Consider the following 72,089-nt stretch of genomic DNA (forward strand, 5'->3'; position numbering starts at 1 on the left):
TTAGAGGGCAGAAATTACATTCTGTAAAGAGTTAAATTTCTCTGATTTCTCATTTCTCTTTTTTTTTTTTTTTTTTTTTTGCTGAAGTTCAGAGATTCCACATGAATATTTAATTCAAAAGCAAACGAGAATTAAGTGTGCTAACATTGAATTAATAAAAGAGTTGAGTGGCATCCAATAGTGAGCAAATGTGCTCATGAAAAAGTCCAAAAATCAAAATTGCAACGTTATACATCTTGCAACTTAATACATCACATTGTTTAGGAACTGATATCACAATTTCCTCTTGATCCTGATAAAATAAAGCCAAGACTTTATTAAATGCAGTAAGAACGTTGTAAGGCTGAATATTATCACCCTGGCCACAAACCCAAAGTCCTGCTCTGATTTTGAACTATGGAAACCTCTGGCACTGGTTTGTTAATAAATTTCTACTAATAAACCAGTGACAAAGCAAAATAAATGCGCAGAAACCTCTGGTTTAGAAGGAAAATAAATTCAAGGCCTTGTGCAAAGTCACTGAGGGACGGGAACGCCCAAACTTTTATTGGGGAGAGATTAAAATTCCTTTTTCTTCACCAGCAACGCTGCTTGGAACAGACAGTGAAGAAATGGTAAAAAATGAGAAAGAAAACTTTAATCATTGGGGTTGTGACCATTCTCTCGGGAGCCTGTCCAGAGCTCTTCCATAAAAAACAAAACAAAACAAAACAAAACAAAACAAAACAAAACAAAAAAACCCCCAAAAAACCAACAAACACACAAAATCAACATGGAGGGAAGCCATTGAAGCAGGTTTTAAATACTTTTATTATTATTTTGTAAAGTTATTTGAGGTATCACCCTTGAAGTCACAGTTTTGAGGCAGAAGCGCCACTGATGCTCCCCATTCCCAGCGAACACCTGGCTTTACGCTTTCCCTTACAGGAAACACCCTCTCCTCCTTTCAAATCCCTTCAACAAAATCCTTTTCCCCATTTTATCTCCATTTTCCCTCTTTTTCTCCCCATTTTTCCCTTTTCCTCCCCATTTTCCTCCTTTTTTGGATCCCCAGGAACCATGAAGGCGATGAGGGCGGCTGACGGTCCGTGACTGCCCCCTGGTGCCCCGCATGGGAACAGCACCCACGGCCGCCCTTCTGCGCCCCTCACACGGGGCAACACCGCCTTGGGAGCACCCAGGGGACACCCCAGCCCCGTTGCGACCGATCCCGGCCCCGCTGCGACCGATCCCGGCCCCGCCGCCACCGATCCCGGCCCCGCCGCCACCGATCCCGGCCCCGCCGCTCCCACGGGAACCTCCCCAGCCCCGCCGGCCCCGCCGCCATCACCGCCTCCCCCTCACGCCCTCCACCGCCCCTCCCGCAGCCCTGAGAAACAGAACGCCGAGCGGCAGATTCCGCGCATTGCCGCGCCGCGCCCATCGAGGTGTCGGCGGATCGGCTGGCTCAGCCTGGGGACGCGCGGCGAGGGCGCGGCCGGGGCGGGTGGGCGCCGCCATTTTGCAGGAAGAGGTGAGAGGACCGGGGGCTCCTTTGCTTTTCCTCTTTTCCCGGTTCCTTCTCTCTTTTCCCGTTTCCTTCTCTCTTTTCCCATTTCCTTCTCTCTTTTCCCGTTTTTTGCTTCCTTCCCGTCAGCTGTTGCTGCCTGTCCGCGCTAGCGCCGCTGCTGGGACGCGGGGAGGCCGGGCGGGGTGTGAGGGGGCTCTGGGGCTGGGGAGTTCAGCGCCTTTTTTTCCCTTTTTCCTTTTCCCTTTTTCCTTTTCCTCGTTCCCTTTCTGTTCTCTGCCCTTTCCCTTCTCTTTTGCAGGGGTGTCCGGGGCTGTCATTGCCGGGGAGCAGCGTCTGCCATGGCCAATGTGAGTGAGCGAGGCCCGGGAGCGGCGGAGTTGAGGATTAAATCAATTACAAACCGGTTTGGGTGGGGGAAAAAAAAACCTTAAAAAAAAATCCTTTAATTCCAACTCCGTGCCGTGAGAAGGGACAAATTCCAGCGTGCTTGGACACTTGTTGAACCTCAGCACCCTCAGAGGGAAGAATTTCTCCCTAAAATCCCACCCCAGCTCTCCTCTAGTTTAAATATCCCAGGAATAATGACAAAATTAAGGATTAAATCAATTTTTTTTTCTGTCATGCTGGGCTCAGGCGCGTGTTTTGGAGCGCTCAGCTGATCTGAAGCAATAAAACGCCTTTTATTGATTGTTTTTCCTGTTATTGATTGTTTTTATTGCCGCCGCCGTGGGGATGAACAATAATAACATGAATAATTCATTTATTCCCTCGCTGCTTCTTGTGCAATGCCAGGTGTGTAAATATTTGCATGAGTGAGCTGCAATTAGTGACATCTCCGTGGTAAGTGAGGCTGGTAATGAGGAGAAATTCTCTTTTCTGCTAATTACATGTTGGCTGTAATTGTTTACATCTGTTTGTAGCACCCTCATCGTGCAAGAATTGATTTTAATAGAGATTTGACACGATAAAGAAAAATGATTTGAGAGGAATCAGACACAGGAACCTTTTAAAGCTGTTGAAAAGGAGACAGCTCCAGGCTTGAACTGTAAATAATTGATTTAAGTTATAAATTCAATGTGTTTTGAAGTATTTGAGTTTTTATAATTTGGTAGAAATTATTTTATATTTACACAGAAGCACTGGATAAAAAAAAAAAAACTTCTACTGCCTTAGGTGCTGATGCTTTAAATACAATTTTATATTCAACATCCAAATAGCACCATTTATTCTCTTTTTTTAAAAGTAAATTATTTCTGAAAGTGCCTCTTTTGATGTAAAATTGCATAAATTTTTTATAAAATAAAAATTGCAGCACTGGAGGAAAATCCTTTTATGTGATTTTCTCAAAAGAATTGTTACTCCTCACCTGAAAAGTTGAATTTTCCAAAAAACACCGACCCTGTGGCATTTGGGATTTGTGTTTTCCAGGAGATAATAATGGAGACAAGCCCTGTCCATAATTTAATTTAAATTTTAAATTTTCAGGGCTTTAATCAACACTAAAACCACTTTAAGGCTTTTTCTTTGCTTGGAACACCAAAATATAAAAACAACAATAAAATATTTCTAAAGTTTGATGTTACAGCTGGCCATAATTCAAATTTTAACATAATTATTGATGGAGGATTTTTTCGTAAGAAAGAAAGCTTTAAAACCACTTTAAGGCTTTTTCTTTGCTTGGAAAGAAAAATATAAAAATATACAAAATTTAAAAATTAAAATAACAATAAAATATTTCTAAAGTTTGATGTTACAGCTGGCCATAATTCAAATTTTAACATAATTATTGATGGAAGATTTTTCTTATGAAAGAAAGTTTTAAAAACACTTTAAGGCTTTTTCTTTGCTTGGAACAACAAAATATCAAAACAACAATAAAATATTTTTACAATTTGATGTTACAGCTGGCCATAATTCAGATTTTAATATAATTATTGGGAGAGGATTTTTCTTATGAAAAAAAGGTTTAAAACCACTAAAACCACTTTAAGGCTTTTTCTTTGCTAGGAACACCAAAATATAAAAATTAAAATAACAATAAAATATTTCTAAAGTTTGATGTTACAGCTGGCCATAATTCAAATTTTAACATCATTATTGAGGGAGGATTTTTCACGGAGCCGCGTTTAAAGGAATCTTTGGATTTTTATTGTGAAATTACTATTTTATTCAATGAATAATTTATTATTTTACTTGTTTTTCTCTCCTCAGGTGCTGTGTAGCAGAGCAAGGTTGGTCTCCTACCTGCCAGGTTTTTACTCCTTGCTCAGGAGGGTTGGAAATTCCAAAGCTTTTTCCACTGCAGGATCCTCTGGCTCAGATGAGCCCCACGTGGCTGCTGCACCCCCTGATTTATGTAAGGAAAAACACATTTATTCCCCTGAAAATCCGAATTTGGAACGGGGGTTCTGGACTTGGTAGAAGAGAAAAACCTGACCATTCTGGGGGGGTTTCCTGGCTGTTTTTGAGATTTCCCTGCCCGTCTTTGGGATTTCCCTGCTGGTTTTTGAGTTCTCCTGACCGGTTTTGGGTTTCCTGGCCATTTTTGGGATTCCCTTTTGGGATTTCCTGGCCATTTTTGGGCTTTCCCTGCTGTCTTTGGGATTTCCTGGCCATTTTTGGGCTTTCCCTGCTGGTTTTGGCCTTTCCCTGCCGGTTCTTGGGATTCCCTGACCAGTTTTGGGATTTCCTTCTGTTTTTGCAATTTCCTGGCCCTTTTTGGGATTTCCTGACCATTTTTGGGTTTCCATGGCTGCTTTTGGATTTTCCCTGCTGTCTTTGGGATTTCCTGGCCATTTTTGGGATTTCCTGACCATTTTTGGGTTTCCATGGCTGCTTTGCGGTTTTCCTGCTGACTTTGGGATTTCCTGGCTGCTTTGGGGTTTTCCTGCTGTCTTTGGCTTTCCCTGCTGTCTTTGGGATTTCCTGACTGCTCTTGGGGCTTCCCTGACCACCTTTGGGATTCCCTGTTTTCTTTGGGATTTCCCTGCTGGTTTTGGTAGTTCCCCTGAGCGGTTTTGGGTTTCCTGGCTGTTTTTGAGATTTCCCTGTGGCTTTGGGATTTCCCTGCTGTCTTTGGGGTTTCCTGACCATCTTTGGGGTTTCCCTGCTGTCTTTGAGATTTCCTGACCAGTTTTGGGATTTCCTCGCCATTTTTGGAATTTCCTTGCCGCTTTTGGCTTTCCCTGCTGTCTTTGGGATTTCCCTGTTGCTTTGGGATTTCCCTGCTGTTTTTGAGATTTCCCTGTTGCTTTGGGTTTTCCCTGCTGTCTTTAGGGTGTCCTGACCATTTTGGGGGGTTTCCTGGCTGTTTTTGGGGTTTCCCTGATGGTGCCTTTGGGTTTCCCCACCCTGCAGGTCCCAGGACGGTGTGGCCGGACGAGCTGATGGGTCCCTTTGGGCCGCAGGACCAGCGCTTCCAGCTGCCAGGGAACATTGGCTTCGGGTGCCACCTGCATGGCACTGCCAGCCAGAGAGCCCAGCCCGCCCCCAGCCTGCCCGACCTGCTGGCAGAGCCCTCGGCCAGCGACAGGCACGAGTTTGTCATGGCCCAGTACATCAATGAGTTCCAGGTGAGGGAAACCTCTGGAACATTCCCTCGCCCAGGGTTTGCTCCTGGGGAGCTGGGAGGCCTCAGAGAAAAAGGAAAAATTCTTATCAATTATTTATTCTTCATTCTTCATTCTTGTTTCTCGTCTGTTTTGCTGCTTTGGAATGTGGTTGAGGTTGTTTACCCACAGGTGGTTGTTTCGTGGGTTTCATGTGAATTGTTTTCCACTCTGGCCAGTCAGTGCCAAGGTGTGTTGAGGCTCTGGAAAGAGTCCTGAGTTTCATTATTAGCTTTTAGCCTTCTGTCAGAATCCTTTCTGCATTCTTTAGTATTCTTTAATGCAATATATTATCTTAAAGTAATGAATTAGGCCTCTGAGAACATGGAGTCAGATTCATCCTTCCTTTCCTTCCTTTCCTTCTTTCCCTTCCTTTCCTTCCTTTCCTTCCTTTCCTTCCTTTCCTTCCTTTCCTTCGGCCACTCCCTCCTTTCCCCCTTTTCCTTTCCCCCTTTTCCTTTCCCCCTTTTCCTTTCCCCCTTTTCCTTTCCCCCTTTTCCTTTCCCTTTTCCTTTCCCCCTTTCTTTTCCCCCTTTTCCTTTTCCTTTCCTTTCCTTTCCTTTCCTTTTCCTTTCCTTCCTTTCCTTTCCTTTCCTTTCCTTTCCTTTCCTTCTTCCTTTCCTTTCCTTTCCTTTCCTTTCCTTTCCTTTCCTTCCTTTCCTTTCCTTTCCTTTCCTTTCCTTTCCTTTCCTTTCCTTTCCTTTCCTTTCCTTTCCTTTCCTTTCCTTTCCTTTCCTTTCCTTTCCTTTCCTTTCCTTTCCTTTCCTTTCCTTTCCTTTCCCTTCCTTCCCTTCCCTTCCCTTCCCTTTCCTCCCTTTTCCCCTTTCCTTTCCCTTCCCTTCTTTTCCCTTCCTTTCCCTCCACCACTTCTTCCTTCCTTTTCCCCTTTCCTTTCCTTTCTCTTTCCCCCTTTCCCCTTTCCCAGCAACCCCCTGCATGGGGGACAAACACAACTCTTCCTCAAAAAGGATTTTCTGCCCACTTTTCTGCCACAGAAAATGCCTCAAGGTGGTTCTTTTTTGGGACAAAAAATTTCAGGCTGTTTTGAAACAGCATTTTAGGAGTGATTAATGGGAGGATTTCAGTCCTCAAAGCTGCTGTTGGCCAAGTCTCACCACCTTTTACCCTGTAAAATTGGAATTTCCTTCAGTATTTTATTGAATGGATCTGGATTTGCAAAGTTTGGACAATGTTTAATTCTGATAACCATGGAATTCACCCAGGAATCCCCCAGCCTCACAATGAAAGATTCATCATTATGAGTATACCCAATAAAATTGAATTTTCCTTCAGTATTTCTTTGAATGGATCTGGATTTGCAAAGGTTGGCAATTAGTATTTCTAAAAACCATGGAATTCACCCAGAAATCCCCCAATTTATAAACTCCCCTCTCATTATGAGAGGATTCTGGCAGTGTTGCAGATTCATCATTATGAATCCAGCCAGTAAAATTGGAATTTTCCTTCAGAATTTTATTTCATGGACTTGCAAGGTTGGGCAATGTTTAGTTCTAAAAACCGTGGAATTCATCCAGGAATCCCCCAACACTACAATGAGAGATTCATCATTGTAAAATTGAATTTTCCTTCAGTGCTTTGTTGAATAGATCTGGGTTTGCAAAGTTTGGGCAATATTTAGTTCTAAAAACCATGAAATTCACCCAGAAATCCCAAGCTCATAACGAGAGATTCATCGTTGTGATTCATAATTTCAATTCAAAATTTAAATTTCCTTCAGTGTTTTTTGATGGATCTGTGTTTGAAAAGTTTGGACAATGTTTAGTTATAAAAACTGTGAATTTACCCAGAAATTCCCCAAGCTCCCAATGAGAGATTCATCATTTTCAATACACCCAGTAAAATTGAAGTTTCCTTGAGTATTTTGTATTTGCAGAGTTTAGGCAATGTTTAGTTCTAAAAATTACCTATATTTTTATATCTTTTCAGATTTTAAATAACTTTTAGTAACTTTCAATACTGTTAATAATTTTATTATTTCAATATTAATATGAAAAGTGTGAAGTGCCACTGCAAATCACCTGAAACTGCTCGAGTGTATCTGATCCCTGAACCCTATTTTGATGTACAGATTTATTCCTGTTTGATATTAACTGTGAAAATTGGAATTTTTCTGGTTTTTAGGGTTCTGATGCTCCCAGAAGCAGCAGATCAGTAATGCTGAAACCTACTTTGAAAATGCCAAGGTGGAATGTGCAGTGCAAGCCTGTCCTGAGCTGCTGAGAAAAGTTCAGTTTTATTTCCAGCCAAGAAATTCCAAATTTGAAATGCAAAACCAGTGAATGTCAATGCTCACACAGAATGTGCTGTGGAAAGGTTAATTCAGAGTTAATCAGTACAGAAATCCCTTTGGACAGAATGGAAACAAGTGCTGTTGGCAATATTTAATATTTTAAATTTTTAATTATTTTTTTTAATATTTGCCATTGATAATATTTAATATTTCATTTAAATATAATTTTAAATTGTTTTAGTGCCAGAGAAATTCTGGAGTTAATTCCTTATCCAAAATCTATTTACCAAATCCTTTGGAATTTCTGAACAAAACAACAAATAGGAAACAGGAAACTTCTGGCTTTGTGTTTTTAATTTATTCGGGAAGAAAATTACTAAAATTAATTGAGAACCATTTAATATCTTTTATATCTTTTCAGATTTTAAATAAATGTTAGTAACTTTCAATATTGTTCATAATATTTAAGATGAAAAGTGTGAAGTGCCACTGCAAATCATCTGAAACTGCTCAAGTGTATTTAATTCTATCAATTAATTCTTAATTCAATTATATGTAGTTAAATGGGAACCATTGAATTAAATAAAAAGTAAAAAGAATAACCAAATAGGAGATTAAATGGGACCATTGAATTAATAAAAAGTAAAAAGAATAACCAAATAGGAGATTAAATGGGAACCATTGAATTAAATAAAAAGTAAAAAGAATAACCAAATAGGAAATTAAATGGGAACCCTTTAAATAAATAAAAAGTAATGATAATCAAAATAAATAAATAATAATATTTAATTTATAATAATAAAAGACATTTATAAAATTGAACATACATATTATATATGAAATATATAAAAGTTCATATATAAATTATTTATATAATTTAGTATATAATTTAATCTATAAATTGTTACAATTTAATCTATAAATTGTTAGTATATGTCTATATAAATAATAAAAAATATATATGTCAGTATATAAATATTTTATATATTAAATTAAATATAACTATATTTATATTTATTATATATTAATTGTAATACTAATAAAAATTCAAAGAAAACCATTAAATAAAGCAATTTAAAAAGGGAATGTTGGTGTGTGTGGGAGGGAAGGCTGCCCTGGCAGAGCAGTACAAACTCTGTATTTTCCCCCACATTTATATTTATTATCTATTAATTGTAATAATAATAAAAATTAAAAGAAACCAAATGAAATAAAGCAATTTGAAAAGGGATTGTGCCTGCAGCGTTGGTGTGTGTGGGAGGGAAGGCTGCCCTGGCACAGCAGGACAAACTCTGTATTTTCCCCACATTTATATTTATTATATATTAATTGTAATAATAATAAAAATTAAAAGAAAACTAATTAAATGAAGCAATTTAAAAAGGGAAATATGACTGAAACAATGGTGTGTGGGAGGGAAGGCTGCCCTGGCAGAGCAGACAAACTCTGTGTTTCCCCAATTTCAGATTTCCAGTCGCTGTTCCCCGAGGTGAACCCCAAGCGCCTGACGGTGCTCACGGTGACCCAGAGGAGCCAGCACGACATGAGCGTGTGGAGCCACGAGGTGGAGCAGGAGAGGGAGCTGCTGCTGGAAAACGTCAGTGCCTGCACCCCAAACCCAAACTCACAGCCCTGTACAGCCCACACCCCAAACCCAAACTCACAGCCCTGTACAGCCCACACACCAAACCAACTCACATCCCTGTACAGCCCACACACCAAACCAAACTCACATCCTGGTACAGCCCACACACCAAACCCAAACTCACATCCTGGTACAGCCCACACCCCAAACCCAAATTCACATCCTGGTACAGCCCACACACCAAAGCCAAACTCACATCCCTGTACAGCCCACACACCAAACCAAACTCACATCCTGGCACATCCCACACACCAAACCCAAACTCACATCCCAGTACAGCCCACACACCAACCAAACTCACATCCTGCTACATCCCACACACCAGACCCAAACTCACATCCTGCTACAGCCCACACACCAAACCCAAATTCACATCCTGGTACAGCCACTCACCAAACCCAAACTCACATCCCTGTACATCCCACACACCAAACCAAACTCACATCCTGCTACAGCCCACTCACCAAACCAAACTCACATCCTTGTACATTCCCACTCACCAAACCCAAACTCACATCCTGGTACAGCCCACTCACCAAACCCAAACTCACATCCTGGTACAGCCCACACACCAGACCCAAATTAACATCCCTGTACAGCCCACACACCAAACCCAAACTCACACCCTGGTACATCCCACACACCAAACCCAAACTCACATCCTGGTACAGCCCACACACCAAACCAACTCACACCCTGGTACATTCCACACACCAAACCCAAACTCACATCCTGGTACAGCCCCACACACCAAACCCAAACTCACACCCTGGTACAGCCCACACACCAAACCAAATTCACATCCTGGTACAGCCACACACCAAACCAAATTCACATCCTGGTACAGCCCACACACCAAACCAAACTCACACCCTGGTACAGCCCACACACCAAACCAAACTCACACCCTGTACAGCCCACACACCAAACCCAAACTCACATCGTGGTACATCCCATAGATGTGATATAGATCCATATTCTATATATATAGAGAGATAGATATAATATACATCATCTTCTGTATATAGAGAGATAGATATAATATGATCATTATTCTATATATACTGAGATAGATATAATATAGATCCATATTCTGTATATATAGAGAGATAGATATAATATAGATCCATATTCTATATATATAGAGAGATAGATATAATATAGATCCATCTTCTGTATATATACAGAGATAGATATAATATACATCCATATTCTGTATATAGAAAGATAGATATAATATAGATCCATATTCTATATATAGTGATATATAAAATATATCTGTATATATAAAATATAGATCTATATTCTATATATAGATATATAATACAAATATATTATAATATTGATCCATATTCTATGTATAGATATATAATACTGATCCATATTTTATATATAGAGATATATAATATACATCCTAATTATAGATAGTGATATAAATCATATAAATCTATATTTTATATATAGATATATAATACAGATCTGTATTTTATATATATATATAATATAGATCCATATTTTATATATATAACATATATATATAATTTAGATCCATATTATATATATAGAGATATATAATATAGGTCCTTGTTATATGTATGGTGATATATGTAATCTAAATCTATATTCAGATATATAATACAGATCTATATTTTTATATATAGATATATATAATATAGATCCATATTTTATATATAATTTAGATCCATATTCTATACATAGAGATATATATAATATAGATCCTTATAATGTATATAGTGATATATATAATCTAAATCTATATTCTATATATAGATATATAGTACAGATCCATATTTTATATATAAAGAGATATATATAATTCAGGTCCATATTATATATATAGAGATATATAATATAGATCCTCATTATATGTATAGTATATATATAATCTAAATCTATGTTCTTTATATAGATATATAATACAGATCCATATTTTATATATATTTATAATATAGATCCATATTTTATATCTCTAGAGGTATATATAATATAGATCTATGTTTTATATATATGTAGATATATATAATATAGATCTTTATTATATATATAGATATATAATACAAATCAATATTTTATATATATATAATATAGATCCATGTGTTATATATATAGTATAGTTCTATATTTAATATATTTAATATAGATCCATATTTTATATAGAGAGAGATACAGTATAGACCTTTATTCTGTATATAGAGAGATACATATAATATAGATGTATATTCTATATATAGAGATCTATATATATAGATCTATATATAATATAGATCTCTGTTACATTATTAAATGTAATATATTACATTTTAATCTTTAATATTATTTATAATACACTTCTATTATAGTTCTTCATTATTAATTATCATTTACTGTTTAATTCATTTAATTAAGATTCCACTGCACTTTCTACTGGTCAAAAGTGTAAAAATCCTCGATTTCTCTGGGGTTTTATCCACTTTAATGAATGGTTTTAATTCTTTTAACCCTGAATTTCAAAATTGTAAAAATCACCATTTTCTCTGGGTTTTTTTCCACTTCAATGCATGTTTTTCATTCTTTTAACCCCGAATTTCAGTTGTGTTTTTTCATGTTAACTTTGTCTTGTTCTTTCACCTCTAGAGGGCTTGAAAATTCCTTTATTTCCCATTTTCCACAATGTTAACCATTTCCCCACCAAGTGTCGCTGTTCACTGCCCTTAGCACCTCAATAAAAGAACATTTCTGCCTATTCTTTATAAAATATCCCCAAACCCAGCATTTCACCTGGAAATAAATCATGTTTATGCCTGAAATAGTCTGGAATGCCCTAAAGCACAAATATGGGCTGTCTTATCAACCCCAAAAAAAGGAATCAACACAAAATGACACAGAAATTAAATTTCCCTTCATTGCAGTGTGTTCTTCTCTTTGAATTATTTCTGCCCTGTTGCTCTTTAGTGTTTTAATCTGCTCTAATTAAGTGTTAATTGGCATCTTTCCTCCTCAGGCACCTCCCTGTCAGGTCTAATCCAGTCACTGAGGGTGTGAGGTTAAACCAAAAATTCACAGGGAATGTTGGTTTGTTTGCAGAATTCACCTGAAAAATCCTCATTTCAGGGCTAAAAAATGAGATTGTACAGCCAAATCCAAATATTTGCATTAATCCAGCTCAAGTGTTCATTAACCTCACCCTGAGGACCACAAGAGATCCTGATCAGAAATGTTGTGCCTAAAATTGGGATATTTGGATTTAATTTACAGTTTGGACATGATTAATCATCAGAGCAATCAAACTTCAAACTACAGAATTTACTGGGGAAATTTTCCTTATTTTGAACTAATAGAAATTTACTATAAGGGGTAGAAATCCTCATTTTGAACTAATACAGGATTTGCTGTAAAGGATAAATTTTCCTTATTTTGAACTAATAGAGAATTTATTTTAAAGATACATTTTCTTATTTTGAACTAACACAGAATGTAATTTCCCCTTATTAATATTAATCCAAAATAAGGGTAAAATTCCCTAGTTTTGATTTATTGTAAAGGATAAATTTCCTTATTTTGAACTAATACAGAATTTGCTGTAAAGGGGAAAATTCCTTCATTTTGTACTGATTCAGAATTTGCTGTAAAGGATAAATTCTCTAATTTTTAATGATCTACAATTCTAATACAGAATTTGCTGTAAAGGATAAATTTTCCTCATTTTGAACTACACAGAATGTACTGTAAACTTCCCTTATTAATATTAATTTGAAATAAGGGTAAAATTCCCTTATTTTGAATTAATACAGAATTTATTGTAAAGGGTAAACTTCTTTCATTTTAAACTAATACAGAATTTCCTGTCAAGGGTAAAATTCCCTCATTTTGAACTAACACAGAATTTGCTGTAAAGGATAAATTTTCCTTATTTTGAACTAACACAGAATGTACTGTAAATTTTCCTTATTAATATTAATTCAAAGTAAGGGTAAATATTCCTTATTTTGAACTAATACAGTATTTATTGTAAAGGATAAATTTTCCTTATTTTGAACTAATGCAGAATTTACTGTAATGGGTAAAATTCCTTCGTTTTGAACTAATACAAGATTTGCTGTAAAGGATAAAATTCCCTCATTTTGTATTGAAAAGGATAAATTTTCTTTATTTTGAACTAACACAGAATTTACTGTAATGGGTAAAATTCCTTCTTTTTGAACTAATACAGGATTTGCTGTAAAGGATAAAATTCCCTCATTTTGGACTAATACAGAATGTACTGTAAAGGGTAAAATTCTCTCATTTGTATTGTAAAGGATAAATTTTCCTTATTTTGAACTGACACAGAATGTACTGTAAACTTCCCTTATTAATATTAATTTGAAATAAGGGTAAAATTCCCTTATTTTAACTAACACAGAGTTTACTGTAAAGGATAAATTCCCTCATTTTGTATTGTAAAGGATAAATTTCTTTATTTTGAGCTAACACAGAATTTACTGTAAAGGGTAGAATTCCCTTATTTTGAATTAATACAGAATTTATTGTAAAGGATAAATTTTCCTTATTTTGAACTAATAGAGAATTTACTGTAAATGGTAAAAATCTCTCATTTTGAACTAATAGAGAATTTACTGTAAAGGGTTTAATTCCCTCATTTTAAACTAACACAGAATTTGCTGTAAAGGATAAATTTCCCTTATTTTGGACCTGTAAGGGACTGAAGCTGAATAAATAATATTTTTCTAAATTTAGAACCTTGAGCTTTTTAGAGTACTAATTGCAGAGAAAATCCAATTTTTACAATTTTAAGTAAATAAATTATTTTATTTATAACAAATAAAGTTTGAAATAATTCTTTTTTTGTGATAACTTCATTTGATGCCTTTCTTTTCCCAATTTTTTCCCTTCCAGTTCATCAATGGTGCCAAGGAAATCTGCTATGCAATTTCTTCTGAGGGCTACTGGGCTGATTTCATTGATCCCTCCTCAGGACTGGCTGTAAGTTCTTTCTTGCAGTAAAATTTGGATTAAATCCAGCTTTTTCAGGATAATTCCTTGAAGAAATGTAAATTTATGAGCTCAGCTGTGTCAGCTCTGAGTGCAGGGCCAGCACTGTCAGGAAATGAAATTGGATTTTAGGAAATGGAGAAGTTTTGTGTCCCAAATCCCTTGGGCACTTTGTGCCCTGCCCAGGTAACTTGGGAACCCTGACACCTGTGCAGGTGAAGGCTTTAAAAAACCTCTTTGCACCTGTTCATGATCCCTTTGTCCCCAAAAAAATGAACTTTTTGTTCTGTGAACACTGGGAGCTTTCAGTGGGAGATGAGGTTTGGTCTGAGCTCTGCTAAAACCCTCTCATAGTTCAGGGGATGGTGGCAAAGCTCAGCTGGGTGGGGTTTTATTTAAAAACACTCCCAAAAGCAGGGATTTATTTGTTTATTGTGCCAACAGAGGCAAACAGGGCGTGTTTGTGAGGCAGAGCAGGCAGCTCAGGGCTGGAAAAGCTTCCCAGAATTCCTGCACTGGGGGAATTTGGGGTTGATGGAAGTGGGGTTTGGTCTTCAGACTCCAGCAGCAGCATCCCAGCCCAGGACCAGCAGTGGGCTTGGAGTCAGAGGCTTCCTCCTGAGACAGAGACCTGAAATATCTGTGAGCAACTGGAACAGCAGCTCAATTTAAAACTGAAATAGCAGCTCAATTTAAAACTTAAATACCAGTTTATTTAAAAACTTAAATACCAGTTTAACTTAAAAACTTAAATACCAGTTTAACTTAAAAACTTAAATACCAGTTTAATTTAAAATTTTAAATACCAGTTTCATTTAAATACCTGCTTGCAACTTAAAAATCAGTTTAATTTACATAGCAGTTTCATTTAAATACCTGCTTGCAACTTAAATATCAGTTTAATTTAAATACCTGTTTGCAACTTAAATATCAGTTTAAATACTTAAATATCAGTTTAATTTAAGTACCTGTTTGCAACTTAAATATCAGTTTAAATACTTCAATACCAGTTTAATTTAAATACCTGTTTGCAACTTAAATATCAGTTTAATTGTAATATCAGTTTCATTGAAATATCATTTTAATTTAAATACCTGTCTGCAACTTAAATCAGTTTAAATACTTCAATACCAGTTTAATTTAAATACCTGTATGCAATTTAAATATCAGTTTAATTTACATATCAGTTTCATTTAAATACCTGCTTACAACTTAAATATCAGTTTAAATACCTCAATACCAGCTTAATATAAATACCTATTTGCAACTTAAATATCAGTTTAAATACTTAAATATCAGTTTAATTTAAATACCTGTTTGCAACTTAAATATCAGTTTAAATACTTCAATATTAGTTTAATTTAAGTACCTGTTTTCAACCTAAATATCAATTTCATTGAAGTATCAGTTTAATTTAAATACCTGTCTGCAACTTCAATATCAGTTTAAATATTTCAATACCAGTTTAATATAAATACCTGTTCACAACTTAAATATCAGTTTAATTGAAATATCAGTTAATTTAAATACCTGTTTGCAACTTAAATATCAGTTTAAATACTTAAATACCAGTTTAATTTAAATACCTGTTTGCAACTTAAATATTTGTCAGTTTAATTGTAATATCAGTTTAATTGAAATATCAGTTTAATTTAAATACCTGTTTGCAACTGAATTACCAGTTTAATTTAAATACTTAAATACCAGTTTAATTTAAGTACCTGTTCACAATTGAATCACATTTTTGCTCCTCTAACCAACTTTCTTTAGGGACTTATTGCAAGTTTGAGTTGTTAATTTTACAATTTCCTAGGAAGTTTCTCTCCTTAGTCCGTGTCCTGTTTGTGCTGTTCCTGACAGGGCTCTGCCCTTAATTCCTCACAAAGGTGGGGTTGGGATTTGAAAGAAAAACCTTTCAAACTCCACATGAAACCTCTCCCCACAGCTAAACTCAAGCTTATCTTTCCCCCATCCATCAGAACTGGAAATCCACGTGGAAAAATATTCCAGCGACCTGAGGAGGTCACTGGGGTGAGAGAAGGATGAGAGTCTTGTTTCTAGATCAGAAGGCTGGATTTATTGATATGTGATACATAATACATGATAACTATACTAAATAGAATAAAAAGAGAAGTTGCAGAAGCTTTTAAGCTAAGCTAAGAATCAGAATAGAATCTAAAAACGAGAGAATTCTCTGTCTCTGTGTCCCAGAGAGCTTGCTCCGTGATTGGCTCTTAAAGGTACGCATGAAACACGAACCAATCACAGGTGCATCTTATTGCTGATAATTATTGTTTACATTCTCTTTCTGGGGCCTCAGCTTCCCAGAAGATAAACAAACCTGAAAGAAAGATTTCTGTGACAGAAAACCTTTTCTTGATGATTATTTCCCTGCAGTTTTTCGGGCCTTACAGCAACAACCCCCTGCTGGAGACGGACGAGCGCTACCGGCACCTGGGCTTTGCCGTGGACGACCTGGGCTGCTGCAAAGTCATCAGGCACAACCTGTGGGGCACCCACGTGCTGGTGGGCACCATCTGCACCAACGCCGAGCCCGACAGCCCCATCATGAGGAAGCTCAGCGGCCACTGAGCCCTCCCTGCTGCTGCTGTCCCCTCCAGGGACCCTTCAGTTAGCGGGTGATCCTCCCTCGGTATCGCCAGGGCTTCCTCGCTCTAAGTGTTCTTAGAGAATAAAAGTAGCTGGGATTTTATTTCTGGTCTGTTGGGAATGTGTGTTCACCACATGTGGCTTGGAATGTGGATTGGCAGCGTTGAGAACCAGAATTCAAATTTCCTTTTTGAATTCTCCCATTTTCTCTCGCCTCGGCAATTCTGTCAGTGCTCAATTTAATGCTCAGAATCCTCTGAAAATGCCACTGAAATTCCCAACAAATCTGCCATTCCTGAAATTAGGAACTGGCAAAAAAATATGCAGTGAGTCATAAAATTGTTCTCCCAGAATGCAGAACTTAATAAAATCTGGGCTAATCACTCATTTGCTGTTGGAAAATGAGAATGAGGTCAACTTCCAGTGGTCTCCAACTCATCCAGAGATTCCATAAAAAGTCCTTAATTACCCTGGAATTACTCATCTCTTATTGTTTTTTGTCTTCATGGTGCTTGGGATTTATTTTCTCAGTATTAGCTAAATATATTTAATTAGTTTATATACCTAAATGTAATTTAAAGTTGCTTTTGTAACTTTCTTAGGTCATTAAATACCAAAAAAGAGAGATAATGGGGCAATGCTTGGATCTCATCATTGTTTTCCTGGACTTGGATGCAATCTAGACTTGCCTCTGGAATTTGGAAATGCAGAGAGCAATTAGGATCAATTATTGCAATTAGAGAGATGTTTCAGCAGGAAGGTTCCAGGCTCCAAAAACACTCAGTCAATGGGGAGCAGCAGGGCAGGAATCCCAAAGCTCCTGGAACACCTGGAATTTCAGTGCCTTGCAGTTTGGCTCTGGGGCTGAAGCAATGAAGCAGATTTGGGTCTCAGCCCAGGCAGTGTGGGGCCATTTTCATGGAATAGTGGGAATCCTGCAGGATTTATTCCACAGGAATGTGCTGCAGCCTGCTCTGGGTGAGGATCCAGGGATTTTAATTTGCTCTTTGCTGTTATCCCAGGCAATTTGGGGCTGTTTTCCTGGGAATATGGGAATCCTGCAGGATTTATTCCATGGTTATGTGCAGCAGCCTGGTCTGGCTGAGGATCCAGGGATTTTAACCTGACCTTTGGTGTTATCCCAGGCAGTTTGGGGCCTTTTTTATGTAGCAATGGGAATCCTGCAGGATTTACTCCATGGGAATGTGCTGCAGCCTGGTCTGGGTGAGGATCCAGGCATTTTACCTTGACCTTTGCTGTTATCCCAGGCAGTTTGGAGCCATTTTTATGTAGCAATTGGAATCCTTCAGGCTCTATTCCAGCTCAGTCTGGTGAGGATTCAGGGATTTTAACCTGATCTTTGCTGTTATCCTGGGATAACAGTTTTGGAGCCATTTTTATGTAGCAATGGGAATCCTTCAGGCTCTATTCCAGCTCAGTCTGGCTGAGGATCCAGGGATTTTACCTTGCTCTTTGCTGTTATCCCAGGCAGTTTGGGGCCATTTTTATGGAGCAGTGGGATCCTTCAGGCTTTATTCTATGGGAATGTTCAGCAACTCAGTCTAGTGAGGATCCAGGGATTTTGACTTGACCTTTGCTGTTATCCCAGGCAGTTTGGGGCCTTTTTTATGTAGCAATGGGAATCCTTCAGGATTTATTCCTTGGGAATGTGCTGCAGCCTGGTCTGGGTGAGGATCCAGGCATTTTACCTTGACCTTTGCTGTTATCCCAGGCAGTTTGGAGCCATTTTTATGTAGCAGTGGGAATTCTGCAGGCTTTATTCCAGCTCAGTGTGGCTGAGGATCCAGGGATTTTAACCTGATCATTGCTGCTATCCCAGGTAGTGTTGGAGCCTTTTTTCATGGAGCAGTGGGATCCTTCAGGCTTTATTCCAGCTCAGTCTGGTGAGGACCCAGGGATTTTAACCTGACTTTTGGGGTTATCCCAGGAGTTTGGAGCCATTTTGCAGTGGGAATCCTTCAGGCTTTATTGCAGCTCAGTCTGGTGAGGATCCAGGGATTTTAACCTGACTTTTGGGGTTATCCCAGGCAGTTTGGAGCCATTTTGCAGTGAGAATCCTTCAGGCTCTATCCCAGCTCAGTGTGGGTGAGCACGCAGGGATTTTGCCTTGACCTTTGCTGTTCTCCCAGTGTTCCCCACCTGCACCCCCATGGATCCCAGAGCTGTCCCAGGCTCTCCTGTCCCTCCCCAGGCCCTGAGCCAGGCCCACCCAAGCTTTGCTGGCTTTGGGAGCTGTTCCCAAAGTTCCCATTCCCAAATTCTGCTGCTGCCCTGCAGTTCTGGGTTTGGGGCAGCACTGATCCCTCTGCCATGGGATTTGTGCTGGGATTCCAGAGCCCGTCCCTCACCTCTGCTCTCCATAACATCTGTTACTCCAAGGATTTTATTCCTATTTTTTTTTCCTTCTTAAGAAGATTAAAGAAGTTGAGAACTGCAGTGTGTTGTGTCTGTTTGCAAAATCCACGTCACAGGGCTCTCACTGGACACTTGGGGGAATTTTCTTGGATAAATATTGGAAAAATTATCGAATTCTTGACATAAATTGTAAATATCTTGAAGATTTGATGTTGTATCTTCAGCTGGCTTCCTGTAATTCCAGTTAAGATTGGGATGTTCATTTTTGACTTCGGGTTCTTTAAATTTTGTCCTGTAAAGGACAAATAAAAGCCATTTTCCAGTGGCTTTTCCTGAGGCAGATACCTCACTGGAATATTGGGAATTTTGCCTTGACCTCATGAACATTAATATTCATAATAGTCATATTATGAACATTAATGTTCATAATATTCATATTAATGAACAATAATGTTCATAATATTTATATTAATGAATATCAATGTTTCATGTCAGGGTTGGAGGGGAGCTCCAATTCCTGCTATTTTCCTAATTAGAATTTTCTCATTAATCCCCAAAAATAGCTGGAGCTGTTCCGGTTGGGTTTTCCTCCCATCACAAGAGCCAGACTGAAATTTCTCCTATAAAATCAAATTTCAGGAACACAAAATAAAATAAACTACAATAAAATAATAATAATAATAATAAAATAAAACCAATAATAATAGTAATAATAGCAATAATAATAATAGTAATACAAATCAAAGTAGCAAATCCCAAAAAAGTTTTCAGCCAGTGGAAAGAGGATTGTTGATGTTGAGTTACTACACTGATAGCTAATTATCTTTAATTTACTTAGCTAATTAACACCAGGGGAAATATTCTGGGATGGATCTGGAGGATTTTCTCCTCAGCCCCTTGTTCACTGCTTTATTCCTGATGTGCTCCTGCAACAAGTGCAGGATTCCCAATTTGCATTTTTATATATAAATATTATATTTATATATAATACATATTAAATATACATATTGATTTCCACATAAATATTTACATATTTATATATTTTTATTAAGGGGTGCTTAACTTGGGAGAGAGCAAATAAACTGAGATTTAAATCAAATTAATACTCTCCATTCTGCCAGGTGGAAGGAGTAAAAGTCCTGCAGAATAAATGTGAAAAAACATTTGGAAAAATCAGTGTGCAGTGGTTGATGCTCAAATAATTGGGAATAATTAGGGACTGGAAATGCAATTTTTATTCCTGGGAGGATTTTTGGGATCCAAGACAACTCTTGGATTTTCCTGCTGCACTGAGGAAAATGGGAAAACTGATCTCAATATGCCTGGGACTGGATAATGTAAATATAAAAAATAGCCAATATTTTCTATATAGAAATATATTAAAAATATATTTATGAAAGTATAGATCTCTATAAATCTCATCTATAAAAAATCTCCTTTGTATATATAAAAGTATAAATATGTAAAAATACATATTTATATTATCAAAAGTAAATAAATAAAAATACATCTCTATATATAAAAGTATCTATAAATCTCATATATATTAAAAACTCCTTTATATATAGAAGTACATATAAATATATAAAATGTATATCTATATATAAAAGTATAGCTCTATAAATCTCAGATCTATAAAATCTTTAAATATAAAAACATATATATTAAAATATGTATCTATATATAAAAGTGTATCTCTGTAAATCTCTTACCTGTAGAAAAATCTCATATATGTAAAATTTTCTGTTTTTTATATATATATATACAAATATATAAAATATGTATGTCTAAAATATACAAATATAGATAAAAATATTTCTGAAATCCTGGATTTTAGAAATGAAGTGGGGGGAAATCAAGCCTGTCTGAGCAATATGAAATTAATTCCTTCCCTTGTTCCTGAGCTGAGCTGTTGAGGATTTATATATAATATATAAAAATAGAAAAGATATCTCATATATGTAAATATAAAAAAACCTTATATGTCTTATATTAAAAATATATTATTTAAAATATATATAATATATAATATATATATATAATATAATATATATAAAATAATATAAAAATATATATATAATATAATATAAAATATATATAATATATATAATATATAATTATATAATATATATAATATATTATATATTATATATTATATATTATACATATGTATATTATATATAATATGTATATTATGATATATATAATATATATACATATATAATAATATATATGTATATTATATATATGTATACTATATATAAACCTTATCTATAAATATAAAATATGTATATTATGTATAAAAATAGATATATTTAAATTAATATTTATTTCTTTATATTTCTTTATATATTTTATATGTGTATATATGTATATATATGTATGTGTGTGTATATATATATATATATATTTATTTATTTATTTATATATATGCATTTTGAGTCTTAAAAATACCAAAATTTGATAGAGCAGGAATAGGAAAAAGGAATTTCCCACAGGTTTTGTGTCTTATCCCCAAAAAACTTGGAGTTGAACCACCTTGAAGCAAGAAATTAATTAATTTATTTATTTATTACAGCAGAATGAAGTGCTGCAGTGCATTTATTTAGGATTGCTTTGGTGACCTGCAGAAATTGCAGAAATTCCATTTCTTCCTCATTTTGTTTTGCCCTCTGATCTTTGCTCCCTGTGTTTAAAACCCATAAATACAAAAAAATCCCAGGAATTTTGAGAAATCCTGAGGTGAGAGGTGGTGCAGGAGGGAGGGATGTGTGGAAAAGGAAATTAGGGACTGAGGGGGAGAGAGAAAATCAGGAAAATTCAGAATTTAGGGACAAAACATGAATAATCCTTACAGGCAGGGATACGAGCAGAAATCCAAGAAATGCAGGGATTTAACTCCATCCTGTTGTTTATTAACTCCTGTTATTACATTGATTATTAATTCCTCTTATGGTATTTATTATTTATGGAGCTCATCCACAGCAACCCCTGACTGGTCCCTGTCCCCTTTGTGTCCCAGTAGCCAAAAATCTCCAAAATGAGCTGTGTTCGGGGAATTTTAATAACAAATATTCCATGTTTTCCTCCTGCGGAGCTCCAGGTATAAATTGTATAAATTATTTTATTATTAAAATAACAATTATCATTTATTACATTGTATAAACTGGTATTGGTAAATTTTGGTTTTTTTTTTTTTTTATATTGGACACAGATCTGAGGAATTCCTGTTAATTTTGGGATCCCTGGATTCTGTTTTTCCTCTCTGCTTTGGACAATTTGGTATAAATTTTTTATAATGGACACAATTCCTGTATATTTTGGAATTCCTGGATTCTGTTTTCCCTCTCTGTTCTGGTAAAATTCCACATTTTCCATCATTTTGTCCCATTGATCCTGCCCTGGGTTTTTTTTTTTCCTTGTGTCCCCTTGAATTCCATGGCTGGAATTTTATCAGACACCTCACAGCGAATTATTTAAATGGAACCCTTTTATTTATACAAATGTACAACGATTTACACCTGTTAAAAACAATTAAACATTTCAAAGCAAGGTCCCTGTGAAATAAATATGGTGCAGCTCAGCATTGGTGGGGTCTGGAACCCCCCGGGAGCTCAGGGAACCCCAAATTGCTGCAGGGGGCGGTTCAGAGGCTTTAATTTCATTTTTCTTAAAAGGAAAATCCAGGGAGATGCCAGAGGAGGGACAGACTTGGAATTTTTGGGGAATCTCCAGGTGGAATTTGCATAGAAAAAGAGATTAAAACTCTTAAAACCAGAGATGGGTGAAAGGACAGCAAAATTCCAAGTTTGGCTGGGGGTGAGACCAAAAAAAAAGTTGATTTTATATTAAAAATCATTCAAAACAAACAGCAGTGAAGGTCGATTTTTATAAAGATGTACATCTATAATTCATATATAAAATATATTTTTATTTTTTTAAAAAATAACATCCCCTGTAAAACACACTGAGCTTTTCCTTGCCTGGAGAAATCCCTGGAATTAAATGAAATTAATTAAATTAAATTAAATTAATTAAGAGCAAGAGCTGCTCCTGAACCTCCAAGAAATCTCCCTGGAAATTCAACCCCAAGGCCACAAAATTCAGGAGAGCCCCTTCCATCAGCAGATTCCTGATTTTCCAGAATATCCCACATGGATTCTCCAGGAATCTGCATTTCCTGTAATCCCCCTCAAAAAAAGCATTTTGAGCCTTAAAAACACCAGAATTTGATAGAGCTCAAGTTACCTTGCAGCAGGAATAGGAAAAAATTCGCTCCTGAAAGAATAATTAATGATTCTTTTAAAAAATTAATTAAAAAAACAGTTTAAAGCAAGTCCATGACACCCTGCTTTTATTACTGACTTTGCAATACAAAGTTGGTTCTTTTATAAAAGTGACGTAAACAATTTTTAATATATATATTTATATTTATATCTATTTTCGATCATTTCTTTTTGATCATTTCTATATTACAGGCTCGCTGACTTGCAAACCATCCCTGTTTCCTGGCAAGATCAGCAGATTTTGGAATTTTTTCCCAGCATTTCCAAACCCTCCTTGACCTCCAAAAATAAATATTGCATCCGTGATTTCCCAGCAAAACGAGCACCACGGGTCACCCAAACAGCCCAGAACCCATGGAACAAAAATCCCATGGAATAAAAATCTCATGGAATAAAAATACCGTGGAATAAAAATCCCATGGAATAAAAATCCCACGGAATAAAAATCTCATGGAATAAAAATCCCATGGAATAAAAATCCCAGGAGATGCCTGGGATCAATTTCCTCTCTGTCAGGTTCTGGGCTTTGGGGTTAAAAATGGGAAAATATTGGAAATATTCCCCCTGAACCAGTGGGGGAGCAGCAGCTCCTCATCCTCCTGCTGAGGGGCGTGAATGGAAATGAGGAATTTTGGGGATTTCTCTGGCGGATTTTGGGAATTCCAGCAGGTTTTGGCTGGACATGAGAATTTACAGGGATTTTTCTGATGGAATTCCAGGGGTTTTCTGCTGGAAATGAAGATATTTTAGGGATTTCTCTGGTGGGGGTTGGAAGTTCCAGCAGTTTTCCACTGGAAATTAGAATATTTTAGGGATTTTTCTGGTTGAATTTGGGGATTCCAGTGGTGTTCCAATGGAAAAGAAGATTTTTAGGGATTTCTGTGGTGAAAATCCTGCGATTTCCTGCTGGAAAAGAGGATTTTTAGGGATTTCTCTGGTTCAATTTAGGAATTCCAGTAGTTTTCTGCTGGAAATGTGGATTTTTAGGGATTTCTCTGGTGGGGGTTGGAAATTACAGCAGTTTTCCGCTGGAAAATAGAATTTTTTAGGGATTTTTCTGCTGGAGTTTGGGAATTCCAGCTATTTTCCAATGCAAATGGGGATTTTAGGGATTTCTCTTGTTGAATTTGGGAATTCCAGCTGTTTTGTGCTGGAAATGTGGATTTTTGGGGATTTCTCTGGTTGAATTTAGGAATTCCATGGTTTTCTGCTGGAAATGAGGACTTTTAGGGACTTCTCTGGTGGAATTTAGGAATTCCAGTAGTTTTCCCCTGGAAATGCGGATTTTTAGGGATTTTTCTGATGGGGGTTGGAAATTCCAGTGGTTTTCTGCTGGAAATTAGAATTTTTTAGGGATTTTTCTGCTGGAGTTTGGGAATTCCAGCTATTTTGCAATGGAAATGCGGATTTTAGGGATTTCTCTGGTTGAATTTGGGAATTCCAGCTGTTTTCTGCTGGAAATGTGGATTTTTATCGATTTCTCTGGTTGAATTTAGGAATTCCAGCGATGTGCCACTGGAAATGAGGATTTTAATGGACTTCTCTGTTGGGGTTTGGAAATTCCAGTGGTTTCCTGCTGGAAATGAGGAGTTTTATGGATTTCTCTGGTTGAATTTAGGAATTCCAGCGGTGTTCCATTGGAAATGAGGACTTTTAGGGACTTCTCTGGTGGAATTTAGGAATTCCAGCAGTTTTCCCCTGGAAACACAAATTTGTAGGGATTTATCTGGTGGAGCTTGGGAATTGCAGTAGTTTTCCCCTGGAAATGTGGATTTTTAGGGATTTCTCTGGCAGAATTTAGGAATTCCAGCTGTTTTCCGGGTGATGGGATCTCCTCCTTTGCTTCCTCGCTGCCCATCCCAGAGGAGCGGGAGCTGCGGGAACGCTGCAGCCCCATCCTGTGTTAATTACCGCGTGTTAATGAGCCGGGGGTTAATGAGCTGGGAATGGCAGCGGGCTGTTCCCGAGGGAACACGGACACGGGAACGCTTCAGTGCCAGTTCTTGGCCGGGATAAGCCGGGCTTTACCCAGGTTGGGCCGGGTTTGGTGCCTTTCCAGAATGGTCCCGGGATTGTCCCCAGAGTTCCTGCAGCGAGCGGGGACCGAGCGGGAATTCCGCTCCCAAGCGCGGTCCCAAAGCCGGGATCAGCCAGAACCGGGCGGGAGTGCAGGGCTGGCTCCGCTGGGCCAGCGTGGCGCTGTCACTGTGCTGTCGCCATCCCTGTCTTGTCACCGTCCTGTCCCTGTCACTGTCCTGTCGCCATCCCTATCCCTGTCTTGTCACCGTCCTGTCCCTGTCCTCTCCTTGGCACTGTCACCATCCCTGTCGCTGTCCCTGTCTCTGTCGTTGTCACCATCACTGTCCCATCCTTGTCCTGTAGTTGTCACTGTGGTTGTCACCGTCACTATCCTGCCGTTGTCATTGTTACCGTCCCTGTCCTGTCACGGTCCCTGTCACTGTCACCACTGTCCCGTCCCTGCCCTGTCGTTGTCACCATCACCGTCTTGTCGCTGTCGTTGTCATTGTTACCGTCCCAAACACCATCCCCGTCCTGTCGCGGTCGCTGTCCCGTCGCTGTCTCTGTCACTGTCGCGGTCACTGTCCGGTCGCTGTCGCTGTCGTTGTAACCGTCCCTATCCTGTCGCAGTCTCTGTCACTGTCATTGTCACTGTCTTTGTCCTTCACCGTCTGTATCACTGTCGTTGTCACTGCGGTTGTCATCGTCACTGTCCTGTCGCTGTCGTTGTTACCGTCCCTATCATCGTCACTGTCTCGTCGCTCTCGCTGTCTCTGTCACTGTCCCTGTCACTGTCTGGTCTCTGTCTCTGTTCCTGTCGCTGTCCTGTCGCAATCCCTGTCCCGATCTCAGTCGCTGTCCCGTTGCTGCTGCCGTCTCTCTCGCTGTCCGGTCTCTGTCCCTGTCGCGGTCACTGTCCGGTCTCTGTCGCTGGAGCTCTCGTTGTCTCTGTCGCTGTCCCTGCCGGGTCTCTGTCCGGTCTCTGTCGTGTCCCTGTGGCTGTCCCTGTCCCTGTCGCTGTCCCTGTCGCCGTCACTGCCGGGTCTCTGTCCGGTCTCTGTCCCTGTCGCTGTCACTGTCGGGTCCCTGTCCCGGTCGCTGTCCGGTCTCTGTCGCTGAAGCTCTCGTTGTCTCTGTCTCTGTCCCTGTGGCGGTCCCTGTGGCGGTCAGCGTCCCGCGGCCGTGAGGCAGCGCTGTGCCAGCAGCGCCAGCCCGAGCGCGGCGGGGCCGAGCGGGGCCGGGCCCGCGGCGGCGCTGAGCGGGGCCAGCGTGGCGAACACGGCGTCCGAGGCGTTCCGCGGCAGCGGCAGGTTACAGATGCTGCCCTCGCAGCACGACGTGCACACCTGCGCGGACAGACGGACGGGGAATGAGGGATTCCAGGCGGGAAAATGAAGGGAAAATAACGGTACCTTAGCAAAGGAGCTCCCTGGGATTTATCTCTCCTTTTTTTCCCCTCTCCTTCCTCTCTTTAAAAACCCATCTATTGAGAGAACATGATTTTCTCCCTTCTTTTTCTTTCCCTTTTCCCCCCTCCCTTTTTAATCATTCCCAAAGGAATTTCGATTTCAGCCGATGCTGAATTTACCCATTGACCCAGCCAGACTTCTGGCACTCCAATTACTCCATAAATTTTAATTTCTATCAATAATATTATATATATGATGGATAAATATTATATATACGTATATATACCTAATATACGTATTATATAATACATACTTTAAATAATATACAAAATTTATTATATACTATATACATATAATTTAAGCATTATATATACACTGCACATATTGTATATAGTAGATATTATATATAATATTAAAATGTAACATTATATGATATATAACATATGAAATATATTATGTGTTATTAAATATAGTTGTATATTGTTTTTTATATTACATCCCATAGGCCGTATTTATTGATATATAGATATATTATATTGATATATTAAGGATATATAAGGGTATTATATAGTATATTGTATATGTATTTCAATATATAGATAATTCCTTTTATATATTACATATAAATTTATTATATGTATAAAATATATTTAACATAGAGAGAATATATTGTATATATTGTATCATGTACATTATATATTATATATCATGTATTGTATACTATTATATATTGTTACATATTGTATTCACAATATTTTGTATATATGTAAATATATTGTATATTATATATAATGTACAATACAAATTACATACTATATCTATTGTATTTTATATACTATTTCTTTTATATAATATTTCTATCTATTATATATTTTAGATAACATTATTATATATTTCATATATAATATATATTTTATTATATATTGTCTTCTATATTATCCTATATTTCTATATTTGCTATTATATTATATCTAATATGTTGTCTCTATTAGGAATATATCATATATATTACATAATATATACAGCACACGTTATATATTACATGCTAATATATCAAATATATATGGTATATTATTATAGACTATATTATATCTAAAATATTACAATATACGGTATATATTAGATATAGAATATGTATATATAATTTATACATTATATATACATTGTACATATATTATATACAGTATATATTATACATATATAATATATAAAACTGTTATATATTATACATATACTATTATATATAATAATATATATTGTATTATATTATATACATAGAAAATTAAAATATTTTACTGAATGTTATATAATGATAATATTTACAACATCTACTATATATAATATGTAGTATATAATAATGTAATAAATATTATATTATATTATATTATATTATATTATATTATATTATATTATATTATATTATATTACGTTATATTATATTACGTTATATTATATTACGTTATATTATATTACGTTATATTATATTACGTTATATTACGTTATATTACATTACATTATGTTACATTATATTATATTTTCATTTTTACCAATATCTGCACATGCTATATTTACAAAACAACCCCTAATTCTATAATTTTTCTCTGTTTCTCCCACCTTGTACTCCTCGTGCCTGATGTAGGTGCAGCCCGTGCTCAGACACTCCTCCAGGGCCACGCAGCGCTTGGTGACAGACACGCTCTCCCCGCTGGCCCTCATCATGTGCTGGCTGAAGCAGTACCTTGTCCCTAAAAAAAACATGGAAAAGTCTTTAGCTGCCCAATTCCAGCAGGAGAAATAGGAAATAAATCTTACATTTTTATCAAATTGTGGAATGTTTTCAAAAATACCAATTTTTGATGTATTTCTTGTAGATCATGTGCTGGCTGAAGGAGTACCTTGTCCCTAAAAACATGGAAATGTCTTTATCTGCCCAATTCCCTTTCTCTGAGATTCCACCAGCACGAGAAATAGAAAAGAAAACCTGGATTTTTATCAAATCATGGAACTTTTCAAAAAATACCATTTTTGATGTATTTATTGTATATCATGTGCTGGCTGAAGCAGTACCTTGTCCCTAAAAAATGAGAAATATTTATCTGCCTAATTCCCTTTCTCTGAGAGTCCTCCAGCAGGAGAAATAGGAAAGAAATGCTGGATTTTTTTTTTCCAATCATGGGATCTTTAAAAAAATACCAAATTTTGATGTCTTTATTGTATATCATGTGCTGTCTGAAGCAGCACCTTGTCCCTAAAAAAACATAGAGATATTTATGTGCTCAGGTCCCTATTGCCCCTTTCTCCTGTCCAAACAAGGATTTATCTGGGAATACTGGTCTGGTGCCATGCCAGCCAGCTTGAGGGTTTTATTGCTGCTGATTTGAGCTCAAAGGAAGCAAATTCTGGGCTGATAACGAGCCTGACACAGGCTGCAAACACAGCAGGGTCATCTCCTTCCAAAATAAACATTTCCCAAAGGCAAAATCCCAAAACAACCCAGCTAAATGGGATTCACAGGGGCTGCGGATAATCTCTATATTTTTTGATGGTTTTGTTTCTCTGTCTCAGAAGAGAACTGGTGAAGGAAGGGGAGATCTGGGCAGCTCAGATCTGATATTTGAGTGTTTTATTAAAGGGTTTTTAAAGAGCTGTTCCCAATTTCAGACTCCAAGGGGATTTATGGGATCAAATAAAATACCAAAATTCCAGCTGTGGCTGCCCTGAATGTGGATTTGTGCCATAGGGGAGGGAGGTGAACACAGCCAGAAATTGGCTCTGTATTCACCATTAAGAGAAATAAGGCTCCTGGATTCCTGAGATTCAGCCAGCAGGAGAAATAGGAAGGAAATGCTGGATTGGAAGAGTCCAAGGTCAGGTTGGATGCTCGAAGCACCCTGGGATCATGGAAGTGTCCATGACCATGGAATGGGATGAGCTCTAAGGTCCCTTCCCAGCCAAACCAGTCTGGAATTTTGGGAAAGCAACACCAGCCTGATTGAATCCTCCAGCTGAGCCAGAGGAAAACAGGGAATAGCTCCGAGTCCTCAACCTCATCCACTGCAAGGAGACAGAAAAGCTTAAGGGATGAACTCCAGAATCCCACGTTTCTGGGAATAAGGGGGCTCCGTTGGGTTGGGATGGGGCTGGTTACCTCGGGGGCAGTAAACATCCGGAGCCCAGCGGTTGCACTCGTAATTATCCGAGGCCTTTTCACAGGTGAAACACTTAAATCCGTGAGGATATGGCGTGGCTGAAAAGAATGCAAAATATGGAGTTAAAAAGGAATGGAAAATGGAGTTAAAATAACCCCATTAATCTGGTTCTACACTGCTTTTCGGGAGAAACACTTAAATCCAAGAGGATACGGTGTAGCTGAAAGGAATACAAAACATGGAATTAATAGGAATGATAATGGAGTTAAAATAACCCCGTCAATCTGGTTCCATGCTGCTTTTTTGGAGAAAACAGCAATAGTTTTTCTCTTTACACACAAATTTCTCCAGATTTTCCTGTCAGTGCCAGCGGGTTGGTCCTGATTTGTAAAACCCCGACCCCCACAGCACATTTAGGTCGCTGTGGACCCGTTCCAGCTGTGTTTACCCAGCCAAAGTGCCCAGGGCTGACTTCAAAGGGAGCTAATGGGAGCTGGGAGCGCTCATTGCCCTGGAATCAGAGCTCATATCAACACTGCGGCTTTATCAGCGCTGATAACAACATATCAGGTGGATTGAAACACTCTGGGGATTGTCCCCTCGAGGCAAAGAGCTGCTCCTGTTCCACAGCCCCACAGGGAACAAAACCACTGTGCTGCACCTCCTGCTCTCAACAGCAGCCTCTGCGCTAATTTATCTCACCAAACCAGGCCTAATTCCTTAATTGCTCTCCTGGCAGCACTTCTGGGGCACTTTCAATCCCTCCTCAAGGTGCTGCCACCTCCTCAGAAGCCAAATGGTGAACAGGTCACATTTATCAGCGCTTCGAACCTCGACGGCCCCAAGGGCCACATCTTCACCCTCCTCCTCATCACCTCCTCCCCTGGCAAGATGAGAGGCCTCAGCTTCTCCACGTTGTGCTCCTCTGGAATGTGATTTGGAGAATTGTTTACCCAGCAGGTGAATTGTTTTAATTCAACATCCAATCACAGACAGCTGTGTCAGACTCTCTGAGCGTGTCACGGGTTTTTATCATTCATTCTTGTCGAGCCTTCTTGTGGCAATGTTCTTTACTTGGGGCTCACCAAATGTGGAATTTGCAAGCAACCCCAACAAGGGAAGAGACGAGAATGTTGACTCCATGTTTCAGAAGGCTGATTTATTATTTTATGATATATATTATATTAGAAGAAAATTATATATTAAGACTATATTAAAAGAATAGAAGGAAGGATTTCATCAAAGCAAGCAAGGAATAGAAAGGAATGGAATGATAATAAAATCTTGTGACTGACCAGAGAGTCTGAGCCAGCTGACTGTGACTGGCCATTAATTAGAAACAACCACATGAGCCCAATCACAGATGCACCTGTTGCATTCCACAGCAGCAGATAATCATTGTATACATTTTGTTCCTGAGGCCTCTCAGCTTCTCAGGAGGAAAAATCCTAGCAAAAGGATTTTTCATAAAATATGTCCGTGACACTTTCTGATGTCTCCTTTCTCTTCCTTTAGTATAGTTCTAGTATACAATTTCTTTTAATATAGAATAACTTCATAATATAATAAACCAGCCTTCTGAGAACTTGGGGTGAATTCTCATCTCTGGCCTTGTCCTGGGGACCCTCACAACAACTTAGGGTGTCAGGGGGAGGTGACTTACTGGAGGGGTGGAGGTAGACGATGTCCTTGGCGGTGAAGTCGCGGCTCCGCGCGGCCGGAGCGCGGCCGGGCAGCAGCAGCAGCAGGAGCAGCAGGAGCAGCCTTGGTGGCCAGGCCATGGCCCGGCCAGCACCTGCTCATGCGGCGGCCGAGATCCCCACCTGGGCAGAGTCACAGAATGCCAGAGTTATCCGGGCTGGAAAACACCTCCGAGACCATTGGGTCCAACCTGTGACAGACACGGCCTTGTCCCGCCGAGGCAAAGAGCTGCTCCTGTTCCACAGCCCCACAGGGAACAAAACCACTGTGCTGCACCTCCAGCTCTCAACAGCAGCCTCTGTCCTAATTTATCTCACCAAACCAGGCCTAATTCCTTAATTGCTCTCCTGGCAGCACTTCTGGGGCACTTTCAATCCCTCCTCAAGGTGCTGCCACCTCCTCAGAAGCCAAATGGTGAACCATGGCACTGAGGGCCACATCCAGGCTGTCCTTACAAACCTCCAGGGATGGCGACTCCAGCATCTCCCTGGGCAGCCATTCCCATGGCCAATCCCTCTTTTCTGGCTGGAGCAGGGATGAGCAGAGAAAACCCAGAAAGACTTGGCCACCACCTTCTCCCCATAACCCAGTCCCGGAGCCTCCAACTCCTCTGGTTAATTTGGCATCAATAAACACCAAAATCATAATTATCTGAAGTCTTTTCACAGGTGAAACACTTAAATTGACAAGGATACAGCATGGCTGAAAGGAATGGAAAATATGGAGTTAAAAGGAATGGAAAATGCAGAGTTAAAGGGAATGGATAATATGGAGTTAAAGGGAATGGATAATATGGAGTTAAAGGGAATGGATAACATGAAGTAAAAAGGACCCCATTAATCTGGTTCCAAGTTGCTTTTCAGGAGGAAACAGCAACATTTTTTTCTCTTTAGATCCAAATTTCTCCAGATTTTCCTGTCAGTGTCAGTGGGTTGGTTCTGATTTGTAAAACCGCGTCCCACACAGCACATTTAAGTCGGTGGAAAAGGTGGAGAAAGGATCTCCCTGGATTTCCAGTGCTGTGGGAAGCTGGCTGGTCCCACAGGACACCTCATCTCCACCTTCATCCTGACTCCTCCTCACTGGCTGGGCCACATCTCCATGATCCTGTGAGGTTCCTACTGATTTCATCTTGGCATTTTCTCTTGGAAAAGCCTCCATCTCAGAGCTACAAACAAAGTCACCATTGAATTTTCCTCATCCATGCTCCAAAGGGGTTTATTCCCTTTATTATGCCATTAATAAATATTTTGGTGTATTTTTCCCAAGTCCCTGACTGATGTGAACTAATTAAAGCAGAACCCAATACCCACTGTGGTACCATTGCTGAGACCATCCCAACCCCAGGCTGTGGGGCAGAAAACACTAAAAAATCATTAAATACACAGCTCAGGGGCAGACAAGACTAAAAAATCCTTAAATACACAGCTCAGATTATTAGAAAACTTTAAAAATTATCAAAGTGCCTCAAAAATCAAACGTGACAGGAAAATCCTGAAAGGATGCGGCTGCTGAGCCCGGCTGGAGCCGATGGTTTCCTTTGGAATCCACCCAGAACACACAGGGCTGGGATGAGTTTTTCCATCCTGATCAACCAAAAGATCTGCAACACCCAGATAATTCCTAAGCAGCTCTGAATATGTGGTGGTTATTATCTAATAAATTTTATTTTTTGTTGATTTTTTTTTTTCAGGAAAGATATGATGGGGTTGGGAATGTCACCTCCAAATGTTTGTCCCACAGCAGAAATCCACCCAGGACCAGCAGCACAAAGGTTGTCATTGTCCCTGCTGTTATCTACAAACAGCTTTTTTATTAAAACACAGTGAAATCCATAAAAAATATGACGAAAAAAGATAACACACAGCCTGGTGCTTTAAACTTTGTTGCTTCAACCTTATGAAGAGGGAATTTTGGATTTACTCCATTGATCCCTCGCAGCCAGGGGAGAATGAAATCCTGATTAAAAGCAGACAGGAAATAAACCTCTCCCAACCACGTGGAAGATGAAAGAAATGGGTCCATGTGGGATCTGGAGGCAGAATTTGGAATTTGGGACTATTTTTTTTACCCCAAATAACACCAGGAAGGTTTCACAAGCCCCACTCTTCATTTTAAGACATCAGCAGTTTGCAGTGAGACCACCAGGAGCAAAAAATGAGGATTTGATACTGAGCTACAGCACCAAAAAATGAGGATTCACATCCCAAAAAGAGGAGCTCATCACAGCTCAACTCCAACTCTCATCAATAATTAACAAATTATCAACATAAAGGACAAACAATCATGGAATCAAGGTTGGAAAAGACTTCCAATATCATCACATCCAACCATTATAGAGATATTTTAAGTTAAAGCACAGCAAGGTTGAAATAACGGCCGGAATTCCTCCCAAAGAGACAGGAATTTGTTGGGTTTGCTCATCCGAAGCACAAAACTCTTTTGTTTTTGCAGAACTGATCAAAGCCTTGCAGTTGGGGACGTTGGTTTTCCCAGTGTCCCTTCTGAGGGACCAACTGCTCACGCGGCCCCTCTCCAAATGCTCTGTGGCAGCACTCAGCCATCAGTTTGGAAAAGTGGCCGGTGTCAGAAACCCTCCAGCTGCTCCCTAAAAACATCCACATCCTTCCTCTGCTAATTGCAAGGGCCCTAATTGCCAGCTCCTAATGAGTGGCAAGAAACCCTGAACGAACGGAGAGAATTCACTGCCCCACCTCCATTTTCAGTTTGAAACAGGTTTAATCACAGGCAAAGAATTGCAATTTTAAAATCCTCTGGGTTAGAAAATTGTCCAGAGCAAGGCAAGCAGGGCCAAAATTTCAAACCATGTAATTTAGGGAAGTCCTCATGTGGCAAGAACCTGCCACCATTATTGTCACCATGACCATATTCCACCTGCTCATTCCATACACACAGGTATGGTAAAACCAGGAATTTCTACAAACATGGAAATACCCAGTGCCAAAAACCTAAATATTTAATATTCCATGAATATTTTGAGTATGAACAGATGGAGTACACATAGTTCTGTTTCATGGGGGGCAAATATTTGGTGACATTTAAGGTAATGACGATTACAGAGAGTGGAGTGGCAAAAAATATTATTGCATTAAAGTAATATTAAATACTTTAAAACTCAACATCCAAAAACTGTATATTAAATATTCAATTAATTATATATTAATTTAATGTTCAGCCCACTCATTTTCTCTGGTGTTACATGTAAAAATAAAATGTAAGGAAGGCAATATTAATATAGATATATAGATAAAATGTACTGTCTCCAAACATTTGACAAAAAATTTAGTTGATTCCCAAAATCCTAATTTTCTGCAATGGTGGATTCTTTAGGGCTTATAGCATTCTTTAGGAATGCTATAAACCCTAAAATGCATCACCAAAGGCATAAAGGGTTTTGCATTCAGGCCCCTTTTAGTCCAGGACTTTCAGCTAAAACAGCCAAACTTTGTACAAAACTTTTATTTTCAAGAATTATTGGTGGTGTACCACCTACTCCAGGGCTAAACCTCTGCTGGCAGAGCAGATACGAGGCATGGGCAGATAGTTTTTCCCTCAGAATTCCCTCAGCTCCTCACATGGATTTTGGGGTTTTTAGAACGGGGGTTCAGGGGACAAGATGGAGGAATCTGGGCATGTCCAGCCTTTCTCCTTCCTCTTCTCTGCCTCCATCTCCTGCTGTGCTGGTGGCACTTTGGGATTGGTTCAGAGTAGAAGCTCACTGTCTCACACAGGTGATGGGCATTGGGCAGTAATTGTAAATATTGTACATGTAGTTTTTAGTATAAAAAGATAACACCACCCTGGGGCAGGCGGAGTGCTGTCTTCCTCTTGTCTTGCTGAACAGACTTCAGCTGGACAAGAGAAAGAATTTTATAGATAAGGAACAATGAACAGCCTTGAGACTGAGAACTGAAGAGCTCTGACTCCTTCTTTGAGCACAGGGCTGGGAAAAGAGAATTTCTGACACATCTGGGGGTCACTGTGAGCAGCAGAGAATCCAAGAACAAGTCCCACATTTGGGTTTGGATCATTTGGATCATGCAATCAGTGTGTGAGAGGGCCTGGGTGCTGACACAGAAATCCCATCCCTGTTAACTCCCTCTGCCCTGCTCCAGTGGCATCTCGGAGGTGGAAAGGCCGTTCCCCGAGCGTGACACAGCGCCAAGTACCAAGACTCCACCAGAAGGGTGCAAGAGAGAGGGATTTGTTACAATAACATTTGCTTTTATAGTTTTTCAAGATATTTACATTTACTCAACAGACACATTCACTGCCCATTGGTTAGAGACAAAGAAAGTTCTCAGTAGGTGAACAAGGATCCAGGTCGCTCTGTGAGCCAGCTGGAGTCTGTATATTTTAACTTTCTCTCCTTCTTCACCTCTCACAATGGTGACAACCTTGGTGTCTTCCTCAGAGAGATATGGGGCTTTCCTTATCAGGAGGCCTTGCTGGCTCACAAGAACAGCACAAAATGCCTTTCCTACAGCTCCCATTCCGGATTACTCCGGCCTGGCCTTTGCCCCACCGTGGTGTAAATGAGCCATGGGAGGCCCTGAGCAGCAGCCCAGTTGCCCACTTGTCAGCGCTCATTAGGGAGGGGACATCTCGGCCTCGCTGGCACCGGCTCTGGGGACAATGGAAGGTCCCAACCCTCCCCGGAGAGGAGGCCGGATATCAGGGCTCTGGGTTTAGGGGAGAAGGGTTGATGGAGGGGACAGTTATTTTAAAGGATGGCTTTATCCCTCCTGTCCCCCTCAGGTCAGCTGGCTGACCACGATCAAACCCCTGAGCTGGGCCAGGTGCAGCTTTGCAGTAAAAACACCATTCCAGGAAGGATAAAAAAAGGGAGTCAGACACCGAATTTCCCGTACAAACACTCAGCCAATGCCAGGCAGGAAGAAATTCTTGACTCATGGGTATTTCTGTGGTTCTCCTCACACAAGCACGGCACAGGTTGTGGCGTTCAGGGCCTTCCACCTCGCTCCAGGGGGAGATGGAGCATTTCCCTGCTCTCCCTGGATTTCTAGGGCAGTGGGAAGTTGCCTGGTTGGTGGGAGGCTGATGATTGTCCCTCACAGGAGGAGGTTGATGATTCTGCTGACAGCTCATCCCAACCTTCCTCCTCATCTCCTCCTTGCTGTCTGGGCCACACCTCCAAGTTCCTACAAGGTTCCAACTAATTTCACCCTGACATTTCCTGTTATCCTTCCCCTTGGAAGGGCCTCCATCTCAGAGCTCCCCAAATCAACTCTTCCTTGCATGAAATAAGCCAGCAAAAGCCAGGAAAAATTCCCTGTCAGTGGGCAGGAGGCTTCCTGAGGCCTAAAGCAGCAATCACAGCATGGCCAGGCAGTGCCCTCTGTGAGAGGCCACCAAGGCTGTTTCTGTTCTGCTGGGCCATCCTTCCTCTGCCCTAGGGTGATCATTCCTCAGTGGGAAACAAGGACATGGGAACTCTGAGCAGCCTGACGAGGCTGGAAGAGCTGTTCTGGAGGCAGAGTCTTCCCTCCAGGAATTCCCTCCTGCACATCCCAATATGACTTTCCTAAATAACTCTGCAGATTTTCCTCCTGCCTTTCTTCCAGGTCACACAAAGCTACAGGTTGGACTTTTCATGACTGAATTTACAATATTTGGGTTAGTTTTCATCTCCCTCCAGCCTCCAAATCCAAGCCCAGCTCTCTGCCTGTGTCATCACTATCCAAAGACAAATCGGAATGGCAATGGAACGTTTTCCATCTGGCAGCTGTGCCGGATCCCAGACAACAATCCGAAGGACTATTTGCAACTTCTCCAGCTCTAATTGCCTTTTTCCCCCTTCTCCTTTATCCTGCTCAGCCTTTTTGTGTCTATTCTATTTATTTCTTTTGGTTCCCACCACACGTGTCAAAAGGTTATGAAAAAAACCCTGAAATTTTTATGAATTGCCTCCAAATCCAGCTTTTTTCCACGTGCTATTTAGGGGATTTTCTTGGCAGTTTCACCCCAGGAATGGTTAAATGTGCATGCCCCTCCCCATAAAATGGGACACGGTAAAGCTCTTGTATCCAAGGAACCTCTCAGAGCTCTCGCAGAGGGGTTCGCTGCCTCTCCTCAATTACAGCGAGCAAGAGTAATTAAACAATCAAACACAATTAGTGCACTAATTACTCCCAGGAACGTGGCCCATCTAATCGCCTTGGCTGCTAATTACAAAGCCTGGAGTTCATTGAGCTAAAAGCCCCAGACCTGGGGAAGTGAAGGGGGGGACAATATGTTCCCTCTCACGCCGCCTTCCCTCGGATGCAATTTAATCTTTCACAGGATGTGATTCCAAGGTTATTTTACAGCCAGCACTTGGCTTCTGTTTTCAACCTGAATCACTCATATTTTCAGTCCCACCAGTGAAACTTTTCTTAAATCCTTCCATCTTTTAATGATTCAGGGTAAAATGTCACTTCCATTTATCCTCGGGATAGTTAGGCTTCAGAAAAACACAGGGATGGAATAAATATATTTTACTGGAATATCTAAGACACTTAATATTTGGCATTAATGACAGGGTGGGGGAAAGTGAACTTAAAATTCAGCCAGGATATAAGAAAATATAATTTCTGCAAATTCTGAGCAGGTGAAATATTCCAAGTTAGAGATAATTCATTCCCATTTTACTCCATGAATGTGGCACAGGGACACCACTTTTCCTTCCTTTAAATTACATGGAATATTCAAACCCGTGACCATGAACACCTCCGAACCAGCAGGAAAATGGTTATGGATGATCCAACAAATCATTTCAAGACCTATTCCCAGTTTTTGCATGAAAAGCAAAATGGGCAGAAAGTCTGGGGGGATGCGGGGGATCAGGATTTTGCTCAGTTTGGGAATTTTGGAAGCCCCTCAGCACACAGGCTGACCTCAGTGCATGGAGAGCCCCCAGACAGCCCGGCTCCACGCAGACAGGATAAGGAAACCATGCGTGAGCACAGAAATCCTGGGATTTTCCTGCTAATAAGAAGCAAAAACCCCCAGTTGCTGAGTTCCAGTGGCCAAGGGGAGGAGAGCAGCTAAATTATTCCCTAAATAAATATTTGAGTTCAGTGGGGCAGCTGAAAGGGCTCCTCTTCCCAAGGCAGGGATGGGATTTCTGTGGATCACACGTTGCCTTCTTCCTCCTCAGGAAACTCTCGTGGCAAAAGGAGGAAGGGGAACGCACAAAATTAAATTTTGCTCCATGTGGAAACAGCAATTGGGATCATCCTGGACCATCTTTCCTACTTAAACCAAGCAAGAGCATCCCAGTTACCGGGAAAAAGGGAAAGACCATTGCAGTGTGAGCAAATAAAATGCTGCCAAAACAATGCCAAAGAAACAAGGGAAATAAAAAAAACCCCAGGAGAATGTATTCCATGTTAATGACAAGAGCTAGAAAATCATCTAAGCTGCAACCAAGATATGAAACCCATCAAGAAAACATTTTCCTAGTCCATGCTTCAGCTTGTAGCATTTTAAATAGAATGGGATGAGATTTTAAGGTTAAATTTTTACTATGTCAAGAAAACTGGGACAACCTTGGGAGCAGGAGGATCCTCAGTATTTTTAAAGGATCAGAGGAACAACTCCCGAGTCCAAGGTCATCCTGGGTAAGCTCCTGGAGCATTTTACTTGTGCTACAGCAACAAATATTTCAAGTAGTAAAAAATGAGAAGGGAGGGTCGTTGGGATGATGGGGAAAATAGGTCTCCAAACAATCCCATCGTTTTCCAACAGGCAGGATTCTGGCTCTGGCTGTGAGACTGTTACAGGGAATAATTGGGGGGAGGCCAAAGCAGAGCACCAAAGCTCCGAACCCTCCTGATTATTACAAAAATGAGTTCTACCCAATTAACCAAGCGTGCTCGGGCCAAATTAAACCCCAGCCTAGTGACATCTCTAGATCTAATTGGTGAAAAGGGCACTTCCAAAAGATATTTTCTTTCCCCCCCCCCATTTCCCTGCTATTCTGCATTCAGTATCTTTGCGCCAGAAGTATTGATAAGAAACTCTTTGATTAGAGGCTGACGGGGACATGAAAGGGGGAGTCTGTCCCTCCTGCGCCAAACTGTGCTTTAATAAAGCCAGACATCAATCTGCACCATTGTGTCCCCGCTCTCCCGATGCCTCTCCAGCGGGATTTGTGACAGTTCCTCTGGGACATCACCTCGCACATTTGCCATGCTAGATTAGGCACCGAGCCGCAGCCGCGCCCGGAGCGAGCTCTGCTCGGCCCCGCCAACGTCACCTCGCGCAAACGAGGCTTTATTGTTGTCAACACAGCCAAAATTTCAGCCTTTTCCCCTCTGAGGAGCATTTTGACCCATCACCATTTTTATTCCTTGCCTCTCCTTAGTTACGTGATATTAACGAATCCCGGTTTTCCCAATTCCCGCTGTAATGCCGTGGTTTCCCCCCAAATAATTTAACGTACGCATGGAGCAGTTAACAAACACCATGTGTCATTTTTCCAGCCCTGGAAACACAGGGATGAGGCCATGGAAGGGCTCCCTTCCCCTGGCAGTTCACCCAGAGTTCATCCCATTTTTTATTTCCCGACCCGCGCGTGAATTCCCGTTGGCACAAGGCACCCAAAATCCAGGGAAGCCACAAAAGGAGGGGACACTTAGGAGGACAACACCTCTGCTTTCCACATTTCCAAAGATCTCAAACCAGGCTGGAGAAGATGCCACGGCAACCCTCAGGGAAATAACGGGGAATTGGGAATGGCTTGGCCATTCCCAGCTGTACAATTCCGACATCTCCGTAAAATCTAATGACCAAGGACCCGAGCCTCCTACAAGGACCCTTTAGATAAGTACCTCATTCTCATTTTCTCTTGATAAAGTAGCTCATGTTTCTCTGAATCCAAATAAATGAGAGTTTCTTGTTCTATTTTATAATTTCTGCTGCCACCCTTCACTCCATAAGGACTGTAACAAATTTTGCTGTAAATCTCTTTGCAGAAATTGTCACAATTAATTATATTTAAAGAGCAAAATTAATCTGATTTCGTATTTTCTATCTTGTGACACCAAATTTCAGATATTTTCCTCCAAAAGCTTTACTCAAAATTATCCTACTCCAGTTTTAATGTACGCTTTATTTTGGTATAAATTAGAAAATCGACATATCATTAAATAATATGCAATAAACCCAAACGAGAACTGACTAATTCATGTACTTTCAGCTGTCTGGTTAATCCACGGAGTAAACAAATCCTTAATTCATGAAGATTTTCATTAGTTTTTCCAGAAAAACAAAACCTAGCAGAACCCAAACCAAACCCTGTGCTCCTTAAGAATTTCCAGTGTTATTCGAAATCCTAGGCAAATTAATTTCCACTTTTCCTCACAGAAAAAAAAAAAAACCAAAACATTTAATTCCTTTATTTTTCCAACTTGATGATGAAAAAAGGACTAATTAAGAGAAAACTCCTCCCCAGCACGATGGGAAGCTGTAAAACTCCATCCCCATTTTAGCTCTCAGGATGGTTTCAAACTTCCAACACCGCAATGAGGGGTCTCAGTGGATATTCCTGAGGTGGAAATTTTGGATTTCTCCCTGGTTTTTATCACATAAATGTCCTGGAAAGCTGAGTCCTGGTGCCTTCCCACAGAAAATTCTTTACCCTTGTGCAGAAAGTCACTCCTTTTCATTTATGTCATTACAATGTACAGATGGACAAAATGCTCTGAATAACTGAATATTAATTCATTTTTCTGATGCTAAAATGAACAATTTTGCTGTTCCAAATTCAGTTTGGAGGAAGCTATTTATAAAGTGCATTAACTGCAGAAAATTCCAGGAATAAAGCAGGGACATTTCACTCCCTCAGTATCCATTTCCTTGTGTATTTAATTTTTAATTCCATTTTCACACAAGTTCATTACCCTCCCCGCATTTCCCTTATAGATAAACACTGTCAATAAATGTTAATGTGTATTTATCACATAATGAAAAGCATGGGCACATCACAATATTATAATGAAAAATCATTTTATGTTCCACAGCTAAACAGAAACATATCCCTGTGATCTATAATTGTCTGCCAGCAGGTCAGAAAGCTGAGGCACAAATTTATTTTCAGTAAGAGTAAACAGATTAATTTAATTAATTCATTTAATTTTATTTTAATATTAATATTTATTTAATAAATAAATAATTTAATTACATATTTAATATTTATTTAATACATAAAATAAACCAAGCTACTCAACAGTTCTGTCAGCAGAGAACCAGGCTCTCATTCTAATGGATTTCACCCCAAAACAAACCTTATAATTTTTAAGCAATGTCACGAAAGGATTTCTTTGTTGTTGTTTATTCAGTTATTTCGGTGGGTTTTAGGGGCCTTTGGGGTTGTTTATTTTTTTTCATCCAATTGTTGCTTCAACCCACCAGAAAAAAAAAAAATCCCTGGAGCTCATGGATTACTTGCTGGTTTTATTCAGGGTTAATTGCAAATAACATCAGTGTCCAAGGAGAGAAAAAGTGAATTTCCCTGAAACTACAGTGCCTGGATAGCAGAAACTTTTCCAAAATAACAGCATTTTATTCACAATAAGTAGAATATTTCTGGTTTGTGGCAGAAAACATGCTGGCATGAATAAAGCTTCCTAAAAATGGGCTCAGAAAAAAAGGGATGGGAAAATAATTGAGGATCTTCCAGGAATGCTCATGGGATAAATTCTGAGGGTCACGAGGACAACACTCAGTCCCCATGAGAATGGAAAACCCTGGTTTGGGTAATATAAAAATAAAAAATGAAAATAAGCATAAAAATCAGGGGAGTGAAGGACAATAAACACAGCCAGGAGCCAGGACAAAGGGCTGGGCGCTGCCTGAGGTCAGCAGGGAAAGAGAGCAGGAGCTGAGCTGGGAAGGGGATGGGATGTTCAGGATGAAGACAAACCCAAGTGCTTGGAACAATTTTGATGGAATCCCAGACTGGTTTGGGTTGGAAGGACCTTAAAGGTGACCCCTTTCTGACATCTCAGGTTTAGCTTTTCTATTTTTCAGGCTCTGTGCTGCTTTAGTGTGAAAGGGATAATGTTTAAGGGATGCTGAGCTCTGTGCACAGAGCAGGGAGACAAAACAATTCCTGCTCCAGCTGGGCACCAAGGACAAATGACCCAAATCTCAGCCCAGGAGCACAAACCCCGTGGGCTGGAGAGAGAAAAACAAGCAGGGTGGGACTGCAGGGGCTAAAGCTGGAATGGGACAATGAACTGCAAGGGGCAAATGGAGCAGAGCTGATCCCAGGGACAGACCCCGGCAGCGCTCGTGCATTTTGGGGCCATTTTGGTTCATCTTGGGTGCAGCCCTGGCTGGGCTCTGGTGCTGCCCAAGGTGGATCCATGGAGGAGATGCTGTGAATGAATCCCTGCTTTATTCTGGGGCTCTGTTCTTGGGCAGCCTTCTCCAGGCATCAATTCCACCCCCTGCCATGGCAGGGACACCTTCCACCATCCCAGGCTGCTCCAGGCTGGCCTGGGGCACTACCAGGGATCCAGGGGCAGCCCCAGCTGCTCTGGAATTCCAGCCCAGCCAGGAATTCCCAATTCCCAACCACATATCCATCCCTGCCCTTGGCAGTGGGAGCCATTCCCAGTGTCCTGTCCTGCCATCCCTTGTCCAAATTCCTTCTCCTGTTGCCCCTTTAGGCCCCCACATCTCTTTCCACCTCACCCCATAACCAAATGAAGACAACAGAAGCTTTTTGTGGCACATCAATTAAAAACCTAACCCCTCCTTGCTGTTAATTAAACTTTAAACCTCTCCTCATCTGCCCTGCCCCGTGCTAGATCTGAATGCCTCATCCCCTTGGCATGACCAAGTCCACTTTCCCAAGGTTTTTTTTGGAACAACACCAGGAATTCAGGAGTCTGCCAGCTCAGAGATGTTATCCTATATGAAGAATCCCTCAAAATCGTGCTCCAACTCATCTGCCTCAAACACTCGCCTCCAGAACACGCTAAAAGCACAAAAGCTTCCCAAAATGTGCCCCCCTGATTTCAGCATGGCTTCATTTTCCCTCATGAATCACCTGGAATTCCACAGGCCACTTTCCCTGTGTCACCACTGACGTGTTCCCCGTGATTTATTGGTTTCCATCAGATCTGATCTCGGCTCTCATCCTGCCCCAAATTCTGTAGGAATTCATGTCTGACCAGGGAAATGTTGAAAATACCCACATTTTTCAGCTGCTGATTTCTCACAAATTGACCTTTTCTGCCAATTATTTCCATTCTGAGAGTAACAAATTCCACTGGAAATAATGACCCTCCAAGGGCACCTCTACCTATTTTTCCTTGAGACAAAAGAGGCTTCCAAGAAAGTCATTCCACAAGACTTCAATGTTTTACCTCAATAAACACAAAGGAATATTTAAGACAAAATAAACCCATTTAAATTTAAAATATTTGAACTAAAGCTTTGTATGGTTTTGCTTCCCAACTCAAACCATATGCTGAAATAATTATATTTTATTATATTTATTTTCTAGCCCTGTAATCACTGAGAAACCACCTCCAGAAGGGTGAAGAAATCTTGGGAATACCAAAGGATTGCCCCTGGATCAACACAGACTATGCAAGACAGAGCAGAGAGCACAACCTGGCCAGTCCACAACATTACAGAAAAGAAAAAAACTTAAATTAAAACAGCCTAGATTAAAGCATGATAAAAATTTGCTCCCTAAAGCCAACAGACTGACTAGAAAATGGGCTGAAAATTCAAAAATCCACTGGTTCAGAGGATACATGGAAACAGGTGTGATAAAAGGAATTCCAAATTAGTTTTTGTGCCACTCTTTTAATTAGTTTTTGTTATACGTCACTGAGGCCTCATGGAAAAAATGAATCAGATCAGGATTCCTTTAGGGAATGATGGCCTTTCCAATGATATTCTAGATAAAAATATAGATTACTTGCTAATACAATGACCAGGCTCACCAGCAGACAGAGTTTTTGGCACTGAAACGCTGCTTTAACTTCCATGATGTCTAATTCTGTAAATATCTCAAACTAATAACGGAAAAAAGATATTTAGAAAAAGAAATATTCTTCTTTCTGTGAGCACTTCCAGCCAACTCTGGTCACAGTTGGAAATGAAGGCCTGCAGTTGGCAGTGCCAGTGTGTCAGGGCTGGTTGCAATGATTATATATGAAAATATTATAATTTATTGTTACATCTAATTGCATATTATTATGATTATCCTGTACTTTAATATCATGATTCATATTATAATATAAAATCAAGGAATCATGGAATGTTTGGGTTGGAAGGGACTTAAAATTCATCCCAATTCACCCCTGCCATGGCAGGGACACCTTCCACTGTCCCAGGGGGCTCCAAACCCCATCCAGCCTGGTCTTGGGCACTGCCAGGGATCCAGGGGCAGCCACAACTTTTGGCTTTAAACTGAGAGAGAGGAGAATTGGACGAGACATTGGGAAAAATCCTCCCCTGTGAGGGTGGTGAGGCCCTGGCCTGGGCGGCCCAGGACAATAAACTGCAAGATGCAAATGGAGTAGAAGTCAGGAAGATTTGCTAATATATTCCAAAATAAATGACTCCAAAACCAGGTGGAAACCAGAGATTCTCAGGAGTAGACACTTCAGCTGCTCTGTTTTTCTTGGAATTAGCAGGAAATCCCACTGGCCTCAAACCCCAGCGGGACACTGAGGCCTTGAGCGGTGGTGATGTCTTGACCAGGCTGCCCTGGAGCAGGGGCTGGGCAGAGCCCCAGAATAAAGCAGGGATTCATTCACAGCATCTCCTCCATGGATCCACCTTGGGCAGCACCAGAGCCCAGCCAGGGCTGCACCCAAGATGAACCAAAATGGCCCCAAAATGCACAAGCGCTGCCGGGGTCTGTCCCTGGGATCAGCTCTGCTCCATTTGCCCCTTGCAGTTCATTGTCCCATTCCAGCTTTAGCCCCTGCAGTCCCACCCTGCTTGTTTTTCTCTCTCCAGCCCACGGGGTTTGTGCTCCTGGGCTGAGATTTGGGTCATTTGTCCTTGGTGCCCAGCTGGAGCAGGAATTGTTTTGTCTCCCTGCTCTGTGCACAGAGCTCAGCAACGCTGAATGCGAAGCTCAGAGCTGCACACTAAAGCAGCACAGAGCCTGAAAAATTAAATAAAAGCCAAAACCTGAGGCATCAGGGACAGGAGAATCCTCCTGCAAAGCCTGAGTGGGAGCAGGACCCAGACTCTACAGAAATCTTGAAATCCACCCAAAATCTTGGCCCCTCCTACCCCCGGTGCAGCTCTACACATAGCTGACGCCACAGCTCTGAGGACCACAATTCCTAAATTAATTAATTTGGCCTCCCAAGCACTGGAGCCCAAGCAGAGCAGTTCCAACTCCTCCTTTGCCATCCAGGTCCTTCATCTTCTCCATAAAAACCCTCAGAAATCGAAAAAGTGATTAAAAAATTACCTTTGTGTCGAGGACAAGGAACCAAAGGACTCCAGAGCAGCAGGATAAGGTAAGCAGGTCCAAACCAGGGACCAGGAGCTCCCTGAGCTCCTTTAAAGTCACCCAGCAGTGGGAGGAGCACCAGGAATTAATTAGGGATTAATTGATTAATTAGGGAACGATTTCCCACCTCTGCTCAGGTGTGTGCTCTTCGTTTACCAGAATCACCTGGCCAAAAGCATTGCTCCAGGTCAAAGCGTCAGAGAAATAAATTTTAAAAAATAAAAATAACAAAGAGAAGTTTGAACAGTTTGGTTTTGTTTATATAATCCAGGCCTTCTCCTCTATGCAACAGAATTAACAGGTAAGGAGGAAAAGTCTTGTCCCTCCACAGGGAATTTGTTTCTTCCACATCTTAAAATTTCACCCAGCCTGGCCATGAAAATTGTTTGCCTGAGAATAGGAAATAATCAATGTTTTAATTATTTGCTTTGATTTTTCAATAAATAATGATTATAAAGTACCGAAAGGAAAATAATAAAAATAAAGTAAAATTCCTAAGCCAGGTTGGACAGGGCTTGGAGCAACCTGGGATAGTGGAAGGTGCCTGTGGCAGGGGGTGGAATGGGATGAGCTTTAAGATCCCTTCCTAAATTTATGGAAGGCAGCCAAAAATATGAAAATAAATATGAAAATATCCATTAATTCACCCCTCGTGGCTCCAATTCCCTGATAAATGTGGAGGTGGAGGCAGCACTCTGGGAGATCAGGTGGATTTTCAGCCCCAACAGCCACAGAGGGAACAGAGCAAAACCCAGAACTCCCCCCCTGTTTTTTCTCATCCGCTGGAATCCTGATCACAGCTCAGAAAAATTCATTCTTCACCTCGAAGGGGAAGAGAAGAAATAAAAAAAGTGCTGTACAACCTTCTCCTGTTATGACAGCCTTGCAGATACTTCACATTTTTCATTTATTATCAGGGGCTGCTTTGTGGAGCTCTGTGCCAGAGATATGAGGTCATGGAGCTGGAGCTCTGACTCCCTGCCAGATTGAGCTGTGATACTAAAAGAAGCCAAAATGAGCTTCCTGTGCAAAACTGGGAACAAAAGAGCATTTTTCCTGAGGGTTCATAGGAACCTCGATGTCCAGCTCCAGGCACAGCTCCCATCTTACCACCCCATCAGCTCCCACCTTATCACCCCATCAGCTCCGGAGCAGAAACCCAGTGTGGGCTCTTTTGGGATGTGTTTCAATCGGGGCACAGACCCAGAGAGGTTCTGGCAGGAGCTCCCAGCCCAGCCATTCCCAAGGAGCTGCTCGATTCCCACACCTGGAGCACATGGAATGGGGTGGGAGATGCAGCGTGGAGACACAGTGGGATGGTTTGGGTGGGAAGGGACCTGGGGATCATCCAGTTCCAACCTTGACACCTTCCACCACCCCAGGCTGCTGCTCTGGGCACTGCCAGGGATCCAGGGGCAGCCACAGCTGCTCTGGCAATCCCAGCCCAGGCAGGAATTCCCAGTTCCCAGTGTCCCACCCATCCCTGCCCTCTGGCACTGGCAGCCATTCCCTGGCTCCTGTCCCTCCATCCCTTGTCCCCAGTCCCTCTCAGCTCTCCTGGAGCCCCTTCAGGCCCTGCCAGGGGCTCTGGGCTCTGCCTGGAGCCTTCCCTTCTCCAGGGGAACATTCCCAGCTCTCCCAGTCTGGCTCCAGAGGGGTCCAGCCTTGGAGCTTCTCCAGGGCCTCCTCTGGATCTGCTCCAGAACCTTCTGATGTTGGATCCAGAGCTGGAGGCAGCTCTGCAGGTGGGATCTCACCTGAGGGATAATCCAAATTCTCACCCCAGGGTTTGCCACAGAAGGTCCCACTCATGAAGGTCTGGACTCAGGAAATTTCTCTCTCACCACCAGCAGCCAAAGACCTGGTGATGTTTTCTTTAAGCAACCTCAGTGCTCAATTTTATCAGAGACCCAAAACCAGCTCAGGAAGTGCTGTATTATCCGGCCAGGTGAGCTGCAGGAATTTTGGATTTGAAAATAATAGGCAGATATTAAATTCTTACCCAAAACACTTCAAAATAACATGCGAAATCCAACAAACAGAGCTCAGACAGACCCAAGGGCGCTGGCCCAGCCCTGCCAGATCCTGCTGACAGCTGCTGGAAGCACATGGAATCTTTTCAGGACAGATCACCTTGAAAATAATCCTCCCTCCAGAGAGCTTCTGATACCCAACAGCACAAACCATGCTCAGAGAAACACGGGAAGGGCTGTGAGGAAAAATTTCCCTGGAAAAGCAATGATAATACGAGTTATGGAATGGTTTGGATTGGAGAGAATTCTCTATTTCCAGCCATCCTCCGTGGATGTTGATCAGAAGGAAAAACTGAGGATAAACACTGGCACCAATGAACACAATTATCAGGAATTTTAAACAAAAAGTCTAAACTGAGTTTAAACTAAACTCAGTTTGGAATTGCTCTCATTTCCTGAAGATGCAGGATGCAAAGCAGCAGGCAGCTGTGGGATCAGACTTGGGAATGAGGCATTCACCCTCAAATCCATCAAACTGTCCTCGGGACCACAAACACCAGTAGGAAATCAGATTCCATCACCTGCGAGTTTAGGAAACGCCAGAGTCTTCCCTGCCTCCAAGGAAAGCCACATTTTACTGCAAGTTACCACATTTTTAGAAAGAAATTACAGATGAAATGTGTGCTAAAGCCATCCCCACAACTTGCCCTGCTGGGTAATAAAAGCTCAGTTCCTCTCCTTGACTCTGAGCCAAGAATCCATGGGGAAGATGCTCCACTAACCACGAAACTCTGTGGAAATCCCACATTTTAAATAAAGATGTACCAACATATTTGTCCCAAGACATTTTTCCATTCACACAAAAACGTGGCTGCAAGACTTAAAATCCCCTTCCCACAGAGGTTTCAGGTGTTTCGTGTTCCCATAAAACATCCTGTGGACTAATACAAAGATAAATATCCTTGGATTGAGACTGGAATTGGAATTATCCCAGCAACAAGTGTGGTTATAATGTTGCTTCTACTTTTGGGACCTCAATATTATTTTCATGTGGTATCACCCACTTCCCTTCATGGTTTTGGCAGCCAAACCAGGAAAATCCCTTCCCAAAATCCCCTCCCAGCCAAGGAATCCAAATGAAAATGGGAGAAAGAAGTGACAGACGCCCAGAGCTCCACACCTTGCACGGGGACAATTTGGTGCAGGGTCCAAAGCACCCAACCTGTCCTAATCACCTTGAGCTCATTAATTTACAAAGCTTTGGCCCAACTCTCGGGGCTGGCAGATGATCAAGCTCTTAGTGGATGTGGTTCAAACTAATCCACTAAAAGGCATTTAATTCCAGCAAGGAAATCAGGACTTTTCAATTATTAGAAGTGCTAAAAAAGTTTTACTGCCTGCAGACTTTCAAGGTGAGGGGAGAAACAGGGCCCAGCTCCATCCATAGGGAGTTCCCACCTCAAATCCCACCACCAAATCCCACCACATGGTTCCCCCAGTGCCCTTTCACTGCAGACAGGGAAAAAAACCAACTGGGTCCAGCCTGTGGTGTTGCTTATTTTCCCCTTTTTCATCCTTCAGATCCCATTTTCAGTATGGTTCCCTAGGGAAAAGAGGATTTTGTCAAGTTACAACTTCTCACTTGGATCCATGAGGGCATTTGGCCAGGCTGGAAAGGAAGGGAAGGTTGGGAAGTCAATGAACATTCCATGATGGGAACATCCTCCAGCTACCTCAGCCAAGGAAACCCTGCGCTCCCATCAGTACCTCACCAGACACAAAAAAAACCCAAATCCCAAAATCCAGCAGAGAAAGGAAGAGAGAAAACTCTTAAGCGTCTCAACCATGGAAAAAGATGGAATTACAAACCAGGATAAGACCCAAAGTCGTAAAAATCAACTTCCTCAGACTTTGTGGTGTTCTTGGAGCCAGGAATGTTGCTGGGAATTTGCTGTAAAACTGGGTCATGCTCAAGATTTTTGTTTTGTCAGTCCCAAAAATCCAAGGCCTTGTCTGAACATCAAACCAAACAACACCAAATGTCATTTCCAGATAAAATATTTTAGTGGATATAAAACTGAAAGCAGATAAATATTCATTCATTAAGAACACTCTTGGTTGCCTCAATTAAAATTTGCTGCATAGAGCAATTCCACAAAAAAACACTCTCAAGGATAAAAAACACTGAAAAACCACTTCTTTCCCTTTTCCCACTTGAATATTAGATCTAAACCCAAGGTAAAAGCTGTTTAAAATATCTGTTATCTGGAAAAAATAAGAAGATGGTGATACTAATTTTTAAAACATCGTGAAATGCCCCAAAGATGCTTTGTACCCTATTAAATGTTTAAGCAGAGCATGGCTTGGTAGATACAAGCTGAAAACATCTTAATAGCAGTGAAACTTTTGGGGTTTTTTCCATCCTTAGAATGCAGGTGGAAAAACAGCTTTAAAGCCTTCTCCATCCTTGAAGGCCAACTGACCAATATGGAGATGCCTGTATTTGTGTACAGGGTTTACAGAGTTATAGAAAACAGATATTTTAGATGGATAAAATAGATATTTTAGGTAGATAAAACACATATTTTAGATGTAATTTTTGTATATTTATGGATGGACACACATTCATCACCCAGCAGAGACAGGAGGTAAAATGAGGACGACAAGGCCGCTCAACCTTTCCTTGGGACGTGACGGACCCGCAACATTTTCACTCCCCACAAACCTCCCTTCATCCCTACCTCCATGGACACCCCAAAAACCTCTTACCCACCAAGCAACCTCCTTGGAAAACACCTCCACAAAATCCCAGCGGGCATCCCAAGGGCCCAGATTTGGGATTTACAGATGGTTCCCAACGCCGGATCCCAACCCCGCGCTCACCCTCTCCTCCCGCGCCGGCGCCGCCCTCGCCGCCCCTTGGATCTCCCTGGAGAGGGCTGGAAGCTCCTTAAGAGCATGAAGACATCTCAAGAGATTTGAACTCCTAATATCTGCAGACTGGCATCTGCTTCCCCGGCAGTTTAGCCCCAAATGTACGTCTGGAAAGAAGGAGAGCCCGAAAAGCAGGCGGGATTTCTGTGAAATCCAGCCCTGCACTGGTTTGCCTTTAGAATCTTGTTATAGGAGCACAAGGATCCCAGGAAAACAAACGCCCTGTGGTGAAATATTGAAGGTTGGGAAAGGTTGGTTGTGCACAGAAACAAAGAGCTTGGTAGGTATAGAGAAAATAAAACGTGCAAAAATAAATTCAACCCCGTTAAATATTTAAATATACATAATAACACAACAAAATTGGCCAAATTCGTATAAAAACAGAGTAATACAAAAAAATTAAAAACCTAGAAGTTAAAATGGTCTTTTTACTTCATATATTTAGATTTACCACCAGCCTTATGTGGGGACACTCAAACAAATTTCATTTCTACAAACACACAAATCAACTCTAAATAAACTGCATGTGCAGAGCCCCCATTAAATCAATATTTGGGCTGTGGAATTAAAGCGCTGCCGTTTGGGATTCTGGCCAGGAGAGCCCACAAGACCCCATGACTTGAGCAGCAGATGCACACAGAGCGAGGTCTGGAGATGCTGACATCTCATCAAGGGCTCCCATTCTTCTGGGGACAAGAGCCATTGTTCCCTGTGCCACCAGGGCTCTTTGGGAATACTGCTGAAGCACATCTGCCCAGATTTATTTCATTAATAAATTTTAATAAGTATTTCTTCAAGGTTTTTTTTTAAAGTGTTTTATTCAATTCCTCAAAAATAACGTCTGAAGAGCAACCTGGCGGAATTTGCTTTGTTTATTCAAAAATTGTGTTTGTTGTTGTGAAACAACAAATAAATTAAAATCCACAGGACCTGGCAAAGAGAAATCCAGGAGTTTAATGGAAAATATTTTGGTTTGCTTGTCCTTCTCCTTCCTACCAACCTCATTTTCAGGTGACTTTGTGGCATGCGTTTATGGCATTACTCCACCTTCTCCTCCAGACACACAATATTTACATTAAAAATCCATCCTACAGGTGATTAATCACCAAAAATGAGCTTGCCAAGCCCTTCCCTCCACCAGCCAGAGCCAAAAATCCCTGATTTCCATAGCAGGAGTGTGAATTTTGTGGCACAGGAGGACAGTGAGCTGAAATCACCCCAGCTGCACTCCAGGAGCAGAGCTGGCAAACACTGCACTCACCCTGAGAGGTGATTCCAGCTGGGAATCTCTGCCTGGACCAAGGAATAATAACAATGAAAGGGAACAGGGGCTGAGTTTAAAATTTCCAACTATTTCAGAGGAGAACGTAATCAATAAGTTAATTAATTAATTAATTACTATGGACTAACAGCAGCAGTTCACGAAATTTCCAGAGAAAATAAATTTTTGAGGACTTTTAAAAAATAGCCCCAGGGCATTTAAACCCCACAATTAATAAGCTCAAAATGAGGCAAGATTAGGAGTGTGCAGCCTTCAGCATTTCTGGATATAAACCACCAGGAAAACACTCTCCTTCCATGACTTCCCCTTTTCCAGAGTCCTTTTATTCCCTGCATTGCAAACCAATCCTGAATCCCAATAATTTCCTCCGTTAATTTAAATTTTTTTTTTCTTTTAGCACTTAACTCCCTCCTCAGGACAAACCCCGGGGATTCTGCAACCTGCCTGATGCTGAAATGTTTCCATTTTTCCAGGCAAATCCCTGCAGTATCCACAGGGATCATCCCACAGCGAGCCAGGCACCTGCCTGAGAGCCGGAATTTGTCTGCACAGCAGCTCAGGAGATGAAAGCAGAGCCACACAAAAGCTCAGGGCTGGCCGATAGGAAATAATTGCAGGCAGAATTCCATGAGAGGAATTTATGTTATTCTATTCAAGGCACTTGTAGAGGAGGAGAATGCAAAAAAAAAAAAAAAAAAAACACCTACCCTAAATTTGATAAAATACAGGAGTAATTGGCATTAAACCAATAAAAGACATAAAAGGAAAACGTGATAAAATTTTAATTATAAGTGAGGTAATTCCTTTCATCTTTTCCTATCATATTTAGCAGTTCATGTAGAATATCTAGCAGTTTATAGAGAATACTTAACAGTTTATATAGAGTATTTAGCAGCTTATATGGAATATGTAGCTATTTCTAGAGAGTACTTAGCTATTTATATGGCATATTTAGGTGTTTTATAGAATATCTAGCAACTTATATAGAATATTTAGCAATTTATATAGAATATTTAGCTATTTCTATAGAATATTTAGCAGGTTATATAGAACATTTAGCAATTTATATAGAATATTTAGCAATTTATATAGAACATTTAGCAATTTATAAAGAGTATTTGGCTATTTATATGGCATACTTAGCAGATCATATAGATAGAATATTTAGCAATTTATATAGAATATTTAGCTATTTCTATAGCATACTTAGGAGATCATATAGAATATTTAGCAACTCATAGAGAATATTTAGCAATTTATGTAAGATTAGGAAGCCGCTGGAAAAATTACTCAGGAATAATACCCACCGATGGAGCAGCAGGAGGGATATTTTATGTCATCATCCCAAATCCATCCCAACTTTGAGGCTTTCCCGAGTTTTCCAGCGAAGCCAAGCCCGGGGAGGAGGCGCAGCTCCTGCTGAGAGCATCTGCAGCATCCCCTGGGAGAGAGCCCCACTCTTAACTCCCTGCCCTGGCACTGCTGGCACCCCATAAATGGGAATATTGTGGATTCACAGGGAATCTCTGGAGCAGGGGCTGAGCTGGGATCACGTAGGCACCACTGGGCAATGAACAAACAGCCATTTATACTGGATTTGTCCCCGTTTTAAACACGTGCCAAGGGATAAACCGTGGGTTTATTGGGCGTACAGATGTCCAAAATAGATTTTTATGGGGTTGACAATACTTTATTGTTGGTGGGGAAGGAGTCCTGCCTCCAGACACACATTTCTGCTGTGAAGCCCATCAAGTTTCCACAGCAGATTTATAAAAACTCAACCAGGGCCAACAGAGTGGACAGGGAAGAGCCCAAATAGCAGCCTTGATGGAAAATTATGATTATTTCTGGGAACATATGGCCACGGAGGGATAAGGGCTCTGCTCCTCTCTGAGTAGGTCACACCACGCCACAAAAAACACAGAAAACTCACCAGGGGCAAAATGGGTCTAGGACAGGAAAAAAAATAATGAGGAATTATTCACTTTGTAGGAAAAAAAATGGATTTCCAGCAAGTCTTGTCATTCAAGCTACCAAAAAAAAAAAAATCATGGAATTCAAAATAGTCTTTTAAAAAGTGATGGTATAATCATGGAGTTTATTTGTGCTTTTGCTCTTGCTCTCCCATTACACCACAAGGAGGGATTGTCTGAGGTAAAAATCTCTCCAGAGTGGCAAAGAGCCACCAGAAATCCTACCTTGTCACCTGCCTTTAGTGTTCCCAGCAAGCCAGGATCTCATTCCAGAGGCAGATCCCAATCAGCAAGGCCGACGCGGCACCTCTCACCCAGGGCCCGCCCCAGGGCTGAAATAACAGTTTGTTTTCGAGCTAAATGAGTTCATTTCCATTAAATAGGTCTCCCTGAGTGAGTTTTGTGGAGCCAGGGCATCAGCAGCTCCAGCAGACACTTCCACTCTCCCCAGGGCTCTCCAGGGCCCAGCTCGGCCCTTGGATCCCTTGACCCCAAGGATTTGCTGTGCCCATCCCACCACATCAATCTGACAGACAGGAGGAGCAAAACAGGGCAGGAAAAGGAGGAAGGTCAGAACTTCCTGCCCCCAGGTCCTAAAAATCATCTTGAGGGACATCCAGCATTTATTTTTAGTGCTCCTTAAACCCCTTTATTCATCCAGGCCGTGAGAAACTGGATTAATCGACAAATCGTGGGATGCAACTTGGGTTTCCATTGGAAAACCTCAGCCCTGCTGACGAGCAGAGCTGAAAGCAAATAATTTATTCAGTTTCCAGGCTCTGTTGTAACTTATCCTTCAGTTTTACACCAGAGAGTGGCAGGAAATCAGCCCGGAGATCAGACACGCGAGCGCCCAATAATGGAGGCAGCGGATCGCTGACGCATAAATAAAGTTTTAGATTTACAGGGAACAAGCCTCCCACTGTAACGCGGCCAGGAGGGCTCTTCAGATGTTTTTATGTCAGCACTGGCCTAAAAAATAAATCCAGTGGGAATGGGAAGGGTTGGATTCCCTCCCTGCTGGCACCTCCTGGGGCCGGAGGGAGGCAGCGGGGTTAGGCCCGAGGGCAAGGCTGGTTAAACCCCGTCCCTGGTGTTTGCATAACTAATGAGAGGATGTTGGGAATCATTTTATCCCAGCCGTCCTAATGAGCTAAATCATTTTGGGATGGTCTGTCTCACCCAGGATTTGTTTTCAGTTCGTTCCGCCGCCGAGACAACACGGATCTGGTGGAGAAACCTCATCCCCAACCCTGGTCCCTCTCAGAGCTGGACCCTGCAAGCTCAGCACTGACCACAACCTGGAAAAACATCAAAATTTGTATTTTCCTGTGCTGCTTCCAGACCTGGAATGGCACCCCTGGGTTTCCACAGCAGGAAAATAACACACGGCTCTGGGATCCACGGGATTCCACGAGCTTGGAGCCAGCCTGACCTCCTGACACCACCAGCGCCAGCTCTGAGCCAGCCACGTCCTCCCATCTCACTGAAAAACAGCTTTTCCACAGCAACAAAAGCAGGGGAAAATCCTGCACAGGTTGTTCTGAAGGTGTGCTAATAGTCACACCAGGGATTTCCACCCACTTCCCACTGGGATCTCTGTGGTTCACAACAATTCCCACTGAACGAACTCTCTGAAGCAACAGAATAATTATTTTTTATATAGAAAATGCATTTTTTGTGCCAGTTCTGCCCACTGGAAGTTCCCAAACCATCAGCCCAGCAGCTGGTGCAGCCTGAAAATGAACCTTGAAGTGATTTTAAAAAATGAACCGCAGCCTGGGCTCCTGACACTGGGAAAATCAGCCAAAATGATGGATATTCCCGCAGAGACTCCCACAGTTTGGGCAGGTTTTCATACCTGCCCCTGTCCATTGCCAAGTAAAAATTCCCAACATTCAGGAGAAATTATGTGGATATAGAAAAGAATTATCCAGCTCATTGTATTGGCAGGTAATATTTAGGAATGGGATGCAATAATTATTAAGACATCGGTAATAGTCCCTCCACTGAAGCAGGAAAGAGCACATACGCTGGCTACAACTGGAAACACAATTATTTATCTATGAAATTCATTTAATTTTTAATTTAATTTAATCCAAACCTCGGCTGGGTGGGGCTTGGAGCAACCAGTGGAACATGTCCCTGCCCACATCAGGGTTTGGAATAGGATGAGCTTTAAGATCCTATCCAACCCAAAGTATTCCATTAGCTTTTCAAGAGCAGCATTTTTAATTAACAGCGAAGAAGAGCAGGAAGCCCTTTAGCAGCAGCAGCAGCAGCACCGTGACTCTCTTTTACTCCCAACAAATAGAATTATTCCCTTTGCTTTCACTCGGAAAACAACCTGTCAAGAGCCCCATTTCCATAAAGAGGCTCTCAGAAAAAAAAAATTAAAAATAATTAAAAATTAAAAATAGTAATAACCACAGTCCCAGCCTCCTGCCAAACCCCAGCGGGGCAGGACCAGCCCGGGAGCGCCTCCATCACCCGGAGAACCCGTCCTGTGGCTGAGACCCCAAAAACCGGGAATTTGGGGGGAGAACGGGGGGTTTGGAATGGAAATGAGGGTTCCAAACACGGGGGGGGGCTCATGGAAAACCCCTCTGGATCCCCCCAGGCTCATCCCGGGGTTTATCCCGAGGGATGAGCCCGTTCTGCTCCGGGAGGGGAGCGAGGGGTCCCCAAACGCCGCTGGAATCGCCGAGCCGGGGCTGAGCCAAGGGAAAATGGGAATTTTTCCCTGGAAGCCCACACAGGCACGGGTTTGTTTTGCTAAGCACGTGTCAACCCGAGCGACTTCCCGGCTAAAAAAAAATAATAATAACCGCTTTTTTCCGCTGTAACAATGGGGAAAACAATAGAGAAAAGAATAGGGAAAACAAGAGAGAAAAGAATAGGGAAAGGGGGTAGAAAGAAGAGGTTTGGGGGGTTGAACAGAGACAGGGATGTACCTTTGCCGCACGGATTTTCCAGGCGCTGGCTCAGGGATTTTCCATCGCTCCCTCGGCGGCCGGGGCAGCCTGGGAGCCGGGAATGATGGAGCAGGGAATGAGGGATCCGGGAATGATGGAGCAGGGAATGCTGGAGCTGGGAATGCTGGAGCAGGGAATGAGGGATCCGGGAATGCGGGATCCGGGAATGATGGAGCCGGGAGTGCTGGAGTCGGGAATGAGGGATCCGGGAATGCTGGAGCTGGGAATGCTGGAGCTGGGAATGATGGAGCCGGGAATGCGGGAGCCGGGAGTGCCGGAGTCGGGAATGCTGGAGCTGAGAATGCGGGATCCGGGAGTGCTGGATCCAGACACGCTGGAGCCGGGAATACTTGATCCAGGAAAGCAGGATCCGGGAATACTTGATCCAGGGAAGCAGGATCCGGGAATGCTTGATCCAGGGATGCGGGATCCGGGAATGCCGGCCCCAGGGATGCGGGAGCAGGCTGCGCTCGCCTCCCTGCCGGGAATGCCGGCTCATGGAGCGGCAGCGCCCGCTCCGCTCTGGCGGCGAGGCGAGATTGGGATCTCCGGCGGGCAGGGAATTGTGCTGAGCTCCGGCTTTCCTTGGCGCTTCATTAAAAGCGAGATTTTATTCCGGGCTGGCGTGGACGGATCAAACCATCAGCGGGTTATCCTGCTCGGCTTTGCTCCAGGAGGGAAGGAAAAACCCCTATGGACGGCAGAGGATGAGTTCAAAAGCACGGGGAGTTAGGAGCTGAGAATCCTGCGAGCCGGGAGCGAGCACCATCCCGGAGTGAAGCAACAGCATTCCAGCCTGTGGAATGTTAAAAAAACCTTATTCCCATATTTTTTAATCTTTTTTCCCGGTTCTGCTTTGCCGCTGCCGAGGGTGCCGGGGTCCGGCCGGGAGCGCCTCCCTCGGGCTGAGCCAGCGGCCGATCCAGCCCAGCGCTCCCAGAGCCTCACCCGAGCCACAGCGCGGCCGCCAGCCCGCGGGGATTCATCTGCTGCCAGCCAGGCTCGCTATCGCTGCTGCTCGCAGGTTTTTAATGAGGTTTATCGCGGCGGAGCCACGTCCGTGTCCCGGCAGGCTGAGCTAAAAAACCCCCACACGGATTTTCCAGAGCGTGACATCACATCCCAGCTCGGCTAAGTGGCTTCCAGATAACAGGCGATGCCCCCTCCCCGAGAATTCCGAGATAAAAACGTCCAGGAAGGGCAGTTTGCACACACGGGGTGAGGTTTAACAGCGCAGCTTGACTCATTTCGGGGCATTAATTAGTCATGCAGCAAGTATTCAAAACACCGAGTATTCAAACCAGAAAGTATTCAAACCAGAAAGTAAATATTCAAACCAGCCCAAGCACCGATTCATAAAAAAGGCATTACTATGAAATCAGCCCTGCCTGCCGAGCTGCTCGGAAAGGCAGGAACGCTCTTGGGAGAAGCTGCAGCTCCTCTCTCTCACTCCCAGCACACAAATCAGGGGGCACCACCGGTCTTTCCTGCTCCCTGCTGCTCCTGCTTCCTCTTCCAGCGTTTGTGGGAAGAGCATCTCCAAAATGGAACCTCCCTCAGACAGGTCTGAGACCATTCTGACCTCCTCAGACAGGTCTGAGATGTTCCTCTCCTCTCCTCTCCTCTCCTCTCCTCTCCTCTCCTCTCCTCTCCTCTCCTCTCCTCTCCTCTCCTCTCCTCTCCTCTCCTCTCCTCTCCTCTCCTCTCCTCTCCTCTCCTCTCCTCTCCTCTCCTCTCCTCTCCTCTCCTCTCTAATTTTTAATTTCTCACCACATAATCCCCAAATATCCTGAGCTCCAGGGATCCACAAGGGTCATCCAGTCCAGCCCCTGGCCCTGCTCAGGATTCCCCAGAAATGTTGTCCAATCGTTCCTGGAGCTCTGGCAGCCCTGGGGCTTTGCTCATTCCATGAGGAGCAGTTCCAGTGCCCCACAACCCTCTGGGGGAAAATCCTTTTCCTAAAATTTGCTCTGTTGACATAAACATTGATCACTCCCTGAAAAAGCTGCAAAGTCTGACTCAAACCTGTGAGCCAGAAAATTAATTAATTAATCACAATTAAGTGCTTAATTAAGCACATTAATCACTTAATTAATCATAAAATTAATGAATTAATCGCTTATTATTTACCTACACAGCATCTCACAGATGCCCGTGTTTTCCCCTTAGGGTTACTAAAGCATAAATATTAATTTTAAAAATTTCTTAGGGTTTTGCATGAAAATTGCTGTGGAAACTGAGCAGTGAGGCAGGGTCAAGGACAGTCCTCCTCAGGCCACCATGTCCCAAAATTCAGATAGAGGCTGGAGGACAGAAAAAAATTACAGGAATGAAGAACAGGCAATGAATCAAGAGGTTTGGGAAAAGCTTTAAGGGAGTGAGGAACCAATCCCTGTGAGGGCAGGGAAGGATCCCTGTCCCTGCCCTGCTGCAGGAGCAGGGCTGGGGTGTTTTGGAGCAGGAACTGCTGGGGCAGGAGATTTAAACGCAGATCTGGGTGTCAGGACTGAGTCAGGGCTGGGCGTGGGGGCCAGAGCTCCGTGCTGAGCAGGCGCTGGGATGGAGAGGGCAGAGCTGGGAATTCCCTCTGGGAAAGAAGGAACAGCAGCCCCAGACACAGGGCAGTGCTTGGGCCAGGAATTCCAGAATCCACACTGGGCTGGGCTGGAAGAGACCCTAAACCCCATCCCATTCCAGCCCTGCCATGGCAGGGACATTTCCACTGTCCCAGGTTATTCCAGCCTGGCCTTGGGCACTGCCAGGGATCCAGGGGCAGCCACAGCTTCTCACCTCCCTCACAGGGAAGAATTCCTTCCTAAAACCCAGTTTAATCTCCCCTCTCTTAGTCAGAGGAAGCATCTCCCTGGATGTTATCAGGTGGCAGCTGTGGAAGCGGCTGAGGCACAGCAAATATCCAGTGGTTCCCTACAGAGGGAGGTGGCAGCTAAGCCATCCCAAAAATAGATGGGCAGGGAAAGGAACCTCCTTTCAGAGATCAGAAGAGTGGGACAGAGCCTGAGCATTGCTAGCAGAGGGTGGAGACCCTCCTGACTCAGCTCAAATCACCCATCAGACCCAAAACCCTCACCTGACACATGGGGTTTATTAACACACCCTAATTACCTCCGTATTTATCCCCACAGATCTCATGAATAGAGCAGGACAATCTGTCTGCTGCTCTCAGTGCCTGTGAATCATCCCCACAAATCAGACAGAACAAAACAAGGAGATTTAGTGAAAAGGAGCAGTGAGACAGCATCAGGAAGATGAAAACTTTGACAGAAATTACAAAATCCCAGCCCAGAATCAGGATTAGAAGGGCTGCAAGTTTTGGGGAAGCCTTGTGGTCCTGCAGGGAGATGAGGAGGTCAAAATATCCCATTGAGAAGGTTCAGATTCATCCACCAGACCCAAACCCCTCACCTGATGCTCAGGATTTAATAACACACCCTAATTATCTCCATATTTATCCCCATGAATGGAAACAGAACAACCTGTCTGTGCTGCTCTCAAAACTTGTGAATCATCTCCACAAATCAGGCAGAACAAAACAAGGAGATTTAGTGAAAAGGAGCAGTGAGACAGCATCAGGAAGATGAAAAGTTGGACAGAAATCACAAAACCCCAATCCAGAATCAGGATTAGAAGGGCTGCAAGTTTTGGGGAAGCCTTGTGGTCCTGCAGGGAGATGAGGAGGTTAGAATGTCTCACTGAGAAGGGGTTTAGGTGGATCAATTTATCCCACCAGGATCCACAGGAGTGAGCCCCTCCCTGCCTGGGTGTGCAAGCACAGAGGGATTTCAAACCTTTGTGGGAAACCCCATTGTGAAAAGAACCCATAAAGTCACGTCAGTCACGGAATAAATTGTGAATCCTTTTAAGGCTCCCGTACAGAGGGGAGGATTAAAGGAGCAATTGATGTCAGGCACTAGAAAAACAAAAAGCTGGGTGATTCTTTGGGAAAGAGATTTCTCTCTTCTCCTGAGGAGCAGCCAGGCCCCACAGGCTGAGTCTGAGCCCTGATTTGGGGTGTTTGGGGTGACATTTACAGAACAGCCCAGGAAGGGCTGGAACCCTGGCTCCTGCTGGGAATTCCAGACTTTCGGTGCTGGGAATTTCACATTTCTGTGCTGGGAATTTCAGACTTTCTGTGCTGGGAATTTCAGCCTTTCTGTGCTGGCAGGCACTGACCCCCAGGAGAACACTGCACTCACCTGAGGCTGTGGAGAAGCTTCCAGAATGGAATGATGGAACTGGGATTGTGGGTGTGGGGTTTGGATAGAAGTGTGTGATATCACAGGGTGGGAAACTCAGAGTTTAAGGGTTTAGAATAGAGTAATGTATAGAGAGCAAGGTGGAGGCTTGAGGGTAGAGGCTGGTTCTTTCTTCTTCTTCTTCTTCTTCTTCTTCTTCTTCTTCATCTTCGTCTTCTTCTTCTTCTTCTTCGTCTTCTTCTTCTTCTTCTTCTTCTTCTTCGTCTCCTTCTATCTCTTCTCCTTCTTCTCCCTTCTTTCTTCTTCTCCTTCTTCACCTTCGCCTTCTCGTTCTTCTCCTTCTTGTTCTTCTCCTCCTCCTCCATGGGTTTGGGTGGTTTTGTGTGATTGATAAAAAAGTCCACATTGAAGGCCATGACCGATTGGTTTTTGGGTTAGATTGAAAATAATTGAGGTGTCATTTCTTAATTGGACAGTTTATCCTTAAAAGGCCTCGTAGAGAGAGAGAGACACAGCTCCATTTTTAGAGTTTCAGAGTGAAGTGCTGCAGAACTCGGGGTTTGTGAGACTGTGACAGAGATAAGAACTGAAACACCTGAGCCCCAACAAGAAATACCATCTCACACCTTTAATCCTGACCTTGGCAGAAAAGAAGCAGCAAAGATTCCACAAGTAAGTGCTGGGGTGAAACTGGGAAATCCCGCAGCATCAAAACCCAGTTATTAACAGCAATTATGAAACTCATTAATTTAAAAATATCACATGAAGGAACGAGTGCTCAGAGAGGGCAACCCCAGCTCTGCCGATGACAGACCCTGGCGTTGTCCTGGGGCTGAGGGACATCTGCTCCTCCAGGAACGCCTCTGGGGGCTGTGGCCCTGCCTGTGGGCACTCAGCAAAAACAGATTTCCATTTCACACCTCTGCAGACGCTCCCTAACTGGCCAGGAATGAACTTCCCCAGTGTCCCCCAGGACGTGCAGCTCAGCCCTTGGCTGCTGGGCCAGCCTTCAATGGTTTGCATTCATTTACTCATTTCTGGCTTGGGGTGGTTCATGAATGCTCAGCTCATGGCTCAGCGAGATCAAAGCTGATTTTTTTTTAGCACAATCAGCTGCTGGAAACGATGCCTCAGATTCCCCATAAACACTGGGGAAAGAGCTAAACTGGGACTGTAATAATTTCATTCTGTGTTCGCCAGATTTAGTCTAGTCTAGCACAAAGCTGGGCTTTATCTCTGCCTCAGATATTTATCTGTGTCTCAGATCAGTAATTCTGCTGCTAAGTAGAACTTTTTATTACTATTTACAGCTCTCCACTATCAGCATCAAACGGAACATCAGACTAAATGAAATTTTGCTGCATCCCCGTTTTTAAAAGCCTTCTGTCCCTTTTAATCCCATTTAAACCTCTGCTGAAGCACAGAGCACCCAGCATTTGGTGTTTCTGGAAAAAGAGTTTGATTATTTCAGGTAGTCCCTGAAGAGGGAATGATTTTCCATAAACTTTTGGATTTAGACAAAGATTTTGGAGCACAAAGCACCTTTGGGCTGGGAGAACTGGGGCTGGGTGTTGGAGCAGCCCTGAGGAGGAGGATTTGGTGGATAAGAGGATGGAGATGACCCAGCCCTATGTGCTAATGGCATCCCAGAAATCCCAGAGCTGCATCCCGAGATTTTCCAAATTATGGCCCTCCAGGCTTCCCCTAATTCCTGCAAACCTCAGGAACTGAGGTGTTTGTGCGCTGACCCCAGGGAGCATCACCAAGACCCAGCAAGAAAGAGCCCAAAACCAACATCAAAATATTAAAATTTACACCCAAGAAACGCCATCAAAATATTGAGTTCGGACACTTGGAGCTCGAAATTCCCCACCAAAACTCCACCAAAGGAAGTCCTTTGGGAGAAGGTCCCACCACAACGTGGAATGGAGGTGAATCCCAAGTTTCTGGTGCCTTACAGGGAAATTGCAAATGCGGGGCTGAGGCTCCTGCATGCCCGAACAGTCCTGGGTTCCACCTGGAATTAGTGACATAATTAACAACATTTCATAACCTTCCACAGATACTCACAGCCAGAAGGAGCGGTTTAAAGGCTGCATTTTCCAGTCCTGCAGAAGGAATAAAAATAAAAATCCGTGGTGTTGCTGGTCTCCAGCATCTGACTGCTTTCCCAGCGGTAAAACTGGGAATGTGTTATTAAATCCCAGCATTTTAGGATGAACGGGATAAACTGGGAATTCCTGTCTCCCTCATTTCACTTCCTGCTTTAAGAATCATTTGAGCAGAGGAAAAAATCTGATAATTATGAATTCTAATTCCATCCAGTTTAACACCCCAGCAAAGCACCTCAAAAATAAAAGGAATTCAGCACATCCCTTAAATTTCCATGATAATTCCCAAAACCAATTCCTCTTGGACATCCCTGTGAGAGAAACTGGGTGATAGAACAAAACTTTAAACATCTCTAGTTCAATTAAAAAAAAAAAACCCAAAAAACCCTCAAATAAACAAGGAAATATTCCAGGGAAGAGTGAGGTAAGAAAGATGGGCAGGTGAAGGAAAGTTGGAGGGGAAATATAGGAATATTTCAAGGGCACGGGGGCAACAAAACATGGAGAAACAATTCCAGGCTGCCCAGAGAAGGTGTGGGAATGTGGAAACGTTCAGGGATGGGAGCTGGAGGTTTTGAGGTGTGTGGTCTGTTTGAACAACACCCCACAATTTCTAAACTCCTCTCTTAACGCGCCCAAGGAGAACGAGATTCCAGCCAACAACTCCCAGGGTGTTTTTCCTGCTCTGCCAGGCTTTGCTGGGCCAGGGAGAAAATTCCAGAGGCAGGGACTGAGCGGAGAAATCCAGCTGTGAGAGCTTTTCCTGGATGGAAAATGCTCCACAGAGGGAGCACTCCTGGAGCAGCAGCAGCTGGAAAAAGCATGGAATGAAGAATTTGAAAAAAAGATAATCAGTGGTGTAAAAAGGGGTTAATTTTTTTCCCCACATTATTTTTTTTTTTTTTTTTTTTTTTTTTTTTGCCAAAAAGGAAGACAAATGACAGGAATGCAAGAGACCCTGCTTGCCTCTGATTGTCTGCCAGGAGCACCAGGGCTTCAATTCCTGGAGTGGAAACCAAGAAGGAGCCTAAGGAGAGGAGGGGGTGGAGGCTTTGTGGAATTTCTGGTGGAAAATTTTGGAATACAATGGAAATGTATTCCAGCCACTCTTCCTCTCAGATTGACAGAAAAATCCAAACACCAGAAAGTTCCTAAGTTTCGGACAACTTTTGAGGATTTTTCCTGGTTTTCCTCTTTCCATCCGGAATTGGAGTACTCCAGCAATAAAATTCAATCAGCATCACCCACAGCTGTGGATGTTCCAGCCCTGGAAGTGTCTCCAAGGCCAGGCTGGACAGGGCTTGGAGCAACCTAGGACAGTGGGAGGTGTCCCTGCTCATGGCAGGGGTAAAATGGGATCAGCTTTAACTTCCACCCCAAACCATCCTGGGATTCTGTGGAAATAAAATAAATATATCTATTTCCCCCCTTATAATTAAATTCCATCCACAATTTTTTTGAGATTAATTAAAAAAAAAAAAAAAAAGAAAATAAACAAAAGAAAGAGGAAAATCCATTGAGAAATCCTTTGCACCTTTTTAGAGTTAAGATGTGAATGGTCCAAACTGACATCCTATCTTTTCTTTTTCTTTTTCTTTTCCTTTTCCCATTCCTTTCCTTTCCTTTCCTTTCCTTTCCTTTCCTTTCCTTTCCTTTCCTTTCCTTTCCTTTCCTTTCCTTTCCTTTCCTTTCCTTTCCTTTCCTTTCCTTTCCTTTCCTTTCCTTTCCTTTCCTTTCCTTTCCTTTCCTTTCCTTTCCTTTCCTTTCCTTTCCTCACGGCCAGCCAGGGAAAGCACTGGGGACACCCAGGGGAAAGGAATGGGAAATATTGGGGGGAAAATCAGAAAAAAAATGGGGGAAAATTGGGAGAGACATCTGTGCTCTTCCTACATTCTCAAAAGACATAAAAAGCTTCCCTTGCTGATGATATCAGCTGGCTTTGAAAGCCCACAGCAGATTTATTATTTCCTTCGGAAAAAAAAATGCACTTTGTTCTTCCTACAAGCTCATTCCCAGCAGCTCCAGCGTGCCAAAAGGAGCTGCTTTGGGAAGGGGCCAAGAAGATGGAGACAAAGTGGGGGCACCCCAAGCACAGACTATTCATGGGCTGGGGAGAAAATCTTGGTGCAATTTTGGACGTCTGCATTTGCTGTGGGTTGATGAGAAAGCTCCAGAGGTCTCATTAACAGATGCCACCCCAAGATCCCATCTTTGTTTCCTTCATTTTCCTCTAAGCTGCTCCCCAAAAGGAATCTTTGTGAGAGAGGATGAGAGAAACTTGGGGAATTTGAAGGCAGAGATGGCCTGGGCAGATTTGAGGCAGTCATTTCACCCTTGTGGTGGGAACTGACTGTGACAGAGCTCTGAGAGCCCAGCTGTGCTTCCTTCCTGCTGTTCCAGCAGCTCTTTGGGATGAGCAGAGAGATCCTGGGATATAAATCCAGTGATCCAGGAGTGCTGGAGTCCCCATCCCTGCAGGGATCTCAAAGCCACGAGCATGTGGCCCTTGGGGACACGAGTGGTGGCCTTGGCAGTGCTGGGCTCAGTGGAGATTCTGTGACTGAAGTGATGCAATCCAGGCTGAGCTCCTGCCAGCAGGGCTTGATCCCAGATTCCGTGGCCATTCCCTTTTCCTCACTCACTCACTTCTGGGATCCAGGACGTGTCCAACGTGCGCCTTGTTCCCAATCCCAAATACTGACCTGTCCCCGTGGTTTAGGGATCTTTAGCAGCTCACAGTGACCCCAAGATGTGTGAGAAATTCTCTTTTCCCAGCCCGGCACTCAAAGAAGGAGTCAGAGCTCTTCAGCTCTCGCTCTCAAGGTTGTTCATTGTTCTTTATCTATAAAATTCTTTCTCCTGTCCAGCCCAGCTCTGCTCAGCAGCACAGACAGAGGCACTCTGCCTGCCCCAGGGTGGTGTTATCTTTTTATACTGAAAACTACCTGTGCAATATTTACAATTACTGCCCAATGCCCATCACCTGTGTGAGACAGTGAGCTTCTGCTCTGAACCAATCCCAAAGTGCCACCATCACAGCAGAAGACTGTCACAGACATGTTTTTTGGAAAATCCTTTCATTAGGATTTTTCCTCCTGAGAAGCTGAGAGGCCTCAGGAACAAAATGCAAACAATTGTTATCTGCTGCTGTGGAATGCAACAGGTGCATCTGGGATTGGGCTCATGTGGTTGTTTCTGATTAATGGCCAATCACAGTCAGCTGGCTCAGACTCTCTGTCCAAGACACAAGCTTTTGTTTTTCATTCTTTTTCTATTCTTAGCCAGCCTTCTGATGAAATCCTTCCTTCTATTCTTTTAGTATAGTTTTAATATAATATATATCATAAAATAATCAATCAGCCTTCTGAAACATGGGGTCAGATCCTCATCTCTTCCCTCTTCCTGGGACCCCTGTGAGCACCATCACAGAAAATGGAGGCCAAGAAGAAGAAGGAGAAAGGCTGGACATGACCAGATTCCTCCATCTTGCCCCCTGAACCCCCATTCTAAAAACCTCAAAAATCTATTTTTTTTTTCACCCTGTGATAAATTCACTATCATTCTACTTAAACTGTCGTGGCTTGCAGATCTTCATTTAAGGTTGGTAATTGTTTTTTCCAAGGGCTGAATCGAAGGCAGAGGGGTCTTAAAGCCCATCCCATTCCATCCCCCTGCCATGGGACACCTCCTACCATGCCAGGCTGCTCCGGCCTGGCCTTGGGCACTGCCAGGGATCCAGGGGCAGCCCCAGCTGCTCTGGCAATCCCAGCCCAGCCAGGAATTCCCAATTCCCAATGTCCCATCCATGCCTGCCCTCTGGCACTGGGAGCCATTCCCTGGCTCCTGTCCCTCCCTCTCTTTTATATTTACAATATTATATAACACATAAACTATATTTATAACAACAAATTCACTTTTTTTTTTCTCTAAATGAATAGCAACTTCCAGGGAATTTCAAATGAGAGTTGCGGCATTGCAGCTGTCCCACGGAATCCTCTCATCTACCAGGTGAGCAGGCAATACTTGGGAGGATTTCTGACCAGGGATAAACACGATTTCTGCTCTATAAACAGAATTTCTGCTCGCTGCTCCCTCCCCAGGACCCCCTCGCGTCCCAGGCACGGAGCCGAGCTGTCTGCTCCTCGCAGAAACCAGAGGAGCTGGAAAATTGCAGCAGGGCAGAGATAAACCCTCAGCTGGGAGCAGCAGGGATCCCCGGGAGCAGCAGGAATGCGAGATGAGATCTCCCACAAACGCTCCCCGATAGTAACTGGGCAACACACGGCCTGCGCCGCCCGCTGAAATCCAGCCCCTGCCCTGCACAGCATTTGCAAAAGTGCTGCTTTCCCCGGTTTTTTTTTTTTCCTCTTGGAATGCACAGATATCTTAAAAGAATCCTAAATGTGCTTTTGTGGTTCTTCCTGCAAAATGAAAAAAAAATTCAGATTTAATTATTTTTTTTCAAACCTTCACTACGAATCTCAAACGGTGAATGTGATTTATTGCTTCCTTGGAAGTGGAAACCTGTGGGAGCCAACCCCCTTTTCTCACTTTTTCCTGCTGATAATTTTTTTTTTGGCTCGTTTTCAAGCTCATTAGCTGCCACTTGAATGATCCTGTTCCTAAAATAGCACAGTGAGGAAACTCATTTTGCCCAGACTATTTTCATCCCAGAAAAACTTTCATCGCCGGGATGACTTCACTGCATGAAAAACAGAAAGGCTGAAAAAAATAATTCCCTGTTCAGGGATCGTGAATGCTCAGGAAAACAGCAGGAATTGTGGCTCAGGAATGGGACAGGCAAGGGTTTTAATCAGGATTGGGAATGAGATGAAGCTCCTCAGGTCTCATGGAAATGTCCCAGGACAGGTTGGACAGGGCTTGGAGCAACCTGGGACAATGGAAATGTCCCTGCCATGGCAAGGGTGGGATGGGATCAGCTTCCAACCCACTCCATGTTCCCAGCAAGGTTTTGGACTGGGATTCAATCCAGTTCAACAGGAATGGATTCACTGGAAAGGAAGAAAAGCTCTGGGGACCCTGATCTTCCTGAATTCCTTCAGCCTCACATTCCTCCTCTGCTTTTCCCCGTTTCTCCCCACTGTCCTGCTCCCCAGAGCCTTCTGCCCTGCCAGCACCCCCATCCTCCCCCTCCATGGATTATTTAGGGCAGGAAAGAGGGAGAGACAAAGCCAGCAGAGAAGGGAGGACACCGGAGGGAGGGAGGAGAAAGAGCAGAGCTCGGACCTCACAACAGCAGAGAGAGGTCCAAGGGTGGGAGCTGCTCATGGACATGGACGTTTCCTGCCAGAATCAAAGCTCCCTCAAGGCTGGAAGGGTCCTCCAAGGTTGTCTCCCTTAAAGGGACGATCAATTCCACCTGGGCAGGACAGATTTCATTCTGGAAATTGCCCGTTCATGGAATGGGTTGGGTTGGAAAGGACCTTGAAGCTCATCCCATTTTCTCACCTCCCACCATTCCACCTCCAAACTCCATCCAGCCCAGCCCTGGACACCCCAAAAACTCCCCAAACCAGACTGTGGGATCAACCTGACAAGGATCAGCAGTCCCAGCCCTTTTTTAGGGGTGCAGGACACTCCAAGCAGTGTTTGGGAGTTCTGACTTGTTTTTCCAACACATTAGTGAATAATTTATCTTGTTAATCTGAAAGGCTGGAAAGAGATCACTGTCTTAAAGATTGATGGCAGAAACTGGAGAGGGGGGAAGGGGAACATGAAACAAAATACCTTCAAGAGCAATTTGCTCATGCAATATGATTTATGGCTGATATTATATCAGTGGGGGAATTTATGGAGCCGTTCTTGCAAGATTTAGGAGTCAATCCTATTTTCCTGGACCACGAAGGGAGGGGTATTTTAAGAGAGGGAGCGGTTGCCCCATAATCAAACACTGCTCACGTTTGCAGCACCTGCAAATCAAAAAATCCTTCCCTCAGCCTGAGCTGATTTATAGGTGAAGGTTTTGGTGAGTGTTGAAAACCCTTCACTCCAAAAATCCCCTGGAAACTGTCACAGAGGGGGTTTTATTCCTCCCTTTGGATTGTAAATTAGGCTCTGGCCAAACCACATCTCTGCAAAGCCAGAGCCCGTGCTTAGCTGTGGGATCTCAGCACCTCAGGACTGATGTGCAGAGTGACCCAGACCACCCTTGGGGGGCTCGGGAGTCCTGGGATGTTGCCAGAAGTGTCTGGTGGCTGGACTTTGATCCTGCACAGGAGACGACACCTGTATGAGGATGGGAGGATCTCACTGGGTGAATGGTGAGGGGATAAGTTAATTAGAGTGTGAAACACAGGGTTTGGGATTTCTGTACAGGGGGGTCTAGAGAAGAAAGATGGAGGAATTGGGGCATGTCCTGTCCTTCTTCTTCTTCTTCTTGGCCTCCATCTTCTGTGGTGATGTTGGCACTTTGGGATTGGTTATTACTAAAAGTGCGCAGGTCAATAAGGGTAAAAGGTATTGGGGAAAATGATAAATATTGTATAGGTAATTTTGAGTATAAAGATAGGTGACCGCCCCGGGGGCTCTCAGTGTGCTCATGGCTGGCTGCTGTGCAGACTCTGTCGGGCCGAGAGAAAATCTTTTAGATAAACAATTAATAAACACCGAGACCGAGGAAAGATCTGAAGCCTCTTCTCGTCCTTTGCAGCGCGGGCTGTCCAGGCCACCCCGGGCCTTTCCAGGCCACCCAAACAGCCCAGAAACCGACACTAAGCAAAGCTGGCTTTAACTGAACACCAACTTCCTGTGGGAAGGAATTCCGTGGGGAAAATGTTCCTCCCCTTCCTGCAGGTGTGCGAGTCCCAAGCCTGCAAACAGAAAGGAAATCCTCGTTCCCATGGGATTTTGGAGCTCGTACCTTCAGGGTGCAGCGTGGATTTCGCAGGGAGAGGGAAAGCAGAGGTGGTGCCACCATCCAGAGGGAAATCAGGAGCTTGGGCTCAGCGACATCCCCAAAATCAGATCCCAAACAGGACGGGGTGCAGGGAAAATCTGCTTGGAAGCACAAAGGGTTAACACCTGTGGGAATTTGCAGGCAGCCCTGGCATGGGAAGAGATGAGAACGTTGACTCCATGTTTCAGAAGGCTGATTTATTATTTTATCATATATATTATATTAAAAGAAAATGCTATATTAAAACTAAAACAATAGAAGAAAGGATTTCATCAGAAATTTCGCAAGCAAAGGAAAAGAAAATGGAATGATAATAAAATATTGTGACTGATTCTAAGAGTCCGAGCCAGCTGACTGTGGTTGGCCATTAATTAGAAACAACCACATGAGACCAATCCCAGATGCACCTGTTGCATTCCACAGCAGCAGATAACCATTGCTTGCATTTTCCTCTGAGGCCTCTCAGCTTCTCTGGAGAAAAATCCTAAAAAAAGGATTTTTCAGAAAATATCATGGCTGCAAACACCAACATCTATTGGTCCAGCATATTATTAAATAATTTAAATATATTCAATACAATACATTTACATTATATGTAATGTATTTATGCACCTGATTCTATAAAATATATTTAATGTGTCTGATTTTCCCTTAGGAAGTGGCTTAAACAGCCAACAGTGGATCTTGCTTCCCTGCAATGAAAAATGCAATTATTTATCTTATTATATAACAATATATAAATAAAATAAAATATATAATATAAAGAAAAATTATTGAACCTCTAATTAGAACTAAAAATGCAGATTACAAGTGGCTGGGCAGGAGGAATAACACAATATATAAATTATATACAAATTATATCAAATTATATATAAATTATATATAAATTATATCAAATTATATATAAATTATATCAAATCAAATTAAATTCAAATTAAATATTATGCATCATTTATATTTATATTTTTGTTTATAATATCTATTTATATATAATTTATATATTATTATTCATTTTATTTATTATTTATTATAATTATTTCTACTATTAGATAATAATATATAAATAAAATAATATATTTAACCTATAATTAGAAAAATTATTTAACCTCTAATTTAGAACTAAAAATATGGATTTGGAGTGGCTGGACAGAAGGAAAAATACAATATATAAATTATATATAAATTATATCAATATTGAAAATAAAAACATTATGTATTGTTTATATTTATATTTATTTATAATATTTATTTATTTTAATGAAATTATATAATTTATATAATAATATTTATTTATAATTATTTGTATTAGTATATAATAATATATAAATAAAATAATATATAATATGAAAAAAATTTATTTAACCTCTAATTTAGAACTAAAAATATGGGTTTGGAGTGGCTGGGCAGAAGGAAAACCACAATATATAAACTGCATATAAATTATGAAAATATATAAATTTAAAAATATTATGTGGTGTTTATATTTGCATTTTATTTATAATATTTGTTTATATATAATTTATTTAATATTTATTTTCTTCAATTTATTGTTTATTTATCATTTAGAGTTATTTATATTATTATATAACAACAGATAAATATAATAATATATAATATAAAGAAAAATTATATAA

The 72,089-nt window shown here is 41.9% G+C and overlaps 2 protein-coding genes across 2 annotated transcripts; one reads left to right on the top strand and one right to left on the bottom strand.

Moving 5' to 3' along the window:
* Positions 1-1,476: 1,476 nt before the first annotated feature.
* Positions 1,477-19,073, top strand: MMADHC (metabolism of cobalamin associated D). The gene is given in 9 exon segments (XM_063161503.1): positions 1,477-1,513; positions 1,809-1,857; positions 3,722-3,866; positions 4,868-5,082; positions 7,261-7,273; positions 7,276-7,363; positions 8,834-8,966; positions 13,911-13,997; positions 16,404-19,073. Coding segments are annotated over 8 exon segments (885 nt in total). The 5' UTR covers positions 1,477-1,513; positions 1,809-1,848; the 3' UTR covers positions 16,599-19,073.
* A 7,390-nt stretch (positions 19,074-26,463) lies between these two features.
* LYPD6 (LY6/PLAUR domain containing 6) lies at positions 26,464-58,393 on the bottom strand. Its single transcript, XM_063161346.1, has 5 exons — positions 57,194-58,393; positions 31,519-31,678; positions 29,855-29,953; positions 28,321-28,451; positions 26,464-26,643 (listed from the first exon to the last, which is right to left on the bottom strand). Exons 2-5 carry the CDS (start codon positions 31,634-31,636, stop codon positions 26,464-26,466), a joined length of 528 nt encoding a protein of 175 aa, XP_063017416.1. The 5' UTR covers positions 31,637-31,678; positions 57,194-58,393.
* Positions 58,394-72,089: the final 13,696 nt, after the last annotated feature.

The sequence above is a fragment of the Melospiza melodia genome, chromosome 8 (genome assembly GCF_035770615.1).
Source record: "Melospiza melodia melodia isolate bMelMel2 chromosome 8, bMelMel2.pri, whole genome shotgun sequence".
NCBI lineage: Eukaryota > Metazoa > Chordata > Aves > Passeriformes > Passerellidae > Melospiza > Melospiza melodia.

Excerpts from the sequence above, each read along its gene's own strand:
- LYPD6 (XM_063161346.1), bottom strand. The coding sequence starts at position 31,636 with ATGGCCTGGCCACCAAGGCTGCTCCTGCTGCTCCTGCTGCTGCTGCTG. Across the intron at positions 29,954-31,518 it reads CGTCTACCTCCACCCCTCCA|CCACGCCATATCCTCACGGA; the intron begins GTAAGTCACCTC and ends CATTCTTTTCAG. Across the intron at positions 28,452-29,854 it reads GGATGTTTACTGCCCCCGAG|GGACAAGGTACTGCTTCAGC; the intron begins GTAACCAGCCCC and ends TGTTTTTTTTAG.